At 52.1% G+C, this 62,463-nt stretch overlaps 2 protein-coding genes across 4 annotated transcripts; one reads left to right on the forward strand and one right to left on the reverse strand.

Moving 5' to 3' along the window:
• Window positions 1–30,701: 30,701 nt before the first annotated feature.
• SCYL1 (SCY1 like pseudokinase 1) lies at window positions 30,702–43,883 on the forward strand. Of its 3 annotated transcripts, none has more exons than XM_036763300.1 (18): window positions 30,702–30,899; window positions 31,197–31,337; window positions 31,840–31,962; window positions 32,069–32,295; window positions 32,535–32,625; window positions 32,817–32,972; window positions 37,228–37,386; window positions 37,520–37,627; window positions 38,382–38,495; window positions 39,532–39,687; window positions 39,840–40,028; window positions 40,764–40,839; window positions 41,069–41,239; window positions 41,780–41,958; window positions 42,765–42,827; window positions 42,935–43,144; window positions 43,357–43,438; window positions 43,562–43,883. In XM_036763300.1, the coding sequence occupies exons 1-18, from the start codon at window positions 30,780–30,782 to the stop codon at window positions 43,684–43,686; spliced, it is 2,490 nt and encodes an 829-aa protein (XP_036619195.1). In that variant the 5' UTR covers window positions 30,702–30,779; the 3' UTR covers window positions 43,687–43,883. The 3 variants fall into 3 exon arrangements, with proteins under 3 accessions (XP_036619195.1, XP_036619194.1, XP_036619196.1); XM_036763299.1 differs by having other exon boundaries at window positions 30,713–30,899; window positions 42,735–42,827; XM_036763301.1 differs by lacking the exon at window positions 42,765–42,827 and having other exon boundaries at window positions 30,723–30,899.
• Window positions 43,884–44,217: 334 nt separating this feature from the next.
• Window positions 44,218–60,627, reverse strand: LTBP3 (latent transforming growth factor beta binding protein 3). The gene is made up of 28 exons (XM_036763298.1): window positions 59,808–60,627; window positions 57,614–57,916; window positions 56,832–57,034; window positions 56,387–56,492; window positions 56,142–56,234; window positions 55,848–55,970; window positions 55,377–55,535; window positions 54,974–55,159; window positions 54,525–54,541; window positions 54,261–54,336; window positions 53,979–54,077; window positions 53,484–53,609; window positions 52,897–53,028; window positions 52,332–52,460; window positions 52,010–52,132; window positions 51,537–51,659; window positions 51,320–51,442; window positions 50,351–50,470; window positions 49,935–50,063; window positions 49,356–49,523; window positions 48,591–48,674; window positions 47,843–47,971; window positions 46,689–46,826; window positions 46,446–46,586; window positions 45,695–45,856; window positions 45,268–45,348; window positions 44,874–45,005; window positions 44,218–44,782 (listed from the first exon to the last, which is right to left on the reverse strand). Exons 1-28 carry the CDS (start codon window positions 60,112–60,114, stop codon window positions 44,631–44,633), a joined length of 3,864 nt encoding a protein of 1,287 aa, XP_036619193.1. The 5' UTR covers window positions 60,115–60,627; the 3' UTR covers window positions 44,218–44,630.
• Window positions 60,628–62,463: the final 1,836 nt, after the last annotated feature.

Consider the following 62,463-nt stretch of genomic DNA (forward strand, 5'->3'; position numbering starts at 1 on the left):
GAAAAGAGCTTTCGTCTATAACAAGCGCCAGTGGTAGGGCTAAGGAGCGAGCGAGAGGCTTAGCAATATATTAAAGATGGAAAATTTGACCAGAAAAAGGCCAAATTGTGAAAATAGGAAATGCGAGGAACCTAAAATGGGGGAAAGTAACCAAAAAACCCCCTTTAAAATGGCAGATAGACCCAGAGAATGCAGGAACTAATGAGAACGAACAGCAGGAGAAAACAGAAAACTGCAGAAATAGAGGCACGTCACAGCCACAGCGAGTGAAGGGAGGGGAAGGCGGCGAGAGAACGTTTTTAGAAGAAGAAAAAGCAGGGAACCATTTGAAGAGGAAACAGAAGTTAGGGAAATAGCAAAATTGTCGAAGAGGAAGATAGGACTAAGAACAAATAGCAACATTTTGAAGAAGGAAAATAGGAATCAGAAAAATAAGCGAACAATTCGAAGAAAATAAATAAGAGATTTGAAGAAAGGAAATAGGATTTTAGAGAATAGCAAACGGACAATTTGAAGAAGGAAAAGAGAAATTTAGAGAAAACAAGATTGGAAGAGGAAGCTAGAATTTAGCGAAAGGTAGCAAGAGGCAATTGGAAGAAAATAAAGATTAGAGGAAAAATAAGCAAGAGGACAATTGGAAGAACGAACTAGAACTTAGAGAAAAATAGCAAGAAAAGCAGAAAACAGCTTTTAAAAAGGTGAGGAGCTTTGAAGACAGGTTATTAAGTGCATTAGCAGCAGAAAGAACATTTTGACAGCAAAAAGCATCTAGAAAAGAATTGTAGCCAGAGAAAATGCGGGAAAACGTCGTAGAATGAAGGAAACTAGGAAAATTCCACAAGATAAATTAGCTAAAGAAGAAACAGATAACTAGCTAAGGAATATAGAAAGTTAACAGAGCAAGAAAATAGAAAAAAAATTAGCGAAAAGAAAACAAGAATCCTGGAAGAAAATAGGTTTGCTAAGAAAAAGTTAGCAGGAAAATAGATGGAAAAAAACCCAAAGGAATAGGAAATTAAAGAGGGCAAAATTGAAGTTAGTAGAGTACAAATCTGAAATATAAAATAGAAGAAACCTAAAAAGAGAAGATAGGAAAAAAAGAATTCAAAATTAGAAGACAGGAAAAAGAGTCTTAAAGCTCATTGAGAGGTTAAGATTTGAAGCTACTTGGAAGATGAGTCAGCCAGCGTAGAAGAGGAGCAATTTAGGAGTTCCAGGAAGAAAGGGCACTCCCTCCATGGCAAGGGCGCGTTTTAAGGTTAGTTGGCGTCGCTGCTGATTTAGGGAAATGGACTGAGCTGATTAATCTATTTTAAAACGCAATCAATTTTGAAGAGAATTTAAAAGCAGCGCAGGCGTTCGATTATATGTTTTTAAAGCCAACTATTTTAAAGTAATTTAATATGGGACTTAAAAAAAAAAACCAGCCTTGCCATTGGACTGAGCTATTTTGAAAGAGTAATTGACGAGGAGGGAGTGCCCGGCAGCCCAACCGGGCTGCGAAGCCAGCTAGGAAGGAGAAGCAGGAGCCGCAGACAGGACCAGGACCCCGGACAGGGACAGCCAGCCCTCGAGGAAAGAAGGAAGGAGGAGCAGCAGCAGTCTGGTTGAAGCTAGGAAGGAGGCCCCAGCCCCTGGCAGGAGAGGAGAGCAGCGCGCGGCCCTTAGGCGAGCCAGGACCTCAGAGCAGAGAGCTGCGCGGCAGGAGCAGATGCCGTGGAGCCGCGGTGGAGGAAGGAGGACAGGAAGGCAGGAGAAGGGCAGGAGGCGCAGCTAGCTCGGCGCGGTTGGTGAAGCTGGGAGCCAGCGTGGCCACGATAGGGCCCTTAGAGGCCGCGGCAGGGCCCTGAGCGGTGGTAAATGCGGGAAGCTTTGGTTACTTTTTCTCTGCTTGATAAGCCAGTAAATGAATGCCTTGCAATGTGGGGCAGGGGGGCGTGTATGGTTGTGGCATTGTAGTCCAGGCACGGTACTTGGGCAGCCTAGCTGTGGATGTGTCTAACAGTTGTCTGGGGGATGTTTGTTGACCGGTTTGGGGGTGTTGTAGGTTTCTCTTTTTCAGTGCATCTGTCTTGTCTGAAGCTTTTGGGGGCAGTCTGCCAAGGCCTGGAGAGTTGTGTTACTGGCCGCCTAATTAGGATTCCTTTGAAATGCTAAGAATGAATGGTAGCTAGCCATTATTGCTATAATCGTAAAAAAACAAAGCCAGTGGGGGCAGTCGAGGGAGCCTGAAGAGAGCTGGAGAGCCCCTTGCACCTTGTTGAGGAAGTGTAAGCAGCTGCATTTGGAAGCAGTTAAGTTCATCTTTCAGCTTGGACAAATTCTGCGTATTTTGATTTTATGCCTAAACTTTTTTTTCTTCCCTCCCACCCCTCAAATTTGAATTTGCTAAGAATGTTTCTCTTAAATGTTTTTGGGGGGCTTTTAAAAGGGTAGGAACTGGGGAGGGCAACATTTTTCTTCAGTTCTTTTCCCCTCAGGTGTTTTCTAGAGCCCAAGGTCAGATGACTCGAATATCAAAGAAAAAGAAGCCAGTATCAGGATAAACAAACACTACAAAACTGAAAGGTTTTACATTTTCTAGGAAAACTAAAGCTTTAAGTTAAGCTCTCAATTAAGGTGTTCTGGAGCTGGAAAAAATGGCCGGTAGTTACTTTTTCTTTTTTCAAACAGACTTTAAAGCTACACAGATTTGCATATAATCTGTTCTTTTGGGGGAGTTGTTAAGTTTGACTGAGATTTTTATGGGTGGGGGCAGATGACTGTGAGCTGTTTCTAAGACCTTTCCCCCCTGCAGATGACTAGTGAAGTGGGTAGAAGCATTGAGTCACTGCTGTGCCAGAGATGGCCGAGCTGCCTTTTTTACCTTGGAAGAATTGGAAAATGCAGCTCGAGTTGCTAAAAGTTAAGTCAAGCCTCGGAGAGTCTCAGAAGAGCAGTAGGCCAATCTGGCAAGTGAAGGAAAGTGTTCAGGAAGTCCAGTGAGTCAAGTAGCCGGTGGTATTGTGGCGGGCCTGGGGGCTGGGGTAGGTAATTGTTTATATTTTCAGATTACTGAAAGCCAGAAAGTCTAATAACTTAGACGGAAAAAAAAGAAAAAGCCATTATTCAGCTTTCAAGTTGGCAAGGAATTCCCCAAATATGGTAAATCGTCCATTTTAAGAGTTGGCATTGGGGAAGTATTAAGACCCTTGGGTCCCTGGAAAATGTTGATTGTTCAAGGAGAGAGGAGGAGAGGTAAAGTTCCTATTGAAACTTTTAAAAGTGGCTGTTCTTAAAAAGTATTTTAAGGAAAAGGAAAAGGTGCAATCCATCCATTCATCCATCCATCCCTAAAGCGAAAGGTAAAAAAAACTCTTGGGGTTTGAGGGTTTGGTGATGATCTGTGATTTTGGCTGAGTGTGGGGGTGGTTTTTCTCTTGGCATTTTTTTCAGGTGCTTTAATATAATTAAAACTAGAACTTCAGAGGAAAGGCATTGCTAATGATCCTGAGGGATTTCTTCTCATGGTAGCTTTTATATCAAGTAAGATTCTATTTTCAGTTGTTGTTGATCAAGTTTCTTAGAGGAGGAATAAAATAAGATGCTTTCTTTTTGTATGACTGCAACGAGATGTTAAGGTACGCTCTTTATTTCAGTTCTGTACATGTGAATTTCAAGTAAAAGTTTACAAATGAATCTTTAACCAAAGTAATTGATTAAAAAGTTAAGAACTCTATACTCTTGTGCTGAGCTTAAGCTCCAATGTTGTCTTTCTTGTGTGTTGGTGGGGGAGGGGAAATCTTTTTTTTTTTCTGTAGACTCTTTTCAGATTACTTCATCTGAACCATAACCAGCTTGGCAAAATGACGGCCTAAAATGGAGAGAGAGGGACCAAGCTCCTTGGTGAAAATGATAAGTAAAAGGCAGAAAAGATTCTAAATAATCATACCTCCTGGGAGGGAAAATAACAAATGCCCTAATAACCTGAGAATGATGCTAACTTCTGAAGGTCAACCACAGAGAATCCATTATCTGCAAATGCAAAAATGGAAAAAAAATTAAAAAGCTAAGCAAGGAAAACCTACCAATAAAAAAAAAAAAAGCCTTACGGCTTGACAAATGAGAGCCTATGTCAAAATGGCAAAAAAAAAATCTAAGAACATTATTTCCAATGAAGAGAGAAATTTCACCTTGAAAAAATGCTGCTTTTACAAAAGCAGAGAGTTAAAAGAAATGAGAGAATTTATTACTGCATATGAATCATACGTAACTAAGTATTCCTGGCCTTAGAAGAAGCCGATGCTATGCAAAGATGAGTGGGAGTTGGAGTGGCACAGTTTGGATTGAAAGGAGGCTGTGTGCTGTCTGTCCGTTTCATTTGCCTCAGACAGGTTTCTCTGTTGAAGAGTTCATTTCATCTGGGAGCAGAAAAAAACAGCAGGCATCTCTTACAGATAAGTTTACTTTGCCTTAGCAGTTACTGCATGTCAGGGATAAGAGGTAAATGCTTTTTGTTTAGACTTGTTCCGGGTCTGAGGCATCTGTAAGTCCAATGGCCTTTTTCCTTTAGGGTAAACTTGCCTTACCTGAAAACAGTAACAAATAGCTTTTTTATTCTGTAGATGCTGCACTGGGGAGGCCTTCCCCTCACCTAGAAATAGATAATTAGCTGTTCAGATTTTCTCTGCCAGGGGTTGCCTTTTGTAGGCTCCCCCAGGGCCAGGCCAGGAGCCAAACTGGCTGGCTGGATCTAACCAATTCCTCAGTCTTGGTTTAGATAAAAATCGAATGTTCCTTAAAAGTTGAATTTTGAAAGATTACAACTGTATTTGTAAAGTTGAATTGCCTAAGATGAAGCTAAATACGAATCAAGTTAAGGCTGTCTTGTTTTTGTGGTTGGTGTTGGGCAATCTTGGGGGGATTCTTCTCTAATCTTTCAGAAACCCACTCTACGAACAAACTTTAATGGACGAGATCAGGATTGAGCTGAAGATGGAAATTGACTTTATGCAGGCAGGAAAAACTTAAAAGAAACTTTTAAACCCACCCCTCGGCAATGTAGAACCATATATGACCAGCTCTTATAATCCAGGCACTTTTGACAATAGAGGCCCTCTAAATAAGGAATAAAATACCTCTTAGACAGTTGGGACACTTGCTTATGCTCAGACAAACACAGGTAACTTTAAATCCTCCAGTCGGTAAGGGCTTCTGTATCCAGAACAGGTGATTATGGTGCTATCAGCAGCCAGGATTGAGAGAAGAATTGAAATCAGGAAGAAAAGCACAGTCAGTTGCACACTGCCAAGAGACTGCATGCTGATTTTGAATGCTGAAGCCATCTCATTGAGCCTTTTGTGTATTATGATGATCTTAGCTTTGGGGGTCTGGGGGCATGTGGGGTGTTTTTTTGTTTCTAGACTTTTCCTTTGCAGAGAGGCTTCATTTCACCCTTCATGAAGCTGCTCAGGATTTGACATGCATAATATGCGCTTGGCCTCTGCTCCTCTTCTAGTGTGAGTCCCTGCAGCGATGAGTAATCATTGGTCTCTTGAAACCTTGCTTATTTTGTTTTGAGGGAAGGGAGGCTCAGGCAGGGTGGGGGGCTTACTTGTTTGTAGCTTTTCTTTTTACAGACTTCACACAGAATGAATGCAGTGTCTTGACAGCAGGTCTGGTCTGTTGGCAAGTAATGGGCCGTGTGCTTGGTCTGCTGGGTGTAGAGCGCATTTTGAAACGACTGGAGTATGAGTTATATATATAAAAAATGTTCCCAATGCTTGGAGTAGTGATTGTGTTGATGGAGAATCCAGCTGATGAGTGGTTTTTAAAAAACATGCTGAGTGTTAAAAGGAAGTGTCTGCAGCTTTAAGCAATCGTGTTTGATTTGAACCCCAGTCTGGCGAGTTGGGCTTTCTTCCTTTCGGTAAAGATTTTTTTGTTCCCTTTCTTTAGGGGGGGTGGGGGGCACTGAAGCCTTTAGTCTTTTCCAGATGGAGCCATTAAAATCAGTTCAAGAAACACATTGCAAACAAGCAGAACATGTTGAAGACACTTATGGCAAGTGAATCCAAAATTACCCAGTTCAGTGCCAAGTGCCTATTCTGTCCAAGTCTCTTTCTCTTTTCCCTTGGTGTCTTTAACTGTCATATGCAGGAACATACAAACAAGCTCCTCCCTTGTGATGGGCCACAGAAGCCAAGCCAGTAAGAACTAGCTCGCTTTCTTTCAAAACATTTAAATGCCATTTTAATGGTGGGGAACTTGGGAGCAACCTTTGAGAACTCTTCACAGACTATTAATAAGAAGGGCCATGAAAGAGATTTACTCCAGTGGACAAAAGGAGAACCAGGTGACCAAGTTTTTCTCTTTACTCAGGAGTTGGCGATCAAAGTCGAATGTAACAGAATTCCCGCTTCAGGCGGCTGGCCCTGTGTTAGTTAACGTAGGTTGGAGGTGGAAGAGAGAAGGGTGGAGAGGGGTGAGGTGGGCGCTAAGCCTTTTTTCTTAAGATTTTTTCAGATACCCTTCATTAAAGGAGGCACCTAAGGCTTAAGTAGCAGTACACCCTGGAAGCCTTCTTGTGGCAAGTGATGGATGACAGTATATTGATCATCTCTGGGGCAGATGGCGTAAACCAACCCACTGAATGATAACAAAACAGTATATTTTGATTTATCTCTGGGGAGATGAAGTAAACCAATCCAGTGGATAAATAACAAAGCACATTGATTATATATGTCTGGAGGGAGATGATGTGTAAATAAACGAATCCAGTGAACTGATGGTAACAAGCACTTCAGCACCTGTGGGCTGTGCCAGGCTCTCCTGGGCCCGAGGCACTGGGTGTGCACCAAGGGATGGAATTAGCTCTTCCCTCCCCCACTGCCCCATTGCTCTTATAAGAGCTTATAACCAGAAAGCACTGGGTTCTGATCCTCAGCCCCTGCACCTGACATCTTCAAGGTGTCACTGCAGGGGAGTGGCCGGTCATCCTAATCACCCGACCGACCCTTGGCCAGTCTGGCCTGGTGCTGCCGGAACTGCACTGTACCTGGTCATATTTAAGGGCACAACTGTTTTTAAAGCAGTTCCCCAGGGAGCCCAAAAGTGCATTTTCCTGAGGGGGGAGGGAAAGGGGAAAAGTCACCCCCCAGCTTTTCCCAAAGCCTAAACCAACCTCTCCCCCTCCCCTAAGTGTGACTCCTTCCTGCCACATTCTGCCTGAATCTTTGGCCTAGCCCAGACCACACCCCCCTCACCTCACCAGGCTTGGATCCTCGCCAACGGGGCACTTTAAGGTAATCAGGGATGGCCAGAGGGCTGGCTCCGTGGGCAGCGTTGGAGATAAGCTCTGTGAACACTAAGAAACATGGAAATAGAGGAAGAAATTTGAGGAAAGTAGCATTTAAATGCTAATGCCCACAGGCCTCTAGAAGAATCTACTGTTAAAAGATGGGTTAGTTCCCATGAAGGGTGGGGCCAGGGAAGGCCAGGCAGTTCAGTCCACTAGGGACACCCAGTGTGGGTGGGATTGCCCAACTCTCTGCTCAGACTTTTTCAGGTGAACCTCACACACATAGCAGCTTAGCCGAAGCCGGTTTCTTCATATGTTAAAGGGTTTTTCTTTTCCTGAGAAAACATGCTTGTTTCCTCAGGTTTTGCTTTTTCACCTTTTCTATTTAAAAAAAAAAAAGCAAAAGATACTGGTGGTTGGCACTCCTGGGCTCCAGGACGGGGTTCAAATCCCTGCGGTATCTTTGCTTTCTCTGCTCCCCAAGGGAGTTGCTCTGAATTGAAGGAAGCTATCTTCCAGCACACAATGTATGTGTTCAACTCTCGAGTGCACACGCACACCCACACACCCACCCACCCACACCCCTCCTCTCTGCTTTGGGGTTAGGTTTGTAAGGTCTGAAGGCTCTTGTCCTGGCACCACTCATGATTTGTTTGAAGTTTCCAGGTCCAGTCCTGTCTCTTAGTGATGGGAGAATATTTGTGAAATTTGGCTGTTTTAAAATAAAGAAATCAAAATTCTGTTATGTGATTTTTGTGAGTCACTTCAGTGGTGGGAAACGGAGTGTGTGGAAAAGCTTTTAGGTTCTGGTTGGCAGATTTAAAAGTGGTACTTGGGAACAATGGGGCTGGTGCTGAGTTTGAGGGTATGTGATAAAGGGCCCCTAGGCCTGTGAAACTCCTAGGCTGTCTAACCCCTGCCCCCAGGCAGATGGGCTTACAGCCCCCAGATCTGAAGAAGCAATACTGGCACTTTAGACAACCTGTCTCAGTGACCTTTCCAGCTTTTTGTCCTGTAATTATTAGATTTTTCTCTGCCTCTGAGCCTGCTTCTCTCCTACTGGGTGGGGGGTGGGGGGGGTGGCCTGTGCATCTCCCACTCCTGTGGAGGGAAGACCCTAGCTTGGCTGGCAGTGGGCATGGGAATGAGAAATTAGAGTAGTTGGAGGGAGCTGAGTGTTAGCAGCAGGGGAGGGAAGCTTAATCACCCAGGGTTCAAGGAAGTAGATGGAGATCTGCCTTTATGTAGCGAAGAGCAGGCATGGGTGGGTGGGGAGGGGACTAGGCAAAGCCTGTTCAGGATCCCAAAGGCAAATCGAGCCTGGCAGAGACCTCAGAGGGTCCCCAATGACAAGGGTCGGGCCAGAGGCAGCTGGGAAGTCTGAAGGGAGAAGGTAGAGCTTGGAAAGACTTTAGAGCTCTGCCCAAGTTGATAAAGCAGTCCCAAGGCTGACTGAGGTGAGGTACGCTCCCTCCTGGCAGAGGAGGTGGACCGAAGTTGGGGCCAAAGCCGGAAGTGTCCGCTGGCATGCCCAGGTGTTTCATCAGCCTTGTTTATTTGCTCTATGGGTTGCACAGAACCAGTGCGGCCCTGGCCTTCCCAGACAGACATAGGGCCTGGGGAGGCTTCTACATGGTGGGCAGGGCTGGGGCGACAAGAGGGCACAGGCTGAAGAGCAAAGGAGCGAGTCTTGTGAAAGGTTTTGTGGAGAGGCCTAGTCCTTGCTCAGCCTCTGTGGATTGCCAGAGCCTGGGGAGAGGGACTAGGGAAAGGCAGGATCCGCCCTTTGCAAAAAAGGGCATGGGCTGGGGCCGCATAGCCTCCTGGAGGCTGGAAGCAGTCTAGGGTGCCCTTCTGTCTCACCTTCCCAACGTCCAGGCAGTTTTGCTCTGGATCGCTGCCCTCTGCCCTCAGGCTGTCTGGTCCTACCCACAGCTCTCAGAAGCCCCTTTCCCCAGATGAGGCCCGAGAAGACCATCCAGGGGGCCAGGCCCAGTCACGTGCCAGCTCACTGAATGGCATCCATGATTGGATTTCCTGCCCATGGCACGGTCATAGACAGCAGCTTTAAATATGAGTGGCTTTTTTCTAGACATTGAGATAGCTTTCACTTTTCCCCAAAGCTGGGTGCTGACCTCTGGGGCCAAGCAGAATGTGCTTGTGTCTGTTCCCCCTCGACCCCCAGCACTTACACACACTACATTATGCAAAGTGCCCCACCATCCCAGCTGCCCTCATCTGGACCCAGCCTATCACTGTGTTTCCAAACCTAGTGTCCAGCACTGAGTCCAACGTTCCAGGGGTGGTCAGATGGCCACCTCCCTCCCTTCCATGCGTATACCCTAACCTGGAGAGCTAGCCATCATATTACATATGAGTCAAGCGAGCTCAGCCCCCCAGGGCTTGGGGTTCTTTACATCACTCTGAATAGCCTTTTTGGGAGGGAGGCCACTGGGGTTAAGTGACTTGACTAGGGTCCACACCTTCCCTTTTCTGCTTTCTAGGGCTAGCCGCACCCTGGAAGGGTTCCTTGGACAGGCCCGTCATTTCAAGGGAATGAATGGATGGTGGGCATGCATACTTCATGCCTGGCATTTATGTGGGTACATGCCCTTTTCCAGAATGAGCCTAATCCTGCGATGGCATGTGTAAATTGGAGATCACAAGCAAGGATTGTTCGTTTCTTTGCACACCGGTACCCAGCACACAGTAGGTATTTAATAAATGCTGTTCAGTCACTCCCATTTGGAGTTTTCTTGGCAGAGATCCTGGAGTGGTTTGCCATTTCCTTTTCCAGATGAGGAAACAGGCAGACAGGGTTCAGTGACTTGCCAAGGTCACACAGCTAGGAAACGTCTGAGGCTGGATTTGAACCCAGGAAGATGAGGCTTCCTGACTTTAGGCCTGGTGCTCTATCCACTGCACCATCTAGCTGCCCACCCCTCATTTTAGGGGTTGGTAAGGTAGATCCACAGAGAGGAAGCTGCTTGCCCAGGGTCCCAGAGTCAGAGCTCAGCTTCAAACCTGGCTCTGGGTGTAGGACCAACGGAAGGAGTTCAAAGACGGCTGGGTGTCAGCTGCCCTGGCCTCTAGTTCTAGCTCCTTCCTTCCTAGCTTGGTGACCTTGGGGACAATGATGTCACCTGTCTGGGCCTCTGCTTCCTCATCTGTACAGGCTGCCCTGGGACATCTCCAGGGGGCCTCCTAGCTCTAAGCCCCTCTCCAGGACTGTCAAATAGGAGGGCAAGCAGGACCATTTTGTATTTTGGGAAAGTGTAGAGAAATAGAACTGCATGTGGCCTGTCGCCTCCCAGGGAGAGCTCAAATGAGGAGCAGTCACCCTGGACAAAATCGGGGTTTTATTTTATTCTGGAAGAGGGAAATGGAGCAGAGTGGCAGTGGAGGCCAGAGAAGGTGCTGGTCACACTGGGTGATGGGGCAGCGGTCATCCCCAGCCTGGACCTTGGTCACACTGGGTGATGGAGCGGTGGTCATCCCCAGCCTGGACCTTGGTCACACTGGGTGATGGAGCGGTGGTCATCCCCAGCCTGGACCTTGGTCACACTGGGTGATGGGGCGGTGGTCATCCCCAGCCTGGACCTTGGTCACACTGGGTGATGGGGCGGTGGTCATCCCCAGCCTGGACCTTGGTCACACTGGATGCTGGGGTGGTGAGCCCAGCCTGGACCTTGGTCACACTGGGAGATGGAGCGGTGGTCATACCCAGCCTGGGCTCCCTCTTGTAGGGGGAGGGTGGAGTCTGGCCCTTGGTCCTCAGGAGGTTGTGGGGAGAAGGCCCATCTGAGGGTGGCCAGCTGGGCAGTTTTGGCTTCATGGAGCAGGGATATGATCTCCGTGGTGGGGGCGGTCCTGGTGGATAAGCGTTAAGTACCCTCCTTGTTGGCGCTCTGTGTCCCCACGCCTCGGGAGGGTGCAGCCTGCCATTCTCCACAGGCGTCTTTGGAAGAGAGTCTTTCACAGAAGTAAGAAGTGTGAAAAACCGTGTGTAAACAGTCGGACTGAAGCCCTGGGTGGAAGTGGACATGACTGGGCATTTGCTGCCATCTAGTGGCCAGATGCATCATTGCCATCATTGATTTCCCTAACAGGCTTCTGGAAGGCCTCCTTCAGTTCAAAGCCTAGGAAGCGCCTACTCTGTGCCAAGCCCAGGCGCTGGGCTGGAACTTGAAGGATGTAAATGACCCTGTCCCTCACCCTCCTCACACCCAGGAATGAGCGCTCTCTAGCAGGGGTGGGGGTGGGGTAGGCACTCAGCATATGCCCAGGAGGAAATTTAAGCTAATTGGGGGTGGGGGTGGAGAAGACGGCATCTGCCCCCTAAGCCCGGAAGGCAGTGAGGGATTCTGGGAACCAGATGCCCTGGGTGCTGCTGGTGACTTGGCCGATTGAGGGGAGAGGGGAGGGAAGGGGGGAGAGAAGTCCTCCTTGAATGCCTAGAGTCAGCAAGAGGCTGAGGGCTGCATTTGATACTGAGGATGGAAGGGTTCAGGGTTCAAAAGGGAGCATCTTGGCCAAACCCCAGAGAGGGCAAGAGAATACAAAACTTGTATGGGGGAGGGGTGGGAAGGCCGGGGGTGGTACCCGAGGGTGGAAGGGAGGACAGCAGGTGGGCCAGGCTGGGTGCTTTGTCAGGAGGTGGAATGTCAGGTAAAAGGAACAGTGAGGAGGCCTCATTGGTCAGAACACTGAGAGCTTTATGTGTAATCAGCCTGGAAAGCCAGGCTGTGAGGAGCTCGAAATGCCAGATAGAGCAGCTTGGATCTGAGCTGAGAGGCAAGAGGCAGCCACGGAGATTTACTGAGCAGGCAAGTGATGCAGTCAGACCTGTGCTTTAGGGCTCCAAGGAGGACAGATGGGAGAAAGGAGGGAGAACAGTGAGGAGGCCGTTGTGATAGTCCAGGTAAGTCTCACCCGTCCCTCCACCATCAGGAGAGGTCTTGCCTCTGGAGGGCCGGGGCTTTACAAGGAGGCAATGCCTTGTTACAGTGGGCCTCGTGGTGGTTAGGCCGAGCCATTTCTTGTGGTCCCTTGTGACTCTCTCTGTCTTGATACTTCTAGCCATCAACCAATCGATCCACATTTATTAAGTATGTGCTAGGTGTCAGGCACAGTGCGAAGCTCTGGGGCTAAAAAAGAAAGGCAAAACATGGTCTTTGCCCTCAAGGAGCTTACATTCTCATAGCAGCCTGTGCGTAAGTTCCCAAGTGGGTGATGGCAGGGCCGGGGGGGGCTGGAATGATCCAGGGGGGCAATAGTAGACTCGGGGACAATTGGGGGACATTGAATAAAAATAAGGGGGTAGTGGAAGCATAAGGAAAGAAGAGAATAGAATTTTGAAAAACTGTTCCGTGTTTCATCTGTTGTGTAAAAGTTAAAGTCATAGTAATTACATTACTTTCCAAATAAACACATAAAGTGCAACTTATAACCAATCAGTGGTCAAGTCTACCGACAGGTCTTAACAAGCAAGTGTTGGCAGGCAAGCCTGTCAGGCATTGGCATGAAGTCCAGCATGCATCAAGAACACATGCGGGTAATGACTTGTTTACAATACAGTACTACAGGGTTATGTGATACAATGTTGCTGTCATCAAAATTTAGATGCCGGAAAGCCCCCACAAATTTAGGATAAATTATTAAATTTAAGATGTGTTATTTTAAAAAATACATATTTTATACATTTTTGAAATGATGTAAATTTTTAAAAGACATTAAAGGGTTAAAGAAAGTAGATTTCCAGGGAGCACTGAGGAATTTTTTTTTTTCAAAAGTGTGAGAAACAGCATGCAGAGTTCTGTTTCCACAAAAAGATATGTCAGCAGGGTTATTGGAACAGGACAAGGAACGAGCTGTAAAACCATAAAGATAGTCACAGTTAAGTCCATTAGTTGAAGCAGAAACTGTTCAAGAACTAGGCCAATTAAAACCAGACTTGGGGTTAAACCACAATATGATAATAAAGGAATATGGAGAATAAGGGAGTGGAAATGGTTTGATGAAATTGTATACAACTGACTCTGCTGAGTGTGTGCCTACTCGTGGGATACCCAGCTGGCAAGCTCGTGTTAAAGCTTTCCTGGCTTCATCAGTGAGTGACATTCTTTCTAGAGTGAGCGTATTTCTCACCAAAGGGATTGGTAAATAAGTTTGGGGACCTCTGCTATAAAGAGAACACTCTTCCTAGAGATATGGTTTATGGGGGAGATGTTTTGTTTCTACTATGATAACCTCTTAATTGGTCTCCTCATCTCCAGTCTGTCTCCTCTCCCATCGATCTGACCCTTGGCATAGCCGCCAAAGTAATATTCTAAAAATCCAGGTTACCTTCCTGCTGTTACCTTCCTCAATAATCACTAATGGCTTAGCATAATGTAAACTTTTCAAGGCTGGGGGCCCGTTTTATTTTCCTCTGGGCATTTCCATTGGCTAGTATAGTGCTGACACATAGAGAACAATAAATGCTTCTTGGTTTATTGCTACTACTCTTTACAAACTTCAGTTAATACCTTTGCTTTAAGAGAATTGTGTCCTCTGGCTAACTAGAGACAAGGTAAGCTCACTGGTAGGGGCTCCTGAGCTATAATTTTAGGAGAGTGGGCCCACAGAGGACCTTAAGCCTAGAATAATCATTCCTTCAGAAGAACTGGTCTTTGAGTGTAAATTGGGTTATACGGGGTGTAGCCCCAAAGAATACAGTATTAAGTATCTTTTAGAGAAGCTGGCAGGGTTTTCATACCCTTCTGTCTAGGGATACATCCTCAGGCTCCATCACCAGCTATGGTCTCTCTTCCCTTTGGGTTCACATTACAAGATAACTACAGGATTTCAACCTTGATGTCTAACAAAGTCCTGAAAATTTAAAGACATGTTATTATATAGAAATATTATGTACATATATAACCAAATATATGTTTCCATATATGTATATATGTGGATGTGGATGGATGGATGGATGGATGGAGGGATGGGGCAGCCAGGTGGCACAGTGGATAGAGTACCAGCCCTGGATTCAGTAAGACTTCTTCCAGAATTCAAATCTAGCCTCAGTTTCCTCATCTGTAAAATGAGCTGGAGAAGGAAATGGCAAGCCCCTCTAGGATCTCGGCCAAGAAGACCCCGAATGGGGTCCCAGAAAGTCGGACACCACTGAAAAACGACACAGCAAGTCCTTCTCTGGGAAGGGGAAGGAGCTTCTTTGCTAAGGTCTTCACCCCGCAACAGGAAAGTCCCCCCCCTTTCCTCTTCTCCTGAACTGATGAAGAGTTGGCAGCTCTTTTTACTAACGCCCCGCCCCTTTCAAAGGGAGTTGAGAAACCGCCCCCACTTATTCTCTTGCGCTAGCTGCCCAAATCATCACACCGGCTCGGGGCTCTGGGGCAGCTCCACTAAACTCTACTCACCAGGATGCTACACCATCCAATCAGCTCTCAGCCACTGATCCAATAGCCAATCAGGTGCAAGAGTGCGTGTTGCCCTTTCTGCTTTTTAACAGGCCGCCTGGGAAGGCTCCGCTTGCCTCAGGCTGAAGATGATGCTCGAGCGTCTTCCAATGAGAGTCAGCCTTTCTCCAGCCAATCAGGAGCGAGCCGCTGAAGCCTGGTGGGACCGCCGGGTTGCTGCCAGTTTCATTACAGCCCACTCCTCGCTGGCTGCCTTTCTCAGCGCCTGCGCAGGTGTGATCTTCACTCCGCTGCCTCTCTCCATACTTGGCCACACCAACCTGGTGCTCCCCCTCCCAATGGCTCAGATCAAAGCCCGCTGGTTCTCATCTTCCCTTATTCCAAAAACAAACCCCGACAACTCCCCTGTTAGTTTTCAAACCAACCTCCCTTATCCCTTATTATACCGGTCTCCAAACAGTTACAGACTTACTTTAACTCCCGGACCCTTAAAAAGTGACAAATGCAGATGACAGCGAGGGACCCATTGCCCTGAAAGCTCGGCTGCTTTATCAGTCCTCACACCGGTCCTTTGGAAATATTTTAATTCTTCACAATTACACGTGATACATTCTTGGTAAAGAGAGTCCTTTTTCTATCCCTGCAAACGCCAAACTACTGTTCACGTGTAAAAAGAACCTCATCTTATATTATTTACAAGGAGATTTAAGTCGTCAAGAAGCATTTATTAAGCACCTACTATGTGCCGAGCACCGGACTTACAAAGACAAAAGTCTGCATTCTCCAAGTCTAAGGGAGCAGAAAACTTACAAAGAGCTGTTTACAAACAAGCTGTGTTGGAGAGCATCTCAGAGGGAGCCGCTGGGATGAAGGGCTGGGAAAAGCTTCTTGCTTTAGAAAGCGAGACGCAGCCGAGACCCGAAGGAAGCCGGGAAAAACTGTATTTCTTTGCACATGAAGTGTATCAATTTTTGTTAACCAAAATTCTTCTGCCACCCAAATTGTTCACTTACAAGAAGGATATTTAATTGCACGCTTCCCGAGAAAATTTATTTCTTCTGCTAAAATACCTTTTCTGCCCTTTGTAGCAGCTAGTTTGCTTCTTCAGGGGACATTTCCTCATTCCAGGAAATAATTTGCTTTGTTGAGCTCCCTTTGTTGGGGTTTCCTCAAATTTCTTATTTAAAAAAAAAAGCCCCTGCTGCACCTGTTAGATAGGCTAATGGGACAAAAAAGGAAAATGATAAATGTTGGAGGGGATGTGGGAAAACTGGGGACCCCAATGCATTTTTGGTGGAGTTGCGAACTGATCCAATCATTCTGGAGAGCAATTTGAACTATGTTCAAAGGGCTATAAAACTGTACCCTTTGACCCATCAATGCTGCTGCTAGGTCTGTACCTCAAAGAGACTAAACAAAAAAAAAAAAGGAATCGGAAATCGTGGGGATGCTTGTCAGCTGGGGAATGACTGAACAAGTTGGGGTATGTGAATGTAATGGAATACCATTGTGCTATAAGAAATGAGGAGCAGGCAGACTTCAGAAAAACCTGGAAAGACTTACATGAACTGATGCTGCGTGAGGTGAGCAACCTTGTGCACAGTTACAGCGATATTGTACAATTAAGAATTGTGAATGACCACTCTTCTGAGCCATACAGTGATCCAAGACAATCCCAAAGAACTCATGATGAAACATGCTAACCACCTCCAGAGAACGTGTATGCATACAGACCGAAGCATGCTGTTTTTCACACACACTCTCTCTCTCTCTTTTTTGGTTGAGTATAAAATAACAACATGGTAATGTTTCACATGATTGCACATGTATAACCTACATGTGATCACTTAGCATCTCAGGGAGGGGGAAGGAGGGAGACGAGGGAGGGATAGAATTTGGAACTCAAAACTTTAAAAGAAAATATTAAAATTTGTTTTAACATGTAATTAGAGTATATATAGATATGAAAATGTGTGTATATGTATATGTGTGTGTGTATATATATATACAAATATGTGCATATATATGTGTGTATAATGTATGTGTGTGTCCATATATATATGCACTGCTATAAACATGGTGGTGGTGGTGGTAGTAAAACTTCTCAGGTTCTTTCTGAACAGGAGTCCCCTCCCCATCCTCCTCAAACCTTCCTCAGTCTAGACTGGAAAATGGGGCTGGCCAGGATGAACAGCAGATTGTTTAGGGCTAGGAAAAGAGTCACCAGCAAGTTCAGAAATCTCACTGGTAAAAGGGAGAAAGGCCAGTACACTCATTCCCAGAAAAGCCAGCAGTAGCAGGTTCTGCATATTGCCACAGTCCCTTCCTATCTGTGTTAATTCCCCCTCTTAAGCAGGGACTATTTTGCCTCTTTGTATCTCCCCGACTCAGCACAAAATTCGTTGCAATGTAAGGATTTATAAATGTTTTTCATTTATTCACTCACAAATATGAATACTACATATAGATGAACTGACCCCAGCTCTGGCCGGTGATTGAAAATTCTCCGTTGGATCTTGGGTTGGCTGAATAAGACCCCCCAGAGGAAAAAATTTATACTCTCAGGATCCTATGAAAAAAGATTGAAGAAGGAGAGTCACTGGAAACTTTAAAAACCAAGCAAACAACCACCCACATGTTTTTCAAATCAAAAACTTAAGTCTTGTCACTCCACGGAAATAAAGAACATTAACTTTTTTTTTCAGTTGTGCAAAACATTTCCATATTAGTCATGTTGCAAAAGAAAGACCAAAATACCCTCAAGAATAATAAAGGAAGTGAAAAATAGTCTGCTTCCATCTACATTCAGACTCCATCAGTTCTTCTCTGGAGGTTTGGATAGGGAATGTCTTGGATCATTGGATTGCTCAGAACAGCTCAGTTATTCACTGTTGTTCATGGTACAATATTGCTGTAACTGTGGACAATGTTCTTCTAGCTCATTACACTTTACATCAGAATTTTGTGTTAGTCTCCCTGGGTTTTTCTGAAAGCATCCTGTCTGTCATTTCTTATAGCACAGTGGCATTTCATCACAGTCATACACCACAACTTGGTCAGCCATTCCCCAATTGATGGGCATCCCTTCATTTTCCAACTCTTTGACACCACTGTGAACCATTTTGGTCCCCTGCCCCCATCACCTGAGAAAGGCCTAAAACCTGAATTAGCCAATCAAGAGAGAGACATTTTGGCCCACTCTGAGCTTAACCTACCATAATGCTTTGCATGCTTTGGTCTGGCATAACAGACATGCTTTGCTCTGAGTGAACCCAAAATGCCGCTTCCTATGTCAGCAACTACAAGGCCAGATGAAGATGACTAGGAGCTTTCTTTTGTTTATGACAGCCAAGGACAAGGCGTCTTGAACTGGACACTATCTTGAATAACAGGACCTTTCTTTTCTTGGTATTTTATGGCCACATACTATGCTGTGTGTATACACACATATATACATATACATACATGCACAGACAACACATAGACATACACCCCCACATATACAAACATACACGTACACACACGCACACAATACACATACATGCACCCACACTACACACATATAAATATACACACATGCACACATATATACACGTATACACATGCACACATACATACTCGCACACATGTATGCATACACACATATACATAAATGCACACATATACACATATACACACGCACATACACACACACATATATATATACACACATATATATATATACACATACACACATACAAATATATTCATGCTAATGATAAAAGAAACCTAGACATCCTGGATCTATAATTTCAATTGACACTTTGACATTCTCCTATCTTATTGTATTGACAACCTATCCCATTAAGAAATTCCTTTCTTACATTATGGTTAAAACCATATGGAGACTCTAATTTTGGTTGACACAGGCATCCTGAGTTGGGATTTCTCTAAGTGTATAAAGGGTCTCTCCTTTAGCCTGTTTACCTTCAAGTTGAGAATTATTTTCTGATTCCACCATGCATGATTCTCTGGCTTAATGAGAATGAATAAGCACACTGTAGCACATATACAGCCTGATTCTGTTTGTTCCTTGGTCAAACTTTTGGTAAAGGGGGAATCCCATTCTGTTTGTTCTTAGGACAAACCTTCGGTTAAGGAGGAAATTGATTATGTTCGTTTCTTTGGACCAAACCTTTGGTAAATGGTTGACAGTACACATAGGCCCTTTATGTTTTCCTCTGATCTCTTTGGGATACAGACCTAGTAGTGGTATTGCTGGGTCAAAGGGTCTGCACAGTTTTATAGCCCTTTGGGCATAGTTCCAAATTGTTCTCCAGAATGTTTGGATCAGCTGATGACTCCACCAACAGGCATCCTTGTCTCAATTTTTCAACATCCCTTCAACATTTGTCATTTTCCTTTTTTGTCTTATTAACCACTCTAATAGGTGTGAGGTGGGAACTCAAAGTTGTTTTGATTTGCATTTCTCTGATCAATAGAGATTTAGAGCATTAGATAGCTTTGATTTCTTCTGAACACTGCTTGTTCATATCCTTTGACTATTTATCAATTGGGGAATGACTCATATTCTTACAAATTTGACTCAGTTCTCTATATACTTGAAAAAACAAGGACTTTATCAGAGAAACTTGCTATAAAATTTGTTTCCCAGTTCTCTGTTTTCCTTCTAATCTTGATGCATTGGTTTTGTTTGCGTAAAACCTTTTAAATTTCATGTAATCAAAATTATCCATTTCATATTCTGTAATCTCTATCTTTTGTTTGGTTACAAATTCTTCCCTTATTCATAAATCTGACAGGTAAAATATTCCATGCTCGCCTAATTTGCTTATGATATCCCCATTATGTTTATTTAAATCATGTATCCATTTTGACCTTAAATTGGCATAAAGTGTGAGGTGGTTTTGTTTTGTTTTAATGTGAAGACACACAGTTTTCATTCCTAGGATCTCAGAGGCCACCTGGTCCAGCCCTCTTATTTTACAGAGAAGGAAACAAGTTTTAGATTATAATCCTTACTGACTTGATTTATTGCTTTGGTCAAATAAGAGACCAACCCTCTGGAGACCAAATGTTTGCGGAATCATATGTGGAATGAGGGAGGAGGTGTGGATTGGAGCACCTTCCATGCAACTGGACTCCCCAGGGAGGGACACATTTAGTCTAGGCCTTTGCTAAATGGCCTTCGATACCAGTAGCTCCTGGTTGTGCCTGGGAGGAGGGAGGTAGACTGGTAAGTGAGCCAGGAAGAACACCCTGCTCTGTGTTCTGTGGGTCAGTTCTTTCTGAGGTGGCCTCTTTGCTGGGAAATGGGAAATTCCAGCTCTCCCTTGGACTTTGGGCTAGGGGAAGACGGATTCCTCCTCCCCTTCCCTCCCAACAATTATGATAGCTAAATATAGCAGCAGCAAGATGTGCTTTCATAAACCTCAAGTTTAGTCTGCTGCCTAACTCTGGCTGCCTTGGCTCTTTTGTGTTTCTTTCCTTACAAACCAGGGACCAAAACTTGATCCTGATGTGGCTGAGTTCTGCCCTGGTGGTAAAGCAGAGACATTGGGAGTTTCTGGGGGTTGACTGGAAGCAGAGGTGATTCCTGCCACCTCCAGGTTCCTCTGAGGAGGCAAGGGCAGCCCCAGAGGGAGGCCAGAGGGAGGCCGAAGGGCTATAGACCAAGCAGTGACTTGGCTTGCTAGGAAATGGGAGTCTGAAAGAGGCCCTGGACAGGGCAGGGATAGAGGGGAAAATGAAATACCTCTTCTGCAGGCCTGCAAATGTGGTTTGTTTGTTTTTTTAATGCCAGCTTGAGTCTTCTGTGCTTTGAGCATTTTAATTTTATCTTTATTTTTTTTTGGTAATGGCGGAAATAAATAGCTGTCTTCCACCTGCTATCTACTACTTAGTACAGTAAACATCCATTCTGAAGGGACCCTGCCACCCCTCTGGAGCAGACCCTCATCACCTCGCCCCTGGACTGTGGCAGTAGCTGATGGTGGGGGGGCTGCCTACCTCAGATCTCCCCCCACTCCCGTCCATGCTCCATTCAACCACTAAAAGGACTTCCCTAAGACACAAGTCTGACCATGTCACCCTCCTACTATATGAACCCCAGTGTTTCCCTATGGCCTCCAGGATCAAATAAAAACAAGCCCTTCCTAACCTGGCCCCCTCCTCCCTTTCCAGTCCCCTTACACCTCAGTCCAGGACACATCCTCTTCGATCCAGTGACCCCAGGCTCCTAGCTGTTCCACAAACAAGACCCTCCATCTCCCAGCTCTGGACATGCTCTCTGGCTGTTCCCATGTCTGCACAGGCTCTCCCTCCTCTGCTCCAACTGCTGATCTCACTGGCTTCCCTTATTTTTTTTTAAATTGTTTTTGCAAGGGGGAAGGCAGGGCAATTGGGGTTAAGTGACTTGCCCAAGGTCACACGGTTAGTAAGTGTGTCAAGTGTCTGAGGTCAGATTTGAACTCAGGTCCTCCTGACTCCAGGGCTGGTGCTTTACTCACTGCATCCCTCCCTGGCTTCTCTCAATTCCAACTAAAATCCCCTGTTTTCCAGGATAGTTTTGCCCAATCTCTCTTCATTCTAGCACCCCCTTTTCTTAGCTGTTTCCCATTTATCCTGTCTCTAGCTTATTTGTATATTGGTTTGCTTGTGCTCTCCCCCTTTAGAGTGTAAGCTCCTCGAGGGCAGGGACTGCTTTCACCTCTTTTTGTATTCCCAGCACTTAGCACATAGTAGGTGCTGGATAAATGTTTAGTGATCGACTGTGTTTGTTTGTGCTTGATTCTAGAGATTACAGGGTAAGACCGGAATCCACTGAGCAGGGGAGTGAAGTCAAAGCTGTACTTTAGGAATCAAGTAGGCTGAATCGGAAGACTGTTAGCCAATACTCCCTCAGCCATTTTCCTTTTCCATAGAGTTGGTGGAGCAGAGGTAGGAGGCTGGACAGACCCACACCTTTCCTCCCTCCTTTCCTGCCTAAGTCTAAATTTAAGAAAAAGAAAAAAAAGAAATATTTAAACTGCAGGTGTGACTGGTTCAGAAACTTCTTCCACTTCCCCCGGAGAGCTGAGAGAGCGAGAAAGAGAAGGCTCTGGGTGTCTAAGGTGGATGACTGGGGCGAGGACACCTCACTCCATGTCTTTTCTGTTTGATAAACTGTGATTACTGTAGTTGGAGAACACGAGTCCCTCCCTCGGCTCTCTGTCACTTGCAATCATCCCTTTGTTCTGTCGCTAAGTCTCTGCTCTATCTGCCCAGAGATCACTCAGTACAGGCCCTGGCCGTCCTCATCAATGTGGCTCTGGGTCATTCCTCTGGAAGCTGCCCTCCCTTCACAAACATCACTGAAGCCCTTCCTTATAAGATGGGAGCACATCTAAGCCATACAACATACAACAATCCCTTCTGGAAGTTTCAGAGCCCGTCATTCTGCCTTGGGAGTTTTCTCCTCAAACCAATAAATGAACAAGTGTAGACCTAAGGATTATAATGGCAATTCCTACAAAGCCCAACCCATCATCCACAGCCTGAGGGAGGAGAGGCAACCTCAGAGTTGGGAAGAGCCGCTTAAGGTAAGGTACAGTTGGCACCTGTGTGCCCTAAGGCCATCACAGCCTCTGCTAAGGCTTGGCAGGAGGGTTGAAATGCAGACTATCTGGGATCGGATCCAACATTAAATATTTAAAAAGTGATCGCAAAATAACGACTCATCCCAGGACCATTTCTATCTGAGCCACATCAAAAGAGATGAGAAGAGTGAAAGAAGAAGCTTGTATTACATGCATGTTGCTCAGTCCTGTCCAACTCCTTGGGACTCCATTTGGGGTTTTCTTGACAAAGATGCTGGAATAGTTTGCCGTTTCCTTCTCCAGCTCATTTCACAGATCAGGAAACTGAGGCAAACAGGGTTAAGTGACTTGCCCAGGGTCACACAGCTAGCAAGTGTCTGAGGTCACATGTGAATTCAGGAGGATGAATTTTTCTGAGTCCAGTCCAGGTGCTCTGTGCACTATGGTACCCCCCCAGTGGCCCCCCTTTTATTACATTCATACACTGTTTTTCAGTAATTCTCCAATTTCCAGGGTTTTTGTTTGCTTGCTCGTTTTGGTTTTGCTACCACAAAGGGTCCTGCTTTGACTGTCTCTGTATGTATTGGGTCTCTGTGTCTGTCTTTGTCTTCCTTTGGGTGTGTGACCAGTGGTGGCATCTCAGGGTCAAAGAATAGGCAGTTTAGTGACCTTTCTCACCTCATTCCAGACTGACATCTAAAACGATTGACCCAATTTGCTGTCTCACAACGGTGTGTCAGTCCCTCTGGCACAGATGGTGTAAGTTTTTGGTCATCTTTGCCAAACTGTGGGGTATAAAGTGAATCCTCCTGACTTTAGGTCATTCTCGCCTCCATTTCTCAAAGAGAAAATCTGGCTTCTGTATAGTCTTCTCCATCTCTACCTGCCTCCCTTGGGACCTCAAGATACACGTTGGTGTCCCCTCCGACAGTGATGGTCATGCCCTTTATCTGACCATTCCCCACAGCTATTCTAACTCCATGATGCCAACTCTGAAGTGTTCTCTGATCACAGCTGCCTCCTTCCACCTCTCCCTTTGCCCCCCACCAATCTTTTATCCCCTTCCCACTCTGTCATTGAGTCCCTCAGCTTCTCATTCTATGCCTCCTCAAACCCCAAATGTGGGTGTCTCTCTCCCTGCCCCCACCCTCACCCCATCTCCATTTCTGCTCCTACTCAGGTGCCCTTGGACATTTGGCTGCTTCCTCAGAATACTGGAGGAGGAGGCTCCAGGAGGTCCAGAGTGTGCCTCTCATCCTTTCTCTTTATCCCTCCCTCAGACAGGCTGGGAGGAAGAGCCCAGCCAAGGGCAACAGTCTGAGCTTCACCCCCAGAAAGGCTGCTTTGGTTTTCACCCTCTGGGTTTCTAGGCTCTCTCTGAGTAGATTAATGAGTCACATGCCTAGCAAGAGTGAATTGTTGACATTTTTTTTAAAAACTTTTAATTTCCAGTTCCAAATTCTCTCCTCTCCATTCCCTTCCCACCTTTTGAGAAGGTAAGGAATACAATGCCTATTATACAGATGAAATCAGACAAAACCTATTAACTATTAAAACATTAGCCATGTTGTGAGAGCCCTGCTCGTCATGTCTTCAAATGTTTCTAATCGCCAATGATAGTTGAATTCACCATTTTCAAATGTTTTTAAGAAGGGAAAAAAGTGAATTATTGCATCAAGTTAATGGGGGGTGGGATGTTGTCTGAGGGAAACCCTTGGGATGGGTTCTGGAAGGGATGAGAGGGATTTTATTCTCCTAGTAAGTTGGGTTATATTCCAGATCACATCTCTAGGCTTCTGTTGAACTTGGGGCCAGATTCATCACCAAGGGCAGTTGGGAGATGGCCGGGATAATGCAAGGGTAGTGGCAATGCCAGCTGGTGGCCTCCCCCAGCAGAAATGGGCCAGGGCACTGGATCAGATCAAAGAAGAGGCTCCTTGCTGCTTGCTGGTGGCCCCCTTTGGATCCATCTTCCCAGATCACAAGATGTGATGCCAGTGAGGGATGGGGAGCCAGGGTCCCTACCTATCCTCTGTCACAGCAATGTCAACTGTGTGGCCTCTTAGCCTTGCCTCCTCTGTCTGTCTTTGTGTTCCCTCTTCCTTAGGATGTCTGAGGGGTCAGCAGCCCACACCACCCCACAGCACCCTGAGGGACTGGCCTCTAGAGCAGTGTGTCTGGAGATAGTTGTGTCTGCAGGATCCTGGCAAGAGTGATGAAGTCACCAGAAAGAAGATATTTCTTGGTGTTTGATCTGACTGAACTTTCATGGAGGCAAAATGGAGACTGGATAATTAACAATCTTGCAAAAAACATTTATGCTTATACCACTTCTAGGCTGAATCCAAAGATCATAAAAATGGGAAAAGGACCCACCGATACAAAAATATTTCGAGCAGCTCTTTTTGTGGTGGCCAAGAACTGGAAGTTGTGGGGATGCCCATCCATTGAGGAATGGCTGAACAAGTTGTGGTATATGAGTGTAATGGAATATTATTGTTCCATAAAAAATGGTGAGCAAAAAAAAAAAAAGAAAGAAAAAGAAAAAAATGGTGAGCAGGCAGATTTCAGAAAAACCTGGAAGGACTTACATGAACTGATACTGAGTGAAGTGAGCAGAACCAGGAGAACATTGTACATAGTAACAGTCACAGTATGCGATGACTGACTTTGATAGACTTAGCTCTTCTCAGCAATTCAAGGACCTAAAACAATTCCAAAGGACTCATGATGGAAAGTGCTGTCCACATCCAGAGAAAGAACTATGGAGTCAGAATGCAGAGCAAAGCAGACTGTTTTCTTTTTTGTCTTGGTTGTTTTGTTTTGTTTTTTCTTTCTCATGGTTCCCCCCATTCATTCTAATTCTTCTATACAACATGACTAATGTGAAAATATGTTTAATAGGAATGTCTGTGTAGAGCCTATATCGGATTGCATGCTGTCTTGGGGAAGGGAGGGAAGCAAATTTAAAACTTATGGAAGTGAATGTTGAAAACTAAAATAAATAAACTTAAAAAAAAGACAACCCCCCTCAAAAAACCCACTTATGCTCCAATAAGGCTTGAATGTTAGCCTCCCAATGGATTGTACTAGACATGCCAAATTAATCATTTTTGTAGCTGTTGCAACAATTTGGCTAGCAGCTGTTGTTGGGGTAAAAGACCAACACAAGGCCAACAACAAGAACGCTGCCAACACAGGTTCTTTTGATCTGCTTTACTAAGGAAAATAACATTAAGGGGTTAACAATCTTACTTTAATCCAACATATGTATATACACTCAGTTCAGGAGGAAAAACTGGCAACCTGAACTTCGGAGCAAATACAAACAAATTAGAAACATACATTGGAAACAGACCAAATCACAATTCATAGTTACCAGGAAAGCATCAACATCTGGGTTGGCAAGCTGGGTGGCTCTTATTGGATTTTCTTCCTTTTTGAAATCTGGCATTTTAGCCTTTTATTTCCTTATCACTTATTTTCTTACTCTTCCACTTCTTTTTTTTGCAGGGGGGAAGGCAGGGCAATTGGGGTTAAGTGACTTGCCCAAGGTCACACAGCTAGTAAGTGTGTCAAGCGTCTGAGGCTGGATTTGAACTCAGGTCCTCCTCACTGAACCTCAGGTGCTCTACTCACTGCCCCGAGCTGCGAGGCTTTTAACAATGGCTGCCCAGAGTCCCCACATCCACACTCCTCCATGAGTGACAGCCCCAGACAGAATGCTAACCTTTGAGCTTTTATACTCTGTTCAGGGCTCAAAGGATTCACACCTAGTTAGCAAAGGGTGTGGGCCTGGGGTTTAGCACCTAGTAAGGTTTAGTCCAAGGCATTTGATTACTTTAGCATTTCTACCCACCTTAATTTATGTTACACTACCATACAGTTGGCAGCCAGTTGAGGCCCTAGCACATAAAGTGCTAGGACAGAGTCAGGAAGACTCCTCTTCCTGAGACCAAATCCAGCCTCAGACACTTCCTAGCTGTGTGACCAGGCAAGTCACTTCACCCTGCTTGCCTCAGTTTCTCATCTGTAAAATGAGCTGGAGAAAGAAATGGCAAATCACTCTAGTATCTTTGCCAAGAAACCCCCAAATGGGGTCACCAAGAGTGGACGCGATTGTACAATGACCGAACGACAAACCACACGATGATTCTTTCTACTGTAATTGGCATCCTCAGTTCTGTTTGATAATGAGCCTATTTCATTATGATTAATATGTGCATATTTCGAGGGTGTTTTTTTAAACTTCCCTCCTCCCTCAACCCCTTTCTTTGGAGAAATCCTAGACTAGAGCCAAAGGTGACATTCTTCCTTAGGAAGCTGTGGTAGGGGTGATGAATGTGAAAATCAGGGAGCTTGCCTCCCTTGGGCTTTCCCTAGAGCCAGACCTTGGACATACTGGGATGGCAGGGAAAGGACAGAGATTGCCGCTGGTCACCGGCGCCTGTGGCCTCAGCTGAGCCACTGCCGAACAGGGACGCCCACCTGGGAATATCCGGTAGAGAGCTGGTGACGCAGGGCTGTGACTCAGGACGAGACTAAAGATGCACGGATGGATAGATACTAGAGTGCACGCTTATTAAGTGCCTCCCGCTGTGTGCTAAGTACCAGAGAGACAAACCTGAGCCTTGTCCTCAGAGGGCTTCCGTTCCAGCGAGCCGGAAAGCAGGGGACAGAGGACCCCAGAGTAGGAGCAGCAGAGGCAGGGACAGGCTGAGCCAGGTTTGAAGGAAGCGTGGCTGGCACGGGCACTTCCTTGAATGGACGTCCCCGGGGGCGTTGGTTGGTTGTTCTCTGTGCTCAAAGAGGAGCCAAATGACAGTGTTGTGTTGTGGTTCTTTGATGTATTTCTCCCAATAATAGATAGCCTTTATATAGAGCCTACTGTGTGCCAGGCAGTGCTAAGCGCTTTAGCCATATTATCTCATTCGGTCTTCACAACAACCTTGGGAGGCAGGTGGTATTATTTATCTCCACTTCACTGTAGAAGAAACTGAGGCAGACAGAGGGTAAATGGCTGGCCCAGGGCCGCACAGCTAGAAGTAAGCATCTGAGGCTGGATTTGAACTCAGGCCCAATGCCCGATCCATTGTGACAGCACCAGCTGCCTCCATGACTAGAGCCAGTCACTAGTGCCTTAATTCCCAAACATAGCAAGAACAAAAGTACCAGGGGAAGTAGGCTCGGCTCCTATCTAACCTTGATCTTGCCAGGGTCAGGCCTACCTCTGGCAGGCTTCTTCTGGCCTGGGTCCCAAAGGTCACTCTTTGGGGCATTGCTGGGGAGATGCTAACCTGGCCTCTGGGATACTGGCAATTGGTGGCACCCTGATGCACAGAGCATTGACTCTGGAGTCAAGAAGGCCTGAGTTCAAATCCAGCCTCAGTCACATCTAGCTGTGTAACCTCTATCTGCCTCAGTTTCCTTATCTGTAAACTGAGGATAATAGCGGCGCTAACTTCCCAGGGTGGTTGTGATGATATTTATAATGCGCTTCTTAGCTGGCCTGACCCTAGTAGGGGGAGCCCGGCCCCTCCTCTCACAGCGTCATCTCTCACTGGCCACAAAATGAGAGAAGGGCAGGATTAAAAATAGCCAAAGCTGCTGGGCCCTTTTTGAGGATACTCCCAGGCCTGGTCACACAGCCAGTCAACAAATGCTTCCTCCAGCCATGTGGTTCGCAGACCAGAAGCAGTTACAGGTTATAGATGCGAGCTCTGCAGTCTCTCCACAGCCTTCGTGGGCCACACCATCCCAGCTCTCCGGAAGCAGCCTCCTTAGCCTCTCCGAGGAGGGGCTGCCATCTGAGGTGCTGTGTAGGGGCCACGGGAAGGGTGACAGGTCAGGGTAGACCAGGGTACACCCAAGAGTCAACCAGACATCCTCATTGGGAAGCAGGAGAAAAACAAGATACTCAGTGATTATAACAATGTAAACTGAAGGACGTGGAAACAAAACCGTTGTACTGACCACGCTTGCCCAGAAGCAGTGAGAAAAGGCCCCTCCCTCTCTCTGCTGGAGAAGTGGGGGAGCACAGGTTTGGAATATGTCATATACTGCCACACGAGGTCAAACTGCTTTTTTCTCTTTCTTTTGTGATCTTTGTTATGAGATAGGACTCAACGGATGGGGGAGGGAGAGGAATGGATTTGTTAATGAATCTGGAGGGCAGGAGATCTTTCTCAAGCATCTGAAGGACCATATCGAGGAAGAAGTGCCCTGCTCATTGTCGGCATTAAGACAGATGTTTGTGGGGCAGCTAGATGGCGCAGTGAGTAGAGCACTGGCCCTGGAGTCAGGAGAACCTGAGTTCAAATCTGGCCTCAGACACTCGACACATGTACTAGCTGTGTGACCTTGGGCAAGTCACTTAACCCCAATTGCCCTGCCTTCCCCCCTCAAAAAAAAAAAAGAGAAAGAAGACAGATGTTTGTTGTGCCTAATTGAAGCAAGGCTAGATTTGGTTTGTGGGCCCTAAAGGTTAGAACCATGAGATCCTGGCCCGGGGAATGGCAAGGAGGCATTCTCTGACTTAATGCAGGAAAAATACCTGCTAACAATTGGAGCTTGCTCTTCATTGTGAACTGGGAAACCTCAGGAGGTAAGGAACTTCCCATCCCTGGGTATCTTTTAGAAGACAATGGCCATTCATTGGAGATGCTGGGCCTGCCTCTGTGGCTGTGGATGGGTCTCCACCCATCAGATGCCCAGCCTCTCAGCCTGTGGCCTCCAGAAGGGCTCTCCCTGGAGGGCTTCAGACAAAGGCTTGGTGAGCACTTGTCACGAGGCTGGGGAAAAGGTCCCTGCTTTAGGGATCATTGGCTAAGATGCCATCAGAGCCACCTTTCCTGCTGGCTGATTCCGTGACTCCTAGGTCACAGGGGTCGAGAGGCCTAGCCAGCCCCCTCTACAGAATGGAGGTTTGCCCATCCATCCAGCTTGGCTTTTCTAGTGCTTCCATCAGTTAGCAGGTCTGTGGACCTGGACAGGTCACTAGGCCACTGCCTCCCCTGGCTCTCCACAGTTTGCTGAACCTATTGTGAAATCAGAAGGTTGGACCAAGTGATCACAAAGGTGCCTGCCAGCTCTTAGACCCTAAGAGTGAAGAGCCCTGGGGGCAGCTACTGGCTACTCTGGACTAAGCCAATTAGGAGTCTGGCATTAACAATATAGAGTGGGATCTGGAGTCGGGAAGACCAGAGTTTGAATCCAGCCTCAGACACTTACTAGCAGCTGCCAGAGGGGGCTTCCAGAAGCCCACCGCCCCCCCACTCAATCAACCTCAGTGGCTCCCTATTCCCTCTAAGATCAGACAGAAAATCTCTGGGTTTTAGCTGCCTCTTCCCCCCTTTCCGGTTTCTTCCTTCATCCCGGGATAGCGGGACACCGGCCCTGGCTGTTCCTCATACACTCTGGGCATTTCCCCTGGCCTGGCTCCCTACTCATCTCTGCCTCCCTAGCTCCCTTCTCCAGGAGGCCATTCCTAGCTCCTCCATCGATTAGCCACAAATGACAGTCGGTGTCTGGACTCCGTGGCTGGCCTCTTGTTGCCTCCTGAGCTAGACTGGAAGAAGCAGGAAGCTGGTGGAGACAGAGGAGAGATGGTGGCTGCAGCAGACGCAGGAGCTCGGAGCTCTCCCCCAGAATTAGGGGAGGGGGCTTCTCAGTGCATCCAGTGACATTCTCCTCCAGGGGCAGCCACCAGACTTGGCACCTTCAGACAATTCTTCCATCTGAGGTTTCCCTGGCAGAGATCCTACAGGGGTTTGCCATGTCCTTCTCCAGGTCATTTTACAGATGGGGAAACTGAGGCAGACAGGGTGACTTGCCCAGGATCACACCACTCTAAGCGTCTAAGCAGGACTCGAACCCAGGTTCCCTGATTCCAGTGAACCCCCCTGCCTCTGAAACTCACTGGACGGATGGCCATAGGCAAGTCATCCCCGTCCAGCCTCGTGGACCAGCATTTATTAAGCACCTACTAGGTGCACGCCCCGCCCCGGGGGATTTGTCAACGTCAGCTGGTATTATGCAGCTTCTCCCTTCCGCTTCCTTCTTCCCCTCTCCCTCCTCGCTCCCGCCCCTTCCTCCCCGTCCTGCTCCCTCCTCCCCCTGCTCCCTCTGGCCCCCCAGAGGCCCCGCCCCCTAGAGGCCCCACCCCTGCGCGTCAGTCTCTGGCGGGCGGAAGAAGGAGGAGGCGGGACCAGAGGAGCGAGCGGATGAAGGGGCGCTGGGCCCTGGGGGGCGGAGCCTGAGCAGCGCCGAGCTTAAGGAGGCGGGGCTTCGAGGGGCAGGCCCCCCCCCCAATGAGGGCGGGACCCGGGGGTGGCGGTGGAGGAGGCCCTCGGGGGCGGGGCCGCCATTGGCGGAGCCGCGAGGGGCGGGACCCTATGCGGGGCGGGGCCTCGAGGGGGCGGAGCCGGGCCCGGGCTGAGTCGGAGCCGGAGCCGGAGCCGGAGCCCAAGCGGAGCCGGGGCCTGAGCCGGGGCCGGGCGGAAGATGTGGTTCTTCGCCCGGGACCCGATCCGAGACTTCCCGTACGAGCTGAGCCCGGAGCCCCCCGAGGGCGGCGGCGCGCCGGGGCCGGGGCTGTGGGCGCTGCACCGCGGCAAAAAGAAGGTGACGGGCCGGGGCCGGGGAGCGGGAGCTCGGCCGGGCTGAGCAGGCCGCGCTGGCCGGAGCCCGGGGCAGCCGGAGCCGGCCTGGCCCCGCCCCCGGCCCGCCCCCGGCTCGCCCTGCCTGACGTGGCCCCCGCGGCCCTGGGCAGTCCTGGGGGGAGGGTCCCCCCCCAGCAGAGCCCCCACGTGTCCCGGGGAGAGGGGGGGGGCCAGGGCTCGCCTCCCCGCAGACCGGGCCGAGGGGGACGGGGGACCCCCCAAGCTCCCGGTCCTCCCACCAGCCCGCGCTTCACCGCAGGCCACGGGAAATGCAGTGTCCGTGTTCGTGTACGAGGCCAAGCCGGGGGACGAGGAGCAGACGCTGGTGGCCAAGGCAGCCTTCAAGCGGCTCAAAACCCTGCGGCACCCCAACATCCTGGCCTACATCGATGGGCTGGAGGTAGGCCTGCCGGAGGCGCACCCCCAAGGGCCTCGGACCCCGGGCTCCTCCTCTGCCCTTCCTTCAGTTTCCCTTCTTGACCCTTACCTCCTGTTCTTTCTCTGCCCGCCAGATAAACGTCTTCTCTTCCCAAAAGATCATAGGAACTTTGGAGATTCTCTGTTCTTAACTTCCTCACTTACAGATGGGGAAACTGAGGCCCAAAGAGGGGAAGGGGCCTGTTGAAAGGTCATAGCGAGTTGGGGCAGGGCCCGATCCGAACCTTGGTCCCCTTTCCACTGTATCCCAGAGTCTCCTCTTCTCCCTTTGTCTTTAAGACCTCCCCCTCCGCAGCAATGCCTTGTTCAGGGTCTCCTGGTGTCCACAGCCCCTTTCTCTTGTCCCTAACCCCTTGGCTCCCCCATCTCGACCTGCCCTGTCTCTAACTTCCCATCTAGCTCAGCCCAGGGATCTGTGATCCTGGGCCTATACTGACCTGCCTATGTCTTGGTCCTTCTCCCAGACAGACAAATGCCTTCATGTGGTGACTGAGCCTGTGACCCCACTGGGGACATACCTGAAGTTGAAAGCAGAAACAGGGGGCCTGAGTGAGCTGGAGATCTCCTGGGGGCTGCATCAGATTGTGGTGAGAACCAGATGCCCGCATCCCTCTCAGCTTGCCCTTTGGGGGTGGTGAGGGAGGTGCTGCCAGCCTCCCGAGCTGTGCCCCAAGCCTGACCTCATCCCCACAGAAAGCCCTGAGCTTCCTGGTTAACGACTGCAGCCTCATTCACAACAATGTGTGTACGGCGGCTGTCTTTGTGGACCGAGCTGGGGAGTGGAAGCTGGGGGGCCTCGATTACATGTACTCGGCCCAGGGGGACAATGGGGAGCCCCCCCGCAAGGGGATCCCCGACCTGGAGCGCTACGACCCCCCTGAGATGACGGATAGCAGTAGCAAAAGCGTGGGGGAGAAATGGTGAGCATGGGGGATTGGGTGGGCAGGAGGGTCAAGCCCCTTGTGGAATGAGACCTTGTCCAAGGAGCCCAGAGAGCTGGTGGATAGAAGGCCCTTGCTCCTTCTCCCTGGCCTCTAGCAGTACCACAGCAAAGTAGAAACCCAGGAAAGCGGGGGAGGAGTAGAGAGCCCTGGTGCCACCTGGCTCAGCGTGGTCAGGCCCAGGAGGGCCCCTGAGTCCTGTCTTTGGGTCAACACAGGTCAGCTGACATGTGGAGACTGGGCTGTCTAATCTGGGAGGTGTTCAATGGCCCCCTGGCCCGGGCCTCCTCCCTGCGCTCCCTGGGGAAGGTGAGTCTCCGGGACCTAATTTCCCCCTCAGCCTGCAGGATGCCCCCTCATTTCTGGGTCTTGCCTTCCTCCTTTCAGCCATGGACCCCTGTCCCTTCTCTGGTCACCCCAGCCCTCTTGCCACCTACCTCATTCAGCCCCTTGTCCTCCCTGGCCAACCGAGGCCCCTCTTGTGCTTACCCTTCTTCCAGATTCCAAAGTCTCTGGTTCCCCATTACTGCGAGTTGGTGGGGGCCAACCCGAGGGTGCGTCCCAATCCATCCCGCTTCCTGCAGAACTGCCAGGCCCCTGGTGGGTTCATGTGCAACAGCTTTGTGGAGACCAACCTCTTCCTTGAGGAAATCCAGGTGAGCTCATGCTGTATGAGGGAGCTGCCCCTGAGAAGAAGGGTGCTGTTGGACTGCCTTCTGCCTCATCTGCCCCTTCTGCTCTGTCCACCGGGGGCCATGTTGCTTTTCCAAATTTCTTCTTTCTGTGTCCTTTCTAAGGTTGGGGAAATGTTGTGTACACACACACACACACACACTCACACTCTCACACACCGCCTCACTATAAATGCTATTTCCTGGCTGGCGATCCTGTGTTCAGTATAGACACAAAGGGATGGTGGGTGATGCCAGACTGCTCTGTCTGGCCTAGTCCAGCTGGCCAGCGAATAGTTAAGCAAGACCCAGGTTAGTTCATTCTGTGATCAGCAAGTTGAAACCAAACTAACATGGTCATCCCAGAGTCGTCATTGGAGCCGGGACCATCTCACTGGGCAGAACAGAAATGAGCCTAGGGTGGAGGGGCAAGAAGCATGGTGGGAAGAGAGGGGAGTGGGGAGAGAAGTCCCAATTCAAGGCCTGCTTATTAAAACTAATGACAGTTTGAAAAATAACCTGAAAAGCCAGCCCAGGTGAGCCCAGATTAATTGCAGTGAACATCGTGGGTCTGGAGAGAGGGACCGAGAGTGCAGAATGTGGCATACACCATCAGCTTTGCTCTGTGCTTTTTGATTCCAAGAGAATTTGGTGTGGGGTATATTGAGAAATGATGTGTGTTGGGGTTTAAGTTAACCCATTTTGGGGTTTTTTGGTTTGTTTTTGGAGGGGGGAAGGCAGGGCGATTGGGGTTAAGTGACTTGCCCAAGGTCATACAGCTAGTATGTATCATGTGTCTAAGGTTGGATTTGAACTCAGGTCCTCCTGACTCCAGGGCCATTGCTCTACTCCCCGCGCCACCTAGCTGCCCCTAAGTTATCCATTTTTAAAAGCAGAACAGAAATGTCCACTGCCACACACACAAGAACAACGTGACAGAGCCCCTCTTGAGGCACTTAGAGTCTCTTACAAGATCAAGGCTAGTTTAGAAATGAAATCAGTAAGGCCATCCTTGACAGCCCTTTGGCATCATGTGGAAAGGGGACTGCCCAGGAGTCAGGAGACCTAGATTCAAACCCCAGCCTGACGCCCACTCGCTACATTGCTTTGGATAACCCATGAATGTGAGCCACGGTCTCTTCATCTGTGGAAGGAAGGGGCTGAACTGGGTGCCCTCCAAGGGCCCCTCCAGCCCCCACCTTTTAAGCTCCTTTCTATTCTCTTGGACTCCCAGGTCTTGCTTTTATAGACTCATTAGAGCACTGGGCCGGGAGTCAGGAAGACCTGAGTTCAAATCCAGCCTCATTGTGTGATCCTGGGCATGCCACTTAACCTCCCATTGGATGTTTCCTCACCCGTAAAATTAGGATAGTAACAGTGTCTGTGACGGGTTGCCGTGAGGATTAAGTGGGATAACAGTTGTAAAGTGCTCACTGGCACACAGTAGGTGGTTCTCTCCCCGCTTCTCTGCCCATCCTTGGAGAAAGGAGCCATGTTCACAGAGGGAAAGGACCAGGGCCATGGGGTGGTAGCACTGGGGATGTGGTCCCTAGAATTTGCCGAGTCCTAGCAGATGCCCAGCTCCTCTTTTTACAGGTGAAGAAACTAAAGGCCACACAGGGCTAAGATTTGAACCTGGAGCCTTTCGCTCCAAAGGCAGCATGCTTTCCGCTACCTGAGCTGTGGTTTTGAGAACCCATTAAATGGCCAGACCCAAGGAGTAGTTATTCATGGTGCAACGTCACTTTGGAAGGAGGTCTGGAGTGGAGGGCCCCAGGGATCTATGCCAGGCCCTGTGAAGTTTCACATTTCTACTAGAGTCTTGGATAAAAGCATAGAGGAAGATGACACAAAGCAGAAAGAATTCGCTGTCCCTGGATGACAGGATCCATATTCAAAAAATTCTTGATGGACTAGAGGCCTGGGACAAATCTAAGAAGGTGGAATTTTTAAAAGTTTTATAAAGTGTTTTGTTTTTGACACAACTGTCATTTCCCAATAACCAACATTCCCTCTCCTGGACCCTTCCCTCTAACAAAGGAAAAGAGTTAAGCACAAGCAGGTGACTGCCAGCGATGTACGCACCATTCTGTCTCTAGTCCCCACCTCCAGCTCCTAGGGGAGCAGCGTGAGTGTCAGCATCTGGGATTCGGATACAGTTAATTTCGTCTGTGGTCAGTGGCTTGTTTTTCACTGGCCACCTTCACCTTGTCTTAGGACCATTTTTCTTCATCCGAATCTTCTTGGGTTTCTCCGAATTTTGTGTATTTATCTTTTCTTGCAGCACCATAGCATTGCATTATATTCACATTACCACAATTGTGCGGCCTTTCTCCAGCTGGCAGGCAGAGGCAGATTAGAGTACTAGACAGAGGATCCAGAAGACCTGAATTCAAATGTGACCTAGTGACCTGGGACAAGTCACTTACCCTGTGTCAGTCTCCTCAGTTTCCTCCTCCGTAACATGGAGATAATGATAGCACCTCCCTCCCAGGTCGTTAAGATAAAAAATGTGATGACATTTCCAAAGTGCTTTGCAAACCTTAAAGCATTCTACAAATGCTAGCTGTCATTAGGATTATTATAGGAAATACCCAATATGGAAACTCCTCCCGCCAGTGTCAGGCAATCGATAATCTGTCTGTTACTCATAGTCCTGAGCTGTCTGGGGCCTTGAGAAGTTAAATGACTTGTCCATGGTTATGTGTCAGAGACAAGACTCGAACCTTGACTTTGTCAGCTCCAAGGCTGGCTCTCTATATCTTTCTACCATGCTTTCCTACAGCCCTTCCAAAACATTGGCTGTTTTTGCTTTGATTATCTTATTGATTGATATCTTATGATTATTTAATGTATATTAAGTGAAATATCATAATTTTGAAAAATTATTGGTTTTAATTTATTAGTAGTTTGGAACATTTTTCATATGGTTGTTGATAGTTTTCATTTCTTCTTTTGGAAGGGGGACAGGAACAAGCATTTATTTATTAAGCACCTACTGAAAGCTTTACAGATATTACCTCATTTGGTCCTCACAGAAACCCTGGGAGGTAGGTACTATTGTTATCCCCACTTTTCACTTGAAGAAACTGAGGCAAAGAGGTAAAATGACTTACTCGGAGTCACCTAGCTAGTAAGTGTTTGAGGCTGCATTTGAACTCAGGTCTTCCTGACCCAAGCTTTCCCAGCGTTCTAACCATTTTACCACCTGGCTGCCCCATGATCATTTATGTGTTGTGATTGTCTCTTAGTCTCATATGTTTCTGTTAGTTTTCTGTATAGAATATCAGGCTTTTATTTGGGACATTTGATGCAAAGATTTCCCACTTGTCAGTTTCTCTTCTTATCCCAGTTGCAATAACTTTTAATTAATATTTTTATTTCATTAAATATTTCCCAATTAACATGTAAAAAAATTTTTTACAATCATTTAAAAAATTTTTGGATTCCAAATTCTCTCCCTTGATTTCAACCCTCCCCCCTCCTTGAGAAGGCAAGCAGTTTGACTTCGATTATACATATGAGGCCAGGTGAAACATATTTCCATGTTAGCCTTTTAAAATTTTTTATGATGGAAGATTATTTGCTTTGTCCTTTTGTGATTCTCTCTGTTGCTTATTTGGTTATGGAATCTCTTGCCTGGAGTTCTGAAAGGCACTTACTTCAGCTCTTAATTGTTGAGGTGATCTCTTGTGTTCTTGCATTCTGTCCTAAGCAGACCTCATCTGAGATGTTGTTTTTAGTTCTGAGTGCCATGTTTTAGGGGAGAAATGAACCAGCTGGCATGTATCTAGAGGACAGTAACTAGTGTGGAGAAGGGCCTTGAGAGTATGCCTTAGGAGGATGACTGGAAGGAGCTAGGGATGGAGAAGAGGAGACTTCTGGGGCATGATCAAGGCTTGTCACATGGAAGAAGGATGAGACCTGTCCTGCTTGACTCCTGGAGCAGATTTTGGAGAAATGCTTGCATGTTGGAAAGAGGCATATTAAGGTTTAATGTCAGGAAAAAACAACTTCTGGGCTATCAGAGCTATCTGCAAGTGCACCAGCCTTCCTCTGGTGCTGGTAGGTTCTTCTTCATTTGTGGTCATCAAGCACAGGCTGGATGGCCACTGCCTAAAGAGGCTATAGCAGGAATTCTTGCTCAGGTATGGATTAGACTAGATGATCCCTGAACCTCTGCCTTTGAGATGCTGGGATTCCATATCACAACTGTCTTATGCCAACTACTCTCTTATAGATCAAAGAGCCTGCCGAGAAGCAGAAATTCTTTCAGGAACTGAGCAAGAGTCTGGACTCCTTCCCTGAGGATTTTTGCCGGCATAAGATCCTGCCCCAGCTGCTGACAGCCTTTGAATATGGCAGTGCTGGAGCAGTCATCCTCACCCCTCTCTTCAAGGTGAGCTAAGCGTCATGTGACCAGGAAGGGAAGGAGAAGAGGTGCCCTTGGCTGCCGAGGTCCCAAGCTGACTTTCTGCCTAGACCTGAGTTGTGACCACAGGTCAGAGCCTCCAGCCCCTGTTCTCTTGCAGGTTGGGAAGTTCCTCAACGCTGAGGAATACCAGCAAAAAATCATTCCTGTTGTGGTAAAGATGTTCTCCTCCACAGACCGGGCCATGCGCATCCGCTTACTACAGCAGGTGGGTTGCTCCCCAGCCTTGGTTCCAGGGGCCCTCAGGGTCCTGGGGCAGGGATGTGTCTTGGCTGAGGAGGGGCCCCTTCCTTGGAGGAGGTGGGGGTAGGGGAGAGGAGAGCAGTGAACTCCAGATTTGGAGTTGGGAAGTCAGAGGACCACTTGGCTGCCTTCGGGACCTGGGGCACAGAACTTCTCTGCCATGCAGTTTCCTCCTTGGGAGGCTGCTGACCTTGATCACTAAGGCCCCTTCAGACCTTGGAGGTATCCACAGTAATGACTTTGGGGAGGGAAACCCAAGCAGCAAAGACCTGGGTATTTTGGCTGGCTACAGGGATCCTTTTTGAGCTGAAGAGATAGCAGGTTGCAGCCAGAGATGGAGCTTCCCAGGAAAGGAAGCCCAAGGGTTACATCCTGCTGGCCCAACCTGAGCCCAGGATCAGGAATGTTGCCTGGTCTTTGTTGTTTGTGGACTAGTTGGGAGAACTGAGGCAAGAAGGCCCCAGGAATGAGTGAAGAGATGAAAGAATAGTGAGTACTTTCTATGTGCCAAGCACTGTGCCAGATAAACAGATAGAAATACAAATTAGTTTCTGATAAAGCCCAGCCCACAGAGGAGAGCACAGTCATGGGCAGATGGCTGGCGGGCTGAGAGCTTCTGCCTTGCCCTGGCTCTGGGCAGTGGCTCCCCCTTGGTGACCTGCCACTGGCCTCACATGTCTCCTCTCCACCACCCCACCCCCACCCCCGTGCCGGCACAGATGGAGCAGTTCATTCAGTACCTCAACGAGCCAACAGTCAACACCCAGATCTTCCCCCACGTTGTGCATGGCTTCCTGGACACCAACCCTGCCATCCGGGAGCAGACTGTCAAGGTGCATTGGGCAGGCGCTGAACACTGGCCACGGCGGGGCTGGGGGGACGAGGCATACCATCCATCAGGGTCCAGTGTCAGCCCAGAGATCACACAGTAGGCCCTGCCTCACTCTGGGTTTGGGGCCCTGGACAAAGCCTGTTGCTCTTGGGCTTCAGCTTCCTCATCTTGAAAAGGAAGGGGTTGGACTGGGATGACTGTTCAGTCCATCCCCTTTCCAGAGTCCTGTGAAACTCCATCCCGAGTGTTTGGTTGTCCTGGGATCTCCTTGGCATGAGCCCGTGGCTGCAAGTGCCATCCTCAGCCTTCCTTCTGGACCTGGAGAGGTGGCCACCCCCACCTGCTCTAGGGAAGCAGGAAGTGAGGGGTGGGCAGGAGGGGGTGGCCAGCTGCTGGCTCTTCTCCTCTGTGTTGGTGGGAAGTTGGGAGCTTCGGAGGGGCAGGATGGTCAAAGCAGGGGTCATTGCTGTGTGACGACAGGACAGAGGGTCTGGGTGCTGGCTCTGCCCCTTGCGAGCCCTGGAATCTCATGATCTGACCGCCTCAGCCCAGTGCTCCTCTTTGTCTAGCCTGGCAAGTTGGTGTAGTGAAAACAGGCACTAGAGTCCAAGGCTTTGAGTTCAAATCTCTCCTCTTCCACATACTGCCTGTGACCCAGTCCCAGGTCCTCAGGGTCCTCACTGGACTTGCTGGCCGCTGAGGTCCTTTCCAGTTCTAGGGCTAGGATCGTCCCTACAAGGCAGATGGTCCAAACTTGGGTCCTTTACCTGACTGGAGAGAGCATTTGTACAGGGTGGTCTATACCAAAGGCATTACCAGCAGATCTGCAATGGGATCTGTCAGTGGGCCCACTTTGGGAAAAAGCTGCTTTGTCGGGATTTTTGGAGGGCACCTGAAGGTGGGCAGCAGCCTTTGTGGGGTAGAAAGGAACGGGGCCTGCAGCGGGCTGGATGGGCTTGCTGTCAGACACGGGTCTCCAGGATCTTGGAAAGGTTTTGAGTCAGGCTGTGGCCCCGGCCCCCACTTCTGTCCTCTAGTCTATGCTGCTCCTGGCCCCCAAGCTGAATGAACAGAATCTCAACGTAGAGCTGATGAAGCACTTTGCCAGGCTGCAGGCCAAAGACGACCAGGGCCCCATCCGCTGCAACACCACTGTGTGCCTGGGCAAGATCGGCCCCTACCTCAGTGCCAGTGTGAGTCAGGCACCTGCCTCTGCACCCCCTCCCCCCCAGGCTAGGTGGCCTCCTTATGTCCCTCGCTTTCCCGGGTGCACCCCAGAGCAAGGCCCAGCTTTGCCACAGTCTTGGCTGGGATGGGCCCCTGAGTGCCATCTCCTCTTCCTCAGACCAGACACCGGGTCCTCACGTCGGCTTTCAGCCGGGCCACCAGGGACCCTTTTGCCCCGTCGAGGGCAGCAGGAGTCCTGGGTTTTGCTGCCACCCACAACCTCTACTCCATGAACGACTGTGCCGTTAAGATTCTGCCAGTCCTCTGTACCCTGACCGTAGACCCTGAGAAAACTGTGCGTGACCAGGTGAGGCTGGGCAGAAGCCTGGGTACCAGGCCAGCTTTTGACTCACAACAAGACACAAGCTGCCTACCAGACCTGGGACTTAAGCTCACCCCCAGCCTATTGATTTTACACTAACTTCTCTGTTAGGTCTTTGAACCATCTCCTGCCTCCATTCTTTTGCCTAGGCTGTGCCCCTCAACCCCCTCCCCAGAAGCCTCCTTTGAGCCTCCCTGCCCCAGGTGATTTGCTGTCTTCAGATTGTCTTAGAGAATGTTGTCTGGCCCTCTTCTTTTGCCTTTTCCTGAGCTGTTCTGTGTCACATTTATTAGCGTTTGAGCCATTTTAGAATCTTAGATCTGGAGGTAGGAGAGAGGGACATTAGTGGGAATCAGGTCCAATCCTATCCTATTCCAGAGGGGGAAACTGAGGCCCAGGGAGGTGAAGGGCCCTTGGAATCTGCCCATGGCAGCCCTTCCCTTATATCCTCTCTGTGGCAGGATTTGAACCCAGCCCCTGGGCCACACTACCCCTTGTGTCTTTAGGGCCCCATCACGTAGTATGTCCTTCAGAAGTGTTTAAGAAACCTCTGAGGTCCCCTGGTGTCCCATTATATGGATCAGGAAACTGAGTCTGTGAGGTAACTCACTGTCTAGGATGTGATGGGGAGGGGTCTCCTGGCTCCCAGTTTCTCTCCCCTCCCCTCCTCTGTGCCCCCTCCCCCAAGGCCTCCACTTTCCCTTCTCTCTCTTCCCACAGGCTTTCAAGGCCATTCGAAGCTTCTTAGCCAAACTTGAATCTGTGTCTGAAGACCCAGGCCAGCTGGAGGAAATGGGTGAGCGCATATAGGTGCCCCTCTTCCCCCAGTCCTTCTTCCCTGGTACTGCGTGGCACCACCCCAAAGGTATTTATGGATAGCCTCAGTACTTCCCCTGAGGACCCGGTGATGAGGACCAGGCCCGCCTATGCCCCCGTCACACTGCTCCCGAAGCTCTCCCTCTTCTGGGGGCTTCTCCCCAGAAATCTCAGCCTTGAACATCCCACGTTGTCCTCTCTTCCCCTAGAGAAGGATGTCCACAGAGCCTCTAGCCCCAGGCCAGGGGCCACCGCAGCAAGCTGGGCCGGCTGGGCAGTGACAGGTGTCTCCTCCCTCACCTCCAAGCTGATCCGAGCCAACCCTACCACCCCTGACAGCGCCCCAGCCAGCGACGCCCCCCTCAGGCCACTCTCAGAAGGTGAGCCTTCCAATTCCTTGGGAACTTAGGATTCCAGACTATCCCTGGCTCCCATCATCATCATCAACAGATGGCATCTGCAGCCCCTACCTCACACAGCCACACAGCCCCACAGCCTCGGCTGCCTTATCCTACCCTGGATGCTCTACTCTCTGGACTTCAGTTCCCCAGGGCCGGACAGGATGGCCTCTGAGGGCCCTTCCAGCTCTAGACCCTGGGAGATTTTCATTTGGGGAGTGAGCCTGGGAGCTGCCATCCCACCTCACATAGCTTCTCTCCAGGTCCTGACCCTAACATTGGAATTTAGATCTGTCCAAACTTCCAAGCCCCATTTCCTGCCTGGGTGGGGTGTGGAGCTCTCTGTGGGCCCATCTCCTCTGCACAGCTTCAGCAGCCTGGAGCATCTACCCCTGGCCATCAGAGTACCTGCCGGGCGCATGCCCCTGGCTTCTCCCTCATTGGTTATGGACATGTAGGAGATCTGGATCCTCTGAGGAGGCTGGTGAACTCCTGATGTGCCCCCTTTCCTCTCTTCCCCAGGCCCCCCAGCAACAGCCCCAGTCCCAGCTCCAGCAGCTGCCCCTGCCCAGGTCCCTCCGGTGACCTCAGGTCAGTGGGACACAAGAGGGGAGGGGGAGGACGAGGAGGAGGAGGAGGCAGCCGAGGAAGGGGAGGGCTCCTCCGACCGGTGGGATGATGAAGACTGGGGCAGCCTGGAGGTAAGAGGGCCCATGGATCGCTCTCCCAGCCGCTTCCTCGCTCCTCCTCGTGCCCCTGCATGCGCTGGAATGGAGAGTCTGGGAGGGCAGGGGCTTTGGCTTTTTGGGCTTCATGTCCCTGGACTATTGATTTTATGTTCAGTCAGTAAGTTTCCTAGGGTGTGGAGGGTCCACAGCCCTGGGGGAGGTGAGCTCGGCACATGTCGGGAACAGGCTGCAGGGTGTGGGACCCCCTACTTCATTCTTGCCTAGAGATCCTATTCTGCTGTCATGGGGCAGGGGAGAAGCACCTCCCTTAGGCAGCCCAGGACCCAGCCTCAGATGCATCCTAGCTGGGTGATCTTGGACAAAGCACTGCACCTCTATTTGCCTCAACTTTTTTGCCCATGAAAGGGGGATTCATGATAGTAGCTCCTCCTAGGATAGTGCAAAGGGGCTAATACTTGCAAAGTGCTATGTCAGTCCCAGCTCTCTCCCTCTTGTGACCCCAGGAAGCTCACCACGGGCTGGGGCCTCCATTGCGGTACTCTGCACATGCGTTTAAGGATTTTCTTAGGGTGTGTGTCCCTTATACTCCCCTGGAAACAGCCCCTTCTCTCTTCCTGTTCCTCCTTCCCACATCCTGCAGGGAGGCCTGGGACATCATCGGCTACTCCTCCCAAATGGAGAGACCCATGGAGGGTTTAGGGAAGCCCAGAGGGAGCCTGTGCAGCTCAGGGTGGGAGGGCTGCTTGGTGCCAGAGTGGGGGCCAGGCTCTTTCTTTTTCTTGAGTCAGATCCTCTGCCCCCTGCCCCTTCCTCTACAGCAAGAAGGAGAAGCTCAGCGGGAGGATTGGAGCATCAGTGATAGGGAGCACCGGTCCAGGAGGGTGAGGCCCTGGGCTTGGAGGGCAGGGGGCCTAGCAGTGGGATCCCCTGAGTCCAGGTGGTCCAGTGACTCTGCCACCCCCCAGCCTCTGACTTTCTCCCATCGCAGGCAGGCAGCCCCTCTCAGAAGCTCCCTGAGTCTGATTGGAGCAGCTGGGAGGCTGAAGGCTCCTGGGACCAGGGCTGGCAGGAGTCAAGGCCCCAGAAAGTGCCTGAGGGCACCAAGCTGGCCAGTGAGTACAACTGGGGTGGGACGGAGACCAGTGAGAAGGCAGATCCCTTTTCAGCCCTGGCACCTCGCCTAACTGCCAACACACAGGTAACATGTGTGGGTGAGCACTGCCCAGGAAGGGGGTGGGGGAGGCCTGCCCAGCCTGGGCATTGGGGTGGGGGGTGCCGGTAAAAGCCTGAGCCAGGTCACTGGGGTCCTGGGAGGCAGTTTACAACCAGGACGAAGGTACAGGGAGGTGAAAGTCAGGCCTCTGAGCCCTTAAGTTGGCCCTGACTGACTTCTTTCTCTTCTCTCTCCAGAGAAATCCAGATTCCTGGAGCACAGAAGCCTCTGGGGACTGGGGGACTGAGGAGAGCTGGGGGACCCTGGAGTCAGAGAGCAGTAGGTCCCCTTGTCTCCCTTCTGGTGCTTTTCCTGGGGTGGGGTAATGGGATTCCCCAGAGCTGGGGCCTTGAAGGAAACCCCCCCCACTAAGCCCCCAATTCTCATGTCATGGTCTCCCAGGACAGGCCAAGGCTGAGCTTGCTCGAAAGAAGAGAGAGGAGAGAAAGAAAGAGATGGAAGCCAAGCGGGCAGAGAGGAAGGCGGCCAAGGGGCCCATGAAGCTGGGAGCACGAAAGCTGGACTGACTCTAGAACCCTGGCATCACCCCTGCCTCAGATCTAGGGATGCGGAGTGGGAAAGGGGCTCCTTCCTGGGGGCCTGGCCCACCCTTTGCCCGTGTATTTATTGTACAAACCATGTGCAAGGCCCAGGCCTGGCTTAGGGCCTGTCTCCCCATGTACATAATCAGAGCTGGAATACATTTTATTTCTAGTCCCTTGGAGTCTTTGGCCAGGAGTGTTGGATCTTGGGAGCTACTTCCTGGAAGGGGGGGAGCACTTGAGGGGCTGGGCTGCCTCCTATGGGGGGGTAACCGAAGGGCTGGGCTGCCTCCTATGGGGGGGGTAACCGAAGGGCTGGGCTGCCTCCTTTGGGGGGGGGGTAACCGAAGAGCTGGGCTGCCTCTTCCATCTTCTGGAAAGAACATGACCATCAGGGTTGACGCTCCCAGGCCACCTCCATGAAGAGCCTGCCTCCCACTGACCCCCACAAGTGGCAGCTCGGGACTGTGAGCATTTTTAGGGCCAGGCTTACTCTTCCAGACCGAGAACATGAAGGAAGAAGAGTAAACAGGCGAACTTTATCTCTGCGGGCTCCATAAACAGATCTCGGTGGGTGGGCAGAATCAGTCACACCCACAGGTAGGGAGCAGGTGTCCCGGCTTCTGTTACTAAGATACAATCTCCTATGGGCCTGGTGCAGGTGCCTGCCCCAGCAAGCTGACAATCCATAGCCAGGCCGTGTCCACACAGTCAAACAGCCCTCCACTGGCGCAGCTCCAGGCATGACGTCCCCTTGGGAACCTGGCACGTCCCTTGGAGCTACGGGGTCACGGAAGGCGGTTCGTACCTGGCCGCGGCCCTCTGAGAGCAGGGAGGGGGAAGCACGCACGGGAGCCCTCCTTCCTAGGAGGTGGCCCGCCCCTCTGCGGGAGCCATCGCCCGGCTCTCTAGGGCTCCAGCCGCGGGGCTCAGCGGCGGCGCTGGGGCACGCACGCCCCGTGCGGCCTGATGCGCACGAAGCCGGCCTTGCAGGCGCAGCGGAAGGAGCCGCTCGTGTTGACGCAGCGCTCGCTCTTGCACAGCAGCCCTCGCTGGTTCAGCTCCCGGCACTCGTCAATATCTGCGGCGAGACGGCGTGAAACAGACAAGGCTGGGGGAGGGGCCCTCCGCCGGGACCGCCTCCACCCCGCCGCCCCGCCCCTCCGGCTCACCCACGCAGCGCGTGCGGGACGCGTCCAGCTGGAAGCCGCCGGGACACTCGCACACCGCGCCCCCCGGGCGTGCCACGCAGCGGCCGCTCACGCAGCGGCACTCGTCCGAGTCTTCCTCGGAGCTGTCCTCTTCTGCGACCGAGAGGGATGACGTTGATAATAATAGCTAATATTTACATAGGGCTGCGAAGCGCTTTTCACACCCTGTGAGGTAGGCGGAATTACTATCCCCACTTTACAGATGTGGAAACTGAGACTGACAGCGGTGAAGTGACTTCCCCAGGGTTATTCACACAGCTCGCTCGCAAATACCTGCGGAGGGGCTCCAGGTCCACTTGTCTGTGGACCCCGAGCCCCGAAGCTGGACTGGGGCGGCGGGGGTGGGGCGACTCACCTCGGTGGGGCTTCCTCAGGAACAGGGGGCTCACGTCCCAAAAAGAGTTACTTTCGCTCTGGGAGGTCGGACACTGAAGTCCTAGGGAGGGTCGAGGTCTCAGTTTAGAGGCCCAGGGTTGCTAACCCAGGACTTCCGAGGCCATCTAGTCTCACTACCTCCTCATCTTAGAGGGAACCTGAGGCCCAGAGGGTCAGGGGCTTGGTCACCATCGCACCCTCAGCAAGCAGATCAGTGGCATTTGAACCCAAGGCGTCTGACTCCCTCTCCAGTCTCCCATTTCTCCCTCCCCTCTTTCACTTGAACAGAGATTCGTGGGGCACCTGGGCCATCCTGCCTGGGGCACGACTCCGATTCCTTAGACCCACCGAGCCCCGGATCCCTCCAGCTCCCATCCTTCCCCCACCCAACCCTGGCTCTGGCTCACCTGGCCCCCGGGGTGGGCAGGGTCGACACTGGGCCCCCCAGCCTCGGCCCTGACGGCAGCAGCAGTCCTCATAGGGCAGCAGAGGGCCGGCCAGGGGCCCTGCACACATCCCATCATCACCTCGCTGGCCCCAGCACACATCCCTCCGCTCCTGGGGCCTGTCTGCAGGGCGACAGGGAGAGAGAGGCTGACCCTCTGGGGAGGCCTTCCATCTTCCCCTGCTCCCCCTTCTTGGGAGTAGACAGGCAAGGTCTAGGGAAGGTCATATGCCTTTGTCTGGCATTCAAGGGCACCCTCCCCCCCCCCACACACACACACAGGGACCAGGCTACCTTTCTGATATTCTCTCCCCCCCACACTGTGCCTCCTAATCTGTACTGGCTTTTCCCAATCACTAGGACTTTGCTTCAGCTGTTGCTAATGTCTGGAATTTAATTTAAAGCAAATGTCATCTTCTCCAAGAAGCCTTCCATGATGTCCCTGCCACGTCAGTAACTGCGCTTCCCCATGGATCTCCCAGAATTCTTGAGTTCCCCACCCCTCTCTTGCAGGTTTCACTTTGAACTGCCTCCTTCCTAGACTGGGAGCTCCCTGAAGGCAGGGGGAGGCCTAGCTGAGCTTTGGGTTTGGCCTAGCATCATACAACACCCTCCTCAGCATTCAAGACTTGAATGAATGAATTTGGGACAAGCAGAAACAGTGACAGAGATGGACAGAGGTGCAGCCAGGTACAGGGGTGCCCAGTCCTCACCTGCTGGGCTCTCCAGGAGCTGACAGTCCCGTCCAGTGGGCCCTGGCACCCAGGGCAGATGGCACTCACAGCGAAAAGAACCAGGGAGGTTAATGCAGCGTCCATGCTGGCAGGCCCCAGGATCCTGGCATTCGTCTACATCTACAAGCAAAAGAGTCAGCCCCAGACCTCCTCCTCCTCCTCTGGCCTCCAGCCCCGGCTCGCCCTCCTTTCTTGCCCCAGAACCCCATCCCAGCTCCTCACCCATTTCTTCTGGGATCAGACACTGGCGCTGGGCTGGATTATACTCGGCTGGAGGGGTGCAGGAGCAACGGTAGCCCCCACGGGTGTTCTCACACACGCCATTCCTGCACTTGGACTCATCCAGACACTCATCAACATCTGAGTGGAGGGAAAGGAGTGGACTCCCATTGTCCCTTCCTCCCCCCAGGCCTGTGAGCCTCTCAGTCCCAGGCCTGCTGGCAGCCATTACCCTCGGCGCTCACCCGCCCACGAAGCAAAGAACCGGAGTGAAAGCTTGCCCTCTGCCTCCTCTCCTCCCAGTCTTCACGTCCCTTCTGAAGGGAGCAAGCCATGGGTTACCGTCCCCATTTCATAACGGAGAAAACCAAGACCCAGAATTGGTTAGTGAAAAGGAGGGATGTCCTGATCTCACAGGAAGCGATGCTGGGCTTCTGTCCGCTGCCCTGGTCAGACACCATCTGGAACGACGCATCCCATCCTGGAAACCTCATTGTAAGAAAGGCAGCAGGCATTGAAAGGGCTGGGTAGGAGAGGGATTGGTGTGCTTGGGAACCCGGACAAGTGGATGGCCCAAGAGAAAGAGAAAGGAAATGGGCCACCTGGGCAGGGAGTGGCTTCTTCATTCCTGGAGGTCTCCAGCGGGAGCTGGACCATTGATGTGCCCACACACTCCAGCAGGTGCCCAGCTCACCACCCATGCATTCCAGCAGGGTGCCAGCTCACCCATGCACTCACCCACACACTCCAACAAAGTGCCAGCTCACCCATGCACTCACCCACACACTCCAGCAGGGTGTCCAGCAGAATGCCAGCTCACCCACACACCCACACACTCCATCAGGGTGCCCAGCAGAGTGCCAGCTCACCCACACACTCCAGCAGGGTGTCCAGCAGAATGCCAGCTAACCCACACACTTACCCACACACTCCAGCATGGTGCCCAGCAGTGCCAGCTCACACATTCCAGCAGGGTGCCAGCTCACCCAAGCACTCACCCATACACCCCAGTAAAGTGCCAGCTCACCCATGTACTCACCCACATATGCCAGCAGGGTGCAGCTCCCCCATGCACTCACCCACTCCAGCAGGGTGCCAGCTCACCCACGCACTCACCCACACACTCCAGCAGGGTGCCAGCTCCCCCACGAACTCACCCACACATTCCAGCAGGTTCCCGTCATAGTAGAAACCTTGCTTGCAGTAACACTCGTAGCCTGGCTGTGTGTTGACACACTTGCCCTCCTTGCAGATCTCCTCTCCAAAGAGCACACACTCATCAATATCTGCAGGGGGACCAGCAGGGTTCGCAGAAAGCCCCTACCTCTGCTTTCCCCTCTTTTTAGCCAGAGCCGGGGGAGAGAAACCAAAGTGGATCTCCATTCATGGTCTCTACAACAAACCGTGAGCTTCTCCATGTCCTCTGTCCCCACCCCACCCCCACCTCGAGCTTTGCATCTCCAGCTCCCATCCATTTGCACTGGCTGTGCCTCATGCCTGGCATGCCCTCCCTCCTCATGTCTACATCATAGAATCCCTAGCCCCCTTCAAACCACCACTCTGGTGCCACCTCCCACAGAAGGCCTTTCCTGATTCCCCCAGTTATTAACACTCCCTGCACCCTGAAATTTACATAGGTTTTATATTATGTGTATATTTTATTTTATAATATATATATATTTTATATTACATGTCTACATGGTGAGCCCCTTCCCCTTAGCCCCTCATAAATAAGAAGGGCAAAGATGATTTCATTTTTGTTTCTGTGTCTCCAGTTCCAAACTCATTTCCTGGCACACAGGAAGCACTTAATAAATGCTTGTCAAGCATATAGTAGGTACTTCATAAGTGCTTGTTAAAGGAGTGAAAACAGATGCGGGGGGGTGGCAGGTCTGTGCTCCTTACCCCGATGAGCTGGAATGCCATAGCTGATTATGTTGCTCTCCTGGATATAACCTTTTCCATCTGGACAGAGACTGTGAAATTCAGCTGTGGGGCAAGCACAAATGAGGGGAGAGTGATGAATGGTTCCTTCCCTTCCTCTCACTCAAATCTAGGCCGGCCTTTAGAGATCAGCTAGTCCTGGGGTCTTCCAGAACAGTAGTAGTCAGCTAATATTTACATAGTGCCGGAAGGTTTGCAAAATGCTGTATGTGTTACCTTATTTGGTCCTCAAAACACCTGTAAGGAAGGTGCGCTTATTATCCCCATTTTACAGGTCGGGAGACAGGCTGAGAGGTTAAGTTGCTTGCCTAGGATCACATAGCAAGTAAGTGTCTAAGGCGGAATTTGAACTCAGGTCTTCCTGACTCCAGGCCCAGTGTTCTCTCCACTGCAGCGCCACCTAGCTGCCTCTAGAACTAGTGCGGAGCTTAGAGACCATCTAGTTGAACCCCCTCATCTTACAAAAAGGGAAATAGGCCTAGTGCCTTTCCCAAGGTCACCCAGGGAGAAAGCATCAAAAAGGCAGCATTTGAACCCAGGACCTTTGACTCAGAGTATCAGCCTGCCTCTTGCATCCTCATTTTACAGAGGAAGAAACTGAGATGGGAAGAGGAGAAGCTGGTGGCCCTAGGTCCCAAAGGGCCATGGTCTGGTACCTGGGTATCTGCCCCACCTCCCTCATGCTCTCCCCCCAACCCCTGTCTCTCAGAAGGCCCTGGCTCTGACCTGAGCTGTAGACAGGGCAGGGGTAGATCTCGCAATGGTCCCCCCAGCCAGCCCCCAGGGAGCAGCAGCATTCCTGCTGGGTGACGTTGGTGGCCAGGACGCTGTCACAGAAGATGGTGTCATCAAAGTTGAGGTAGCATTCCTTCTTGTTGTGGGGCTGCTCTGCCTCTGAGACATGGGGTACGGGGCAGGGAAGAGAGCATGGGCTCAGGCACCTATGGGGGGTGCCTGGGGCTGCTCTGCCTCTGAGACATAGGGTATGGGGGCAGGGAAGAGAGCACGGGCTCAGGCACCTATGGGGGGCTCCTGGGGCTGCTCTGCCTCTGAGACATGGGGTGTGTGGGGGTGTGCCTGGGGCGGCTCTGCCTCTGAGACATGGGGTGTGGGGGCAGGGAAGACAGCACGGTCTCAGGCACCTATGGGGGGTGCCTGGGGCTGCTCTGCCTCTGAGAAACAAGGGGAAAGATTCAGGCATCCATGGTAAAGGGAACCTCCTGGAAAAGGAGAGAGGCCGGGTGCCTGGGCTGGGGAGGAAGGCAGGGGGCCACGGGGCCCCTGGGTGGAGGAGCAGGCACTCACCCTCACAGCCATGCTGGTCGTGGGTGGGGGTGAAGCCCTCGTCACAGACGCAGACATAAGAGCCATGCACGTTCTCACAGGCTCCGTGGGGGAGGCACAGTCCTGGATCCTGGCTGCACTCATCTATGTCTGGGCAAGGATGCAGGGGATGGACCAGCAGACAAGGCCAAGAGTACCTTTATCCTGGGCTCTATCCCTGTCCCCAGCCCTGCCTGGGCTACGGCCATGCCCCCTAGCCTCAGCTGTACCTCCGGGAGACCTGAAGGGGGTTTCTCGGGGGGGGGATCAAAAATCCAACAACCAGGGGGTGGTGGAAGTTTTGTAGGGAGTGTGTGGGCACTGTGGAGTTCCATAAGGTGGTAGGGCTGCTGTCCAGCTGCTCCTCCGTGCCCCACTTCCTCCTGCTAGGTGGATACCTTGGCACTTCCTGCCACCCACCAGCCGATGGCCCGGGGGACAGAGGCATCGATAAGAGCCATTGGTGTTACTGCAGTCACCTCCGATGCAGGCCGCTGGGAAGTCACACTCGTCGATGTCTGGGGGTGGGAAGTAGAGATCCAGTGAACCCAGGTGTCCTAAGCTACTTGCTCCTGCTTCTAGGATTTTCCCAGTCCTAGACAGGAACTCAGCTTGGGGGCATATGCTAATAAGGCCCATGTCTGATCTCCAAAGAGGGACAGGAATCAGGTCAGTCTATCCCGTACTCTCAGGACCCCTGCTGGGGCAACCCAGTCACTGTCCCTGACCTTCAGCCTTGAAAGGAAGAGGCAAACAGAAAAAAAGCATGAAGACTATGGTCTCCAAGAGGACAGAGAATGGCCTCCAGCTAGCTAGCCTTGGTAACCTCCATCCTCTTCCTTCTAGCACCCAGTTTGGGGCTCTAAACACAGCTCACACTTCAAAAATGCTGAACTGGAACTCAGGACAGGACCTGATGGGGGGGGTAGGCGCAGTCAGTGGGCAGCCACCAGGGGGCAGCAGTGTTAGCCACTTGCTGACCTAGCCAACAGGTCCGGGGCCCTCGTGGATACCCTGGCATCACAGGACAGAGAATGTCACATCTGGCAGGAACTTGAAAACCTAGCTTGACTAGATTGAGAAGGACCTTAGAACCTGGAATGTCAGGGCCTAGGGGGAACTTAGAACCCAGAATGTCATACATAGAGGGCCCTTAGAAGCTAGACCATGAAATATCAGAGCAGAGAAGGTTCCTTCTTCATAGAACAAAGAACCTAGAACCTAGAATGTCAGAGCAGGGAGGGGCCTTCGAGGTGGGAGAGATTCTCGAGCTTCTCCTTTTGTGGACTGCCAGACTGAAGGCCTGCCCCTCAGCCGCTTTCTCAGGGCACTTAGCAGCTAGGGCCAGGCGTCCCTTCCCTGCTCACCCTCGCAGCGGCTCCGGTCCCGGGACAGGTGGTAGCCCGTGAGACACTGGCACTGGAAGGAGCCGGGGGTGTTGGTGCAGACCCCATGCTCGCACACGTTCCCGGCCTCGCACTCGTCCACATCTGCCGGTGAGAGGAGGAGGGCAGAGGTCAGTGTCCAGTCGGGGGACCTCAGGCCGCCCTTGACGCCGCCGCCCCCCGCCCCCGCGGCACTCACCCAGGCAACTGCGGGCGTCTGCGGCGGGCGCATAGCCCTGGGCGCACGTGCAGCGGTACGAGCCCGGAAGGTTCTCGCACCAGCCTGGTTGGCAGGGGCTACCCTCGGCACACTCGTCTATGTCTGTGGGGGGAAGGGGGTGTTAGGGACCGGACAAATGGGAGGGACAGAGCGCAGCCAGGCCGGTCCCGGGCTTCGTCCGCGTCCCCATCCCAGTCCGGCCCTCCCAATACCGCATGACTGTAACTACCTACTGTCCTGGAGAAAAGGCTCAGACTTTCCCTCCCCCCGCCAAGGATACATAGGCTGGCAGAGCTCACGGAGCTCCTTTTCCACCAGGGAGCCCGGCAAACGAGGCAGTGGCGTGGGGGAAGGCCTTTTCTCCCTGAGTTCTCCTCCCTGAAGGTGTCCCAGAGGATTCCTCCCCACCCCCCACCCCCGGGCTGATCCCTCACCTCCCCCCTGCCCCTCACCCCGGCAGGCCCCGCCCCCTTGACTCCGGTAGCCAGGCTGGCACGCGATGCACTTAAAGCTGCCAGGTTTGTTTTCGCATTTGCTGTCCGGGCACGAGCTGGGGTCTCGGCACTCATCGATGTCTACGGACAGAAGGGAGGGTCAGGTTGGGCCTGCAGGACCCCAGGACACTGGAGAGGACGGATGTCACGGCAGAAAAGCTGGGGAGGGAGGGGTCGCCCCCTGCCCAGCCCTTCAGGCGCATCGTGGGCCTTCCCGCCCGGCCCGGCCCAGCCCCGTGGTGTGTGTCTCTGCCGGGTTTTCTCTCCACCCCGGGCCTACCTTCGCACAGTGGTTGCCGGGACGGCTTGGTCCGGTAGCCCGGATAGCAGCTGCACTTGTAGTTCCCGGGGAAGTTGATGCAGAAGCCGCCGTCCCCGCACAGGTGGGGCTTCACGCACTCATTGAGGTCTGAGCCGGGGATGGGGAAAAGACAGGGGCCGGGGTCCAGGTTCCACCCCCTCAGGGGCCTGCCCCAATGAGAGCCAGTCCTTCCATAGGTCCCGCTCCTTCAGCAGAACACCTTAACTTCCAGGTGCCTTAACCTCCTGAAGCCCCGCCCCTCATTTGCCTAATCCCCGCCCCGAATAGCTCGGCCTCCATAGGCCACGCCCCTCCTCAGGCCGCGATCCACAACTGGACTGCATCGGAACCCACCCTTCCCTAAGTCCCGCCCTATTGGCTCCCTCCCCAAGGAATCTACGGGCCTCTTCCTAATGCTCGTTAACCACACCCACGGAGGCCTGGCCTCGCCCCACCCCTCTACAGGCTCCTCCAGAGAGCTCGGCTGTCCATTAGCCGCGCCCCCACCCGATGGTTCCCTCCCCCCTACAAACCTCGCCCTTACCCACGCAGGAGCGGCCGCTTGGGGTGACTTGCAGCCGGTAACCCCGGTTGCAGTGACAGTTGTACGAGCCTCCCGTGTTCATGCAGACTCCCTTCCCGACTCCACAGGGCTCAGTCTCACATTCGTTCACATCTGTGGAAGGGCAAGATAGGGAGACGTCGTGGAGGATCCTTGGCCCCCTGACCTCCGTGGGGCCCGCATGAGCTCTAACGTCAGAGGTCGAGACGCCCATGGTCTCCACCGAAGCTCGGTCCCCTCCTCTCCATCCTCAGCCCTCTCCGCTCCGTGGGATCCCCAGCCTAGGCGCCCCTAGCTCTTGTTCCGACCCCTCCATCCTCGCCACTTCCCTGCTGTGGGCCCACGTATGAACTTTAAGGTCCTAGGTCCCGGAGCCTCCACCCGCCCCAGCCCTGATCCTCTGCCCCCTCCCCGCCGTAGGCCCCGCGTGAGATCCGACATCAGGGGTGGAGGCGCCCCTGGTCCCCAGTGAGGCTCAGCCCCCTCCCCTCCATCCTCGGCCCCCTCCCTGCCGAGGGGCCCCGTACGCGCGTGCTCTGCGGTGTCAGGCACCGGACGTTCCCGCTCACCGACGCAATACATCTGCTGTGGGTGAGGTCGGTAGCCCGGATAGCATTGGCACGAGTAGCCAGAGGGGCCGGGGACGCACTCTCCGTGGCCGCAGATGTTACGGTTCACCCGGCACTCGTCAGTTTCTGTGAGGAGTGAGAGCGGCACTCTGAGGAGCCGGGGACCCAGGCGGCCCTGCTCCGTTTGGTGATGGCCTCGCCTGGCCTGGCAGGCCCCGGGCTGAAATGGAAGAGTCGAACGACTTCCCCATGGCCCCACTCACAGTCCCGGGACCAAAGTTTCCCTGCCTGGCGACCACTTCCCTCGCTGTGGCCTCTCCGCTTAGTAGAATGGAAACTCGTGGTGGGGCAGGATCTGGGTCTTTTTCTGTCACTGGATCTCCAGGACCCGAAACGTAAAAGAACTGAATCCATCTGGTTGCAGAGGTGGCCCGGGCAGAAGCAGAACCTAGGCGCCAGGCTGGGAGTCGAGCCTGGACAGAATGCGCGGCTTACCTGTAACCTGGGTTGGGGCGATTTCCACCGCGCTCCTCGATGGAAGCAGATCCGGAGGGACTCTGTGCACAGCTGGCGGGGTGGGGCGGGAAATCAGCTCTGGAAGAAAGAGCCCAGAAACGTGGTAGATTCACTTGGGCGGGGGTGGGCGGTGGGGGGCTTTCGTCAAGCGTCATCCCTGAGGACTGGCCTCCGGGACATAAGACTAGCTCTCCCCTCCTGAATCCCCGGGCTGGGGAGGCTTTTCCTCCCTGCCCAGTCTCTTTCCCATCCCTGGTTCACCTGGGTAAGGGCGCGCTGGCGGCGGCGTGGTGACAGAGGATTGGCCCTGCTGAGCTGCGCGCTCCTCGGAGTCGGTCTGAGGATGGGGATAAGGCAGCCTTGAGCTGAGGCCTCAGCCTCCTGCGCTCTCTGCCTATCATCCTCCCAGCTTCACTCCTTCTTCATCCCCATCCCCCTCCCAGGTTACTAACTTGCCCCTGCACTCTCTGCCTCTTCTGTGACTACCCAGCTGAGCAGTGGCCGGCCTCTGGCCTGTATACTTACAGAGTCTGTGGTCACCCCTGGAAGAGAAAAAGCCAGCATTTAGAGGACAGCTTTAGGAGAGTCTGAAACACAGTTGGAGTTAGGGACTGGGTTCAAGTTGTATGTAGCTTAAGGTCATGTCAGTGAAGGTTTCAAAAACCTGCAGGAAAGTTGGTCAGAGCCCTGGGAGTGTCCTGGTGGAGGTGGTCAGGGCCTCTGAAGGACACACTCCAGCGGGGTGCCCAGGGCGTTGGGGGGTGGTTGAGGAGGCCCAGAAAAGGACTGGCAAGGGGGTGGGGAGAGATCTGCATCCTGATGGGGTATTGTTAATGGAACTAGACTGAGGTTGAGCCCAGAGTCTCAAGCAGACATTTCTGCCCCTGGGGTCCCTAGGGGAAGTGTTTGGAGGCCATGCTTTTGGCCCTCTGCTCCCCCTAGTCGTGGGTCTGAGTCAGCAGCTAAGCTCTTACCTTTATCCTCCTCCAGTTCTTCCTGCAGGGGGGCCCTGCTGGGGCTCTCTGGCAGTTGCTGGGATTTGGGGGGCCCATCTGGGTGCAGGAACAGGGAGAAGTCACTCTCTCCTTGGATGGTGAGTGTCTGGTGGGAGGTCAGGATGTGGTAACCTTTCCCCGCTGGGCAAATCTCTTTGAAAGCAGCTGTGGGGAGTAAGAAGTAGAAGTGAACTTTCCCTGGACATCTCTGGGGTTCCTACCTCCTCCCAGTGGTGCCTAGGAGCTGAAAGGGGAGCCTCTGGCAGCACCCTGGGGCTTCCCACAGATTGCTGTCCTCCAGTGCCTGGGTACTGAGCTGCCCTCCCCACTCCCCTGCAAGGCCCTGGAGGCACCAAACAGTGCAGGGAGGGAAGAAGCTGACCGGTGCCATCAGCAGGGCACCGCTGGCAGCGGGCCCCCCAGGCCTTGCCCACACTGCAGCAGCACATCTGGCGGGTCAGGTGGGTGGTGAGCGGGTGTTGACACTGTAGGTCTGGGCTGACCAGGCGGAAACAGAGACTTTTCTCCTCTGGCTTCTCAGCTGGGCAGGGGATAAGAAGAATCAGGACAGAATCCCTGCCCACCTTGGGCACCCTGCCTCACCACCTCCAGGCAGCCCGACCTCATACCTCTGGGCGATTGAATCCATAGCAAACTGGACCCAAGACCTCTGACCTATGTTCTCTGACCTGTCCCCATATGAAGTATTCTCAACCTGACTCCTATGACCTCTGACCTCCCTCTGTACCTGACCTTGGAATTTTTCCCAGTCTGCCCCCTCCACATCACAATATAACCTTTGACATCCATATGATTACCACATGGCCTCTGACCTTTCCCCAGGGGCTCTTACCCAGGCACTGGGTTCGAGAGGGGCCAAGGCTGTGGCCAGGGGGACAGACACACCGGTAGGAGCCTGGGCTGTTGAGGCAGTCTCCATGTCGGCACATGCCTGGCATGGCACACTCATTGATGTCTTTGGGAAAACAGGGAGGGTGAGGATGGAGAAAGAGGCTTGTATGTCCTCCCAGCCTTGCCCACTATGGCTCCCTCCTCCCACCTCCACATTGCTGTGGCCCAGGGACCTTCCAGCCCATGATCTGGCCATTCCCAGCCCCTCTTTGTCCACCTCCCAGGGTCCCCATACCTTGGCAGTGGGTGCTGTTCAGCCTCTTGTAACCCTGGGGGCAGTCACCCCCCAGCTCCCCACGCACGGGGCCGGGTTTCTGCACACCAGTGTCTGGGGGAGAGCATGGCGATCGGTCACTAGGGAGTGGGGATAAGGGGGCCAGATAGGAGGGGAAAGGGAGGGAAGGCTGGGGAAGAGGAACAGGGGCCCATTAGGCCAAGCTATGTGTAGAATGGGAGGGGGCAGACCACCATGGGACTCACACTGCAGCTGGGGACACTTGTGACATTTGTTCTGACCCCAGGCTGTGCCAATGCTTCCGCAGCAATCTTCTTGCTTGGTCAGCCCTGGAAGTGGGTTACTGCCACACTGTGGCCCAAGAAAGAACCAAGTTAGGGGAGACCCTGAGGCCTCAGGTCCTTTATCTCCCCCTTCCAGCCCCCAAGGCTCTTAGGACATCACAGCTAGAGAAGACTTGGAGGGCATCTCATTAAGCCCCTCATTTTATAGGAAGGGAGAGGACTTCTCCAAGATCACCCACCCACAGCTAGTGAGAATCTGACTCCCCCAGCCCAGACTGTCTACGCTCCCTCAGAGTCAGCCCACAGCTGGGTGCCCTGTGCTTGAGGTAGTCATAGCCCCTAAGTGGGGAGAAAGGATGGTCCAAAAGGCTGAGGTGGGGTCCCAGGGCCCCTGAGGGTCACTCACGGCCTGCTTGGGTAGTGTGTCCTGGAAGCAGCGACCCAGGGGCTTCTGAGTGGGAGGCCGGGGGTGGGGGGTCTTGGGGTGGGGGAGGAGATGCTGGGGGGGTGCAGGGCCCTCAGCACTCAGCCCTTCGATGCGGTGAACCTGGACAGAGGCCTCTGGGGGATGGTGAACTCTCACATTCACCAGGGGTGGAGGTGCCTGCACTGGAGGGCACAGGGCACAGTGGGTCAGCCTAGGCCCACCTCCAGCCTCCTTGCCCCCAGAGCATGAAGAGGGCTGGAGGCCGCTGCCTGGGGAAGGGCAGCTTCCATGATGGGCTAAGCTTCCGTTCCTGGGCCCAGCTGGTCAGGGGCCTGTCTCTTTCTCTCGTCTCTCTCTATCTTCCTCACTCCACAGTTCTCCTCACCACCTGCGTAACCCCAGGCAAGCCCCTCTCCCTCTCTGAGCCTCAGTCTCCTTCTCTGTCAAATGAAGGGAGAAAACTAGATCTGTTTGGTTTTTTCCAGCGCTAATTCCTAAGAATGAATGATTGGAACAGCCTGTATTAAGTGATTCCTGTGTGCCTAGCCTTGGGGGTACAAATAGAGGAGCTGGGGCCATACTTGCTTTCTGATGGAGCAGAGCCCACACATGGAGGAGGCTTCTGCTACCTTGCTCTTTCCTGATCTCTGCCTCAGTTTCTCTCTGTGTCGATCATCCTATGTCTCTCCACCCCCCCCTTTGGTGTCTCTCCATCTCTGGGTGTCTCCCACCCAGTCTCCTCCTTCCCCCAGTTCTCCTACCTTCGGCTGAGACCTGGCCAGGCCCCAGGGGCACCAGGAAAGCTGCATGCTGGGCCGGAGGCTGTTCCCCTGCACCAGGGGGGTCTGCAATCACCTGGACTGCATAGATGGCATGCTTGCTGGCCACTGGCTCCCCCTCAGGGGCAGGGGGTGGGGGGCCACTCAGAGCCCCGCCTCGGCCTAGGCCTGCCCCCACGCTGCCTGCTGGCACCTGGCAGAATCGGCCGGTGAAGTCCGGGGGGCAGAGACAGTGATTTCGAGATGAACACTGGCCCCCGTTCATGCAGGGCAAAGGGCACACCACTGCAAGGAAAGATGGAGTGGGGGGGGGACAGTGTCACAGTGGTTGGGCTGCCCCTCCCACATCCTAATCCAGTCCCTACTCTCCCTCACCACCCCACACTGGACTTACAACATCCCCAATAACTCTCCCATCTGCCTCCCACAGGGGCATCTGGGCATAGACTCCCCCTGGCCATACACACATACACACACATACGTACATAGATGTAGGATCAGAGGATTCAGAACTGGGAGGGACCTTAGAGAAAATCTACTCCAATTCCCTCACATTACAGAGGAGGGAAACTGAGGCATGTGTGTGGGAAGCCTGCCCAGGATCACAGAGCTCTGAATCATGCCCAAGGCCAGTGCATGGCCTCTCACATATGTATGCACTTCCAGGTACACAGACACCTGTATGTTTCATGTCTTAGACATATGTGCACACATGAAGATCATTTGGCTACTGGTTCCTAAGCTCAGATTCTGAGAGGACAGGCCACAGAGACCTTCAAAGATAAGCTAATACCCCACCCCCTTACTTTGTAGCTGAAAAAATTGGGACATTACCTGCCCAAGGGTCCCACAGGTAGCAAGTATCTCAGGCAGGGCCAAGCCAAGGCTTCTGGGCTCTGTGCACAAAGCTATGCTGTCTCAGAAGTCACCCCCCCAGCTCGCCCCAGCCTTCAGCCTCTCTCTCTCTGCCCTCCCTCTCTGGTCATGGAGACATCCTTGCCCTCACTAGGCAGCTGCCTCCCAGATACCAGGGACAGGTTGGGGTAGGCTGTTCTGGGCTTGGCTAAGGCTGGGAAGCCCCCAGCCCCTGGGAGAAAGCATCCTTCCTGGCCCATCCATCCTGTTGTTTGGGGGGGAGGGAGGAGGGCCTCCTTCCTGCCCTTCTGAGTGAGTCACTCCTGGTGGTGAGTTTGACCTCCAAATGACACCGCCCACCCGCGGCCCCGGGCACCGTGCCTGAGGGATGTGGGCAGCACAGACAGAGACAACAGGGAAGGCAGGAAGGCCCTGAGCTCAGAGACACTCATACTTGTTCATGCACACACACAGTCACACAGTCACACTAGATACACACACAATCACACACAGATGCACCAATATTGTCCCACACAGAAGTGCCTGACTGTAGCGATTCCTGGGGACCACTGGACAAGAGATGCAAGTCTGCCCCCTCTAAGCCTGGGCTCCCAAGAGTGGGGGATGTTTGGATGGTGCCTCCCTGGGCCTGAGTCTGACTAATTACCCCCCAGAGGGATAATTAACAAGTGGCTCCTCCCTGCCACCCAGGGCCCTGGGGATAATTATTAGACAGAGCCAAGGACAGAAAGAATTTGCCACCCTACCCTTCCACCCCAGGTGTGGGCCTTTTCCTTCAAGTCTTGGGGCCTTGAGGATTCGAAGGGATGGGGGAGCCACCAGGTCTAGGGGGCTGAGTGTGGGGTCAGTGTGGCCTGAAAGGGCACTTCAAAGGCCACAGATACAGTGAGCCTGAGGCAGGGGCAGCAGGAGGAAGGAACAGAGGCTGATACGGTACCAGGAAAGGAAGGAACTAAAGAATTTTCTCATCCTCCCTCCTCAGCCAAATCTGAGTCTCTCCTCAGTGCTGATTGACACTCCCATCCAGTCACAGTGTTCTTACTCTGACTCCCAGAATCCTCCCTGGATGCCCCAGGCATCCTGCTCTCTGTCTTCCAGAACCTAGGAATCCAGGTGTCCTCTCCCTTCTCCCGCCACAGAGCCCAGGCATCCTGGCTCCCCTGTTCCAGAATCCAGGTGTCCCCGGTGCCAAACACCTAGGACCCACATTTCTCTCTTTGAATCCCTGCCTGCTCCAAGCCACCCCGGAACCCAGCCTCCCTCTCCTGTCAGAACCCAAGGGTCCTGGCCCCAGCCTCACCCACTCGGAAGCCGGAGCCAGTGAGAGTATCGGCGCTGTGTCCGTTCTCCCCGATCAGGGTCATGTTGCTGCCCTGCTGGCAGCTGTCTCGGCACTGACCCTTCAGACACGTTCTCTTGCAGATGACGGGGGCAAAAACCACCTTGAAGCGCTCACGGGCCAGTGCCCCTCCACCCCCAGTACCCCGCTCCCCTGCCGGGCCCCCCAGCACCCCTCCACCCAGGCCCACCAGCAGCAAGAGAGCCAACAGCCCGGAGGGGGGCATCTCAGGAGGCAGAGGGAGAGGGGCACTGCAGGCCCAGGGCATGGGGTCCCGGGCAAGGGGCCCCTAGGGAGCTGGGGCAGCGGTGGTGGAAGAACGAGCTAAGAAAGAGAGAAGAGAGAGGAGGAGAGAGAGGGAGGGAGGGAGGGAGGGAAGGAAAAGGAAGCTGGAGAGATGGAAGTGAGGAGCGCCGGGATGGAAGGAGACTGGGAAGGTAACTTGTCCCAAGTCTTCCAGTCCCTGACGGAGGGGGCCTGGGGCACTCCAGAAGGCCCGGAGCTGGGGAGGCCGAAGGCAGACGAGGGAGCGCACAGTGGGCGGGCGGGCTGGGAGCAGGAGCAGGGAAAGCAGGGGTGGGGATGAGCCGCCCGGCCCGGCCCCGAGCTCGGGAGCCAGCGATCGAGGCCTGCCTGCTGCCCACTGTGGCCCCGGCCGCCTCCTCCTGGCGTCCCAGAGCTGCCTCCTGGCCCGCCAGCTCCCGACGGACCCAGGGAGTGTGGGGCTGGGCAGGACCCCGGCCGACGGAGGGAGGGACGGACGGAGGGAGGGAAAAATGAGGAGTTGTTTTCCGTGGCTGGAGCAAGCCGGGAGAGAGCAGGGGAGGAGGCGCTGGGGGCTGGGAGGCTGGCTGGAGGCCAGAGGGGGAGGGCGGCTGGCTGGCTTTTTAGAGAGTCACAGCCCGCCCTCGCCTTCGGGGGAGAGAGGGGGGGCACGTCTGGGACGCCTGTGCCCACCCGCCACACACCTGGCCAGGAGCTCCCTGGTGTCTTCTGTGCCCACTGCCCCCCAGAACAGGGGAATGATGTGGCAGGCCCGGCCCAGATGCTGCTGCAGCCGCCACCTCTTCGGGGGCTGGGGCCCTGCCCCTTGCACCCTGCCCAGCTCTGAGCAGGACGGCAAAGAGGCCCTGATTCCACAGGGGAGCAGGGGGTCCCAGCCCAGGCTCTGCTAGATGGAGGGCCCAGAAAAAAGGCTCTTCCCTGTTCTGGGCCCTCAGTCTCCCTATTTGTAGAAAGGGGAGGCTGGTTGGGATGATTGCTGAGGGTCCTCTCTGCTCCTTTGTGGCTCAGCCTGAAATCTGGGGCAGGGGTGGGGATCTCAAGGCGACAAGGCCCCACTGTGTTCCAGCTAACAATCATACAAGCCACAAGAGTTTTGCTACAATCTCCCACCCACCCTCGGGGATAGAGCACAGGAAAGGGGGCAAATCCAATATTCTGTAAACAGGCTAGGTAGGCACAGACTCAGATGGCAAAACCTCAGCCCCCACCGTGAAGCTGTGGGATCCTTCTGGCCCCCCCATCCCTTCCTCAAATTTGTGGCTCTCCTGAGCCCCTGACCACAGTTCCTCAGTCTCTACCCCTTGTAGCCATCCTAGGACCCAGGTTGCCCACCTCCCAGACCCCTGGCCCAGATCCTGCTGGTGTCTGGGCTGGGGCTGGCTCCCCGCCTCAGACAGTTCTGGCTCAAATAGCCAACTCCTGAGCTCAGGGCCTGGCCTCTTTCCCAGCCGGATGGCCCAGGAGAAGATGGGGAGCCAAGCAGAACCAGACCAGGGGATGGGGAGGAGGCAGGCACAACTCTGGGGCCCAGGGTTTGGGAGAGGGGGCAATGTGCCCCAAATGGAGAAACAACCAGCGCCAGCCCAACCCTCTCACCAGGGTCTGAGAAGTGGATTAAATAGGAAGCCCCTGGCCTGGGGTTCAAGCAGGATGAGAAAGGCTGGCCTGCCAGCCAGGCCAAGGGGAGGGGCTTTCTCTGGAGGAGGGACCACCAAGCTTTGTGGAAGGTCCAGGATCCTGAGCTCAGCTCCTCCAGCTTGGCTCAGCATCAGCTGCTGAGAGGGGGAGGCAACTGGATGATGGCCCTCTCAGACCCTGGCACTGTCCACATGGCTGAGCAGGGCCCTCCTGGGGCCCCTCGTTATGGGAAATGCAGCTTTGGGCTGGCAGCTGAGCCGAAGGCCACTCAAGCTGTGAGAGCTTGCTGCCTTCAAATTCCATTCAACAAACATTTATTATTTTGTATTTATTAGGCACTTGGTAACCACCCAGAAACACTCAAAAGCCTAAGACACAGAAGAGTGAAATGGAAAACTGCTGTTAATGTTTATCCTTATAAAAAGTTTGTAGAGTATCTTAGTAAAATTGAATTTTATTTTTGTATTTTAATACAACTTCATTTAAAAGCCACTCATTCAGTCCTTTTTCAGTTGTGTCTGACTCACTGTGAGCCCTCTGGGAATCTTCTTGGCAAAGATGTGGTTTGCCCACTGTTTTCTCTGGCCCACTTTACAGATAAGGAAACTGAGGCAAATGGGGTTAAGGAACTTGCTCAGGGTCATACAGCTAGTGAGTATCTCAGGCTAGATTTCTTTCTTTTTATCTTTTTTGA

The sequence above is a fragment of the Trichosurus vulpecula genome, chromosome 6 (genome assembly GCF_011100635.1).
Source record: "Trichosurus vulpecula isolate mTriVul1 chromosome 6, mTriVul1.pri, whole genome shotgun sequence".
NCBI lineage: Eukaryota > Metazoa > Chordata > Mammalia > Diprotodontia > Phalangeridae > Trichosurus > Trichosurus vulpecula.

What these genes read in the sequence shown, in the direction of transcription:
- SCYL1 (XM_036763299.1), top strand. Translation starts at nt 30,780, where the DNA reads ATGTGGTTCTTCGCCCGGGACCCGATCCGAGACTTCCCGTACGAGCTG. An exon ending in TGCACCGCGGCAAAAAGAAG is followed by an intron (nt 30,900 to 31,196) that starts GTGACGGGCCGG and finishes GCTTCACCGCAG; the next exon opens with GCCACGGGAAATGCAGTGTC. An exon ending in TCCGGGAGCAGACTGTCAAG is followed by an intron (nt 38,496 to 39,531) that starts GTGCATTGGGCA and finishes TCTGTCCTCTAG; the next exon opens with TCTATGCTGCTCCTGGCCCC.
- LTBP3 (XM_036763298.1), bottom strand. Translation starts at nt 60,114, where the DNA reads ATGCCCTGGGCCTGCAGTGCCCCTCTCCCTCTGCCTCCTGAGATGCCC. An exon ending in AGACGCCCGCAGTTGCCTGG is followed by an intron (nt 51,443 to 51,536) that starts GTGAGTGCCGCG and finishes TCTCACCGGCAG; the next exon opens with ATGTGGACGAGTGCGAGGCC. An exon ending in GGACCGGAGCCGCTGCGAGG is followed by an intron (nt 50,471 to 51,319) that starts GTGAGCAGGGAA and finishes TCCCACCCCCAG; the next exon opens with ACATCGACGAGTGTGACTTC.